Source organism: Strix aluco, chromosome 13, assembly GCF_031877795.1.
Source record: "Strix aluco isolate bStrAlu1 chromosome 13, bStrAlu1.hap1, whole genome shotgun sequence".
Lineage (NCBI taxonomy): Eukaryota > Metazoa > Chordata > Aves > Strigiformes > Strigidae > Strix > Strix aluco.
In genome coordinates, this window is record NC_133943.1 from 4126293 (window position 1) to 4196772 (window position 70480).

The 70480-nt window shown below is 43.8% G+C and overlaps 3 protein-coding genes across 12 annotated transcripts in view; 2 read left to right on the forward strand and 1 right to left on the reverse strand.

The window, feature by feature from the left end:
- Nucleotides 1-10869: 10869 nt before the first annotated feature.
- SLC25A48 (solute carrier family 25 member 48) lies at nucleotides 10870-33231 on the forward strand. Of its 7 annotated transcripts, none has more exons than XM_074839001.1 (8): nucleotides 10875-11242; nucleotides 13102-13145; nucleotides 16627-16649; nucleotides 17291-17543; nucleotides 18927-19175; nucleotides 20424-20557; nucleotides 23625-23754; nucleotides 24334-24470. In XM_074839001.1, the coding sequence occupies exons 1-7, from the start codon at nucleotides 10893-10895 to the stop codon at nucleotides 23745-23747; spliced, it is 1176 nt and encodes a 391-aa protein (XP_074695102.1). In that variant the 5' UTR covers nucleotides 10875-10892; the 3' UTR covers nucleotides 23748-23754; nucleotides 24334-24470. The 7 variants fall into 7 exon arrangements, with proteins under 7 accessions (XP_074695101.1, XP_074695103.1, XP_074695105.1 ...); XM_074839005.1 differs by having other exon boundaries at nucleotides 11057-11242; nucleotides 16627-16698; XM_074839002.1 differs by lacking the exons at nucleotides 23625-23754; nucleotides 24334-24470 and adding an exon at nucleotides 33094-33231 and having other exon boundaries at nucleotides 10872-11242.
- Nucleotides 33232-52019: 18788 nt separating this feature from the next.
- Nucleotides 52020-66580, forward strand: LOC141929498 (F-box/LRR-repeat protein 21-like). 4 transcript variants are annotated; one of them, XM_074839027.1, is made up of 8 exons: nucleotides 52576-54403; nucleotides 55083-55230; nucleotides 55743-55838; nucleotides 57315-57455; nucleotides 59951-60402; nucleotides 61891-62013; nucleotides 62712-62883; nucleotides 64259-66580. In XM_074839027.1, exons 5-8 carry the CDS (start codon nucleotides 60031-60033, stop codon nucleotides 64900-64902), a joined length of 1311 nt encoding a protein of 436 aa, XP_074695128.1. In that variant the 5' UTR covers nucleotides 52576-54403; nucleotides 55083-55230; nucleotides 55743-55838; nucleotides 57315-57455; nucleotides 59951-60030; the 3' UTR covers nucleotides 64903-66580. The 4 variants fall into 4 exon arrangements, with proteins under 4 accessions (XP_074695125.1, XP_074695126.1, XP_074695128.1 ...); XM_074839024.1 differs by lacking the exons at nucleotides 52576-54403; nucleotides 55083-55230 and adding an exon at nucleotides 52020-52154; XM_074839025.1 differs by lacking the exons at nucleotides 52576-54403; nucleotides 55083-55230 and adding an exon at nucleotides 52248-52538.
- A 1592-nt stretch (nucleotides 66581-68172) lies between these two features.
- The window catches only part of LOC141929500 (myeloid protein 1-like), a 4610-nt gene continuing 2302 nt past the window's right edge, over nucleotides 68173-70480 (reverse strand). Inside the window, exons 4-7 of the mRNA XM_074839028.1 lie at nucleotides 70381-70480; nucleotides 69509-69623; nucleotides 68799-68950; nucleotides 68173-68410 (exon numbers count right to left, since the gene is read on the reverse strand). The exon at nucleotides 70381-70480 is cut by the window's right edge and continues 71 nt beyond it. Coding sequence (XP_074695129.1) covers nucleotides 68220-68410; nucleotides 68799-68950; nucleotides 69509-69623; nucleotides 70381-70480 — 558 coding nt within the window. The 3' untranslated portion in view covers nucleotides 68173-68219. The remainder of the gene's footprint in view (nucleotides 68411-68798; nucleotides 68951-69508; nucleotides 69624-70380) is intronic.

Consider the following 70480-nt stretch of genomic DNA (forward strand, 5'->3'; position numbering starts at 1 on the left):
ATTGCACTAACTCTGCGACTTTGGAGCTCGCAGCCGCAGCACTACCTGCTGCAGCTATTTCCCTCCAGGCTCCCCAGGACCTTCACTGCTAGAGCAGCTCTGCTGATGGAGCTGGGACACCTGAGGAGCGATGGGGACAAAGTCAAAGCACATCCAGACATGGTGCCTACGGGTGCAGCTTTGAGGTTTAGGTCACACAGACTAAAGAAAACACCGTGCAGCAGCAAGCAGGTATGGGGTAGTAAAACAAACTGAGAGTTTCTGTTTGCCTTCATGCACAGCAGTTCTGGACTAGTGTTTTATATGATTTCTCATTGTTTTTCCACTGAGTGGATGGAGTGGGATGATCTTGGGATAATTTGGGAGCTAGTTTTCTGATGTTTCCTGTAAGTCCCTCACTGGGATCATTTTTCTCCCTCTTGTCTTTCTTCTCTGCCTTTTTACAACCAAAATGCCTGTGGTTGGAGAGGCAGGGCTGAGCAGGCTGGGTACCACATGCCCTGTCTGAGGGGTGCTGAGGCTGGAAACAGGAGTTTTCTGCCTCCTCCCCACACAGCCCCAGCCTCTCTTTGGGAGGATCTTCACTCTCCAGTGTCTATTCCTCCCCTCATCCTCACGCAGCAGCAGTAACAAAAATTCAATCAGCTTTGGACTGACTCCTCTGACATTACTCTTCCTGACAGGGATAGGCAGGAAGCCAGAGAAATGATGCTGAAACTATTATTTTAAAAAACAGAAAGAAAACCAACCACAAAATAAAACAGAAAACCTGAGAAGGTAACAATATTCCATATGTAAAAATGTCACAGTCCCAACTTGAAAGGGCACTCACCACCCTTGGCCCGTTCAGACCAGTCTGTTGGCTGCATCTGCTAGCTGGCACCTGTGTGTACTCACTGAACGGAAAATAATTATGTAGGTGGCAAGCCAAATGCTGAAAATCATGGTCCTCAAGGTGGTCTGTGGCAGAGCAGAGGCATGGGAGAGCTGCAGCCACCTTTGCTAGAGCAGCAGGATTAGAGGAAACCCAAGAGCAACCAGGAGCAAAACTATGGCAGGATTTTTAAGGGAAAAAAACCAGCTTTTTAAACCATTGCGTAGTTGATGATGAGCAAGGCATATGCATTTAATGCTGAAATGAAATGGATTTAAAAGCCATCATGAAAAAATGATCTCAGCTGCTGAGTCCTGTGAAAGCTCCTCCAGGACGTTTGGAGGCTGGAGAGGGCTCAGGGCCCCCACCATCACCTGCCACCCGCATCTCCGTCCTCACCCCTGCCCTGTCCTGGTGCCCCCCCCCAGGCACCACAGCAAAACCTTGCTCTCAGCCTGGTCTCCTCCAAAGCAGGGAAAAATCAAAGGAAAGGGCAGAAGGCAGTGTTTGGTAGTGGGAGCGCAGCCTGGTTTAATCATTACTTAGGGTAAGAAGATGCCTTTGAAAACAGAAAATGAAGTTTTGAATCATACCAAAGGGTGAAATACTTTTTACTGCCTCCTGAGATGTGATGCTGCAGGAAAGCTCCATCTCTCAGCCCTGAGGATACAACTGACACAGCCCAACTGTGCCTGGACCGTTCCGCAGGAACAAGTGGGGCATTTTCCGATTGGTAAAATAAGTAAAAACTGGGCATTGGTAATGAATTTCAGATGTTGGGAAGGGACAAGGATCCTTAGGATGGCGATAAAGGACTATTTTTATACTTCAGCAGCGCAGGGAGGCCAAGCCGTGGTTTCCTCATCATCAGATTAAAAAGAAATATGGATATACATCCTCCCCCACCAGCAAAGAAAATACAACTTGTGCGAAGCTCATTGATCCTTTCTGCTCTGCTCCAAGCAATTACCCTGGTCCCACCGAAGCCCCTTTGCCAGCTTTATTCCCCTCAAACACACCAGTCTGGGGACACCCAGGGTGTGCCAAGACCCAGCAGGGAGCTGCAAGATCCAGCTACACTCAACAGCGAAACAGAGAACAATGATTTTCCACAGTACATACTCAGGGCAGCTGGATGGGATGTGCCAACAGGACCGGGCCTTTCGCTGTCATATTCAATTAAAGTCTTCAGGTGGGGTTGTAGCAGACAGGTCTGGGCAGAGCCTGAATTGACATCCTAACAGTAAAATTCTTTAATATCCCCCCCTGGAAGCACACACCGCCTGCAGCAGCCTGCAGGGTCCGTCCTGCTCAGTGGAGTCCCCATTTCAGTGCTGGTGTATGCAGGTTAACAGCACCCTCTGCAGCCACCCCGGCAGTGAAAGCCGGGAAAAACCAGCCTCAGAGAAGCATTTTAATCCATCTTCCCATATAAATGACTTTGGTTGCTCATTAATTTGAGAGAAACTTGCAGCTGTGATATCAGCTTGATGTAAAGCACATCGGATGTGAAGTCCCTCGTCCCTGTCCAGCAGCTCCAGATCCAGGCAAATTCTAATATGTTTAATTTCTTGTTGGTAGCGCCAGTTTTGAAACAAAATGAGAAAAGTATTCCACAAAGTTAATCACAAGCAAATAAAGTGTTATTTTGCAGGATATAGGGGAATATGTTACCTAAAAACTCAAAAGAACAAGAGTTCTCCACGTGTTGCGATTTAGTAGCCAAGCAATTTTATAAGGTTGTGCTGCTGATAAAAAAATCTTTAGCTGCTAGGCTAAAACGAGACTCTCCCTTAGCTGAACGCCTAAAACATTGATTTCTCAACCCCGGTGCCTTAGGAGGGCTGCGTGTGTTTCTGATAGAGACGGATGCACCGAAGCACCGTTGGAGGAGCTGATGGGGGACCAAAGCAAGGGGGCTGTGGAGGGAGTGTAGTCATGGCAACTTCTCGAAAAGCACCCGCAAAAGGCATTTTTAGGCTGGGCAGTTTATCGCGTTTCCTTTTGGTGGCACTGTCTGCCCAAATATCATCAAATCATCAGCTGCTGTTTCGAGGTGGAAATCCCTCCTTGGCGGTTTGGCTTCCTCCAGGTACCAAAATGTGGTTCTTGCTGCTGGGGGAAATATATTGTAGCAAATTGTTTCTGTTGCTTCCACGGGTTTTGGAGGAAAGGTGTTGATCCATGCAATTAGGTAATTAGTCAGCATTGCAACAGCAATAAATATCTACTAGGCAAACGCTGGTCCAGGCTGGACCTGAAGTTTTTGTGCATGACTTCCTTTTGGTAGTGGTCACACCAATGGGGACTCTGGAATGACAGCAAGGACGCACAGTAATGAGTCATTTGCAAAAATAATACATTTTGAAGGATAAGCACTTCCTTGAGCTTTGGATAGATGCTGCAAAAGCACCATTGGACCACATCTGGGCTCTGAACCATGTACTTCTAAAGGGAAAAGCATCCACACAAAGAGCCAGCCCCTGCTGTAAGGCCCATCAGCCTTACAAAAGTGGAGCCCAGCGTGGGGAGACGAGTGCTGAGACAGCCCCGAGTCCCATGGCAGCACCGAGAAGCAGCATGAGATGCTGTCCCGCAGGGACGTGACCCTTCTGCTGAGACCCGACTGTTGGGATGCGAATGCGACCATGTGTGACAAGCAATTGGATTCGCCAGCATTACCTTGACTTTATTTTTGTCTTTGAAATACTTGTTACGGCTTCACTCTGTTAAAGCTCAGCAGAAGTTCTGGCTCTTTGCTCCAGCATATTTGCTTTCCCTGTTTATCCAGGAGTCAGAGATGGGCAGCTCTTAATCGCCTCTCCCTGAGTGCCAGGGCAGGTCCCACACGTGTCCAAGGAAAAGGGGTCACATGCAGGCATCAGTGTTTGGAGCATTTCTTGTCTTTAATAGCTCGTGGAGCCAAAATGCACAAGGACACATCCAGCCCCAGCTAAAGGTGCAGCATTCTTCCTGGCCTTCGAGGAGCCTCCAGAGGGACCTTCTAGGAGTCCTCATTTATAAGGTCAGATAATTGCCATGAAGAAGTTTGCAAAGGGTGAATTCCTGGCTCAGGCACAACCATCACGACTTCTTCAGCAGACCCAAGGCTCCACTCCTCATTTTCCAATTTTCACTCTGCTGATTTTTCATATTCTCAGCTGCTGTCTCGATTTTCCCTTTCACTAGCAGTGATGCTGCGAGCCCTTCCAGCCAGGATGAGCACAAATTCTTCCTATAGGCTCCACAGTGAATTAATGGAGCTTAAATAGGACATTGTGAGTGGGGAATCAGTGGGACTGAACACGAACAAAGGAAGCTTCTCCATTAACACAAATGAGAAACTGTCTCACTGTGCTTGTTTAATCAAATCCTTGCCCACAAAGAAGTGGTGTTTGCTTCTCTCATGTAAATTTTCCTGCAGCTTTCAAGCACTCTGATTAGTATTTGCGACTTCGAAGATCTCAGTTTAACTCTCTTTTTTGCCATTCTTCTTCTGGTTGTTATTGATTGCAGAGATGTTTCCATGCAAATAGGAGTGTTTACCTTGTAAAATTAGCCTGCTCCTCTTTCCCTGATGATGAGCTTCTACCCCAGCCCAGCTGGGCTTGGCAACCTAACAAAAACCCCTTTTCTACAAGAGAATAATAGAAAAAAGGGTGGAAAGATGTTTGGAGGGGTAAACATGAAGGAAACTATTTAGCTGAAGACAATCATACACGCACTCACAAAAACCCATTTAAACTAAATTTTAGGACTAAATAATTTCTCACAATTACTGAAATTTTCAAGGCAATTTACAAAAGCCAAGCTCCAAATTGCCATTTATTTTTCTACAGAGTTAGATATCCAGCTTCTACAACCTGAAAAGAATGGTTTATTCTAATTTTCAATTGCCAGCGGGGTTTGTGTGAGCAACTGTACATTCACGTGCTATTATTACAGATGTATTTAGGTTATGCACACAAGCAGGAGGGTTTTGATCATATGATGCTGGAGCTCAAACAGAACTCATCTCACCTGGTGAGTCTCTGTCTCGTGTCTGAGTTGATACAAGATCTGAAAGCCAAGAGCAGGAATTATTTTACCTAAATGTCGATTTTTGTAGTGGAAACGTGTACATCTGAGCTTAGGTTCCCACTGGATCACAAGCCACAGCTCATCTTAGATGCCTAAGGCTGCTGAGATGACCAGTTGAGGCAGACAACTGAAGAGGGAAATGCAAAATTCAAAGGGACAAATCCTGTCCCAAATGTTGAGAAGATTCCTTTCCACCACCACCCCTTTCTCCAGGACCTTCTCCCCTCTCAGCCCTGCAGACCTGTGCCTGCCTCCTGCCCCCACCTCCTCTCTGCTCCCCTTTGCTTCTGCTCCTGCCCACCTGCACAGGCCCTGCTTTAGCTCCAGTCCTCTCAGCTCTCCTCCACTGTCAGAGAGGACAGGACAACCAGCACAGCTGACAAACACCTCTTAGGGCTAGACACTTCTTTCAAAGCTTTTTCCGTGTTTCTACTGTTGTTTTCCAGTAAAAACTGGCTGAGGCTCAACTTTTCTCATTCATGTGTTTGACTAAAATGACTTGGTTTTCTGCTTGAAACATTAACCATTGTCCAAGAAATGAAAACACAGAGAGCCCAGTGAGTTTCCAAGGGCATTTTACAAGGACTCTTGTCCATCAGGAGGCCACTGTCAAGGGAATAACATATGATGGTCATATTTGAATTGTTTTTGGGTTGAGAGAGAGAGTTTGGGCAGCGTGGGCAGGGCTTTGCCTCTCAACCACGGGCAGCAAATGCATGATCTGTCCTGTAGCTATTGGAAAAGTGCTTTGAGGTGGCTCTTGCAGATGCTTGGCTGATGGAGCGTGAAGCTCCCTGAGCTTGCAACTTGATTGTAGACTCCAGAGACATTCATGTCTCTAACCTTGGAGAAAACCTCTTCCTTCTCAACCACTCTTTCTACATGCTCCAATTCCCTTTGTGAGAGTGTGGAGGGTCTGACGTGTAGGAGAGCAGGTCATGGGAGTCAACATTTCCTAGAGAGATCTGGGAAAGTATTTTTCCCATGACCGTCACATTGCTATTACATGCAGCACAGCCTGCGCTGTTAAATTCTGCTCTGGTTGAATATCAACCCGTCCCTTGATCTCCTCTTTGGCAGCTCTCTCTCTTCTCTGCCTCTAACAACACTTATATAATGGTGGGGCTGGTGAAAGTGTCCCTTTGACCATGAAGTGTGGTGGGGCTGAGTTGAGCACCGCGAACAGGCGGCTGTTGATACACTCCAAGCTTGGAAACTTGTTCATGCCTTTGAGCAAAGTGCTCCACTTAGGCTCATTAGCAGTATAACCACACGTTGCCCGCCCAGTCGCCTCTGCCAGGGAAACTTCCTGCTCTTTCAAGGTCTTATCAATAGCTGCTGTGTCGAAAATGAACCCGGGGGATGGGAGCAGGGAGCATGAGTCACAGCTGGCTGTCTCCTCCTGACAGGATGGGGAAAAATGCCTTTTCTTCCATACTGTAGCCGCCTGTTGCAGCATTGCTCTGCTCTCAGCTTCAAGCTTGTCCCTTCCAAGCCGGTTCATCTCAGCCAAAACCTCCTTGGCTTGTGGGAGGGTCAGCCTTGCCTGAGTGGCAGTGTGGCTGCAGCTCGCCAGGCTCCAGATGCTGCTGCTTCTCCTGCTCTCCAGAAATTGTGGCAGAGGAAGACCTTGGTATGCCGGAGAGGGCTGCTCATGGCCCTCAAGTGAAGATGTAGGATGGTGATAGGGGGCTGCTCGTGGAACACTGGCCCTGACTGCTGGCTGGTGCTCAGCCAGGCTGTGATCTGGAGGGATATGTTGGATGTAACTGGGAAATGTCCCGGTCCCTCTAGGCTGAGGGCAGCCTGTCCCAGGAGATCTGCTCCAGCATTATGCAATTGCATCAGTTGAGTCTTGTCTGTAGGTCTGGAGACATATCTTCTTGTAGGGCATCAGCTACTTCAGGCATTTGTCAGAGGTGTTCTCTGTATAAAAGCATAAGCAAATGGGTGATGGAAAGGATTCCCCTCACTGTCTAATTCTTCCTGGGACACTGTTCCTCCAGTAAAACCTACCCATGTCCTGGGCAAGGAAGGAAAAAGAAGACTTTGCATCTGTTCATAGCGGGGCCCCCCATGCCTGTTTCTGGTGTCTTCGTAGTCCCTAATCCATCTTCCACCCACATTCCTGCAGAGAAAGCACTCATGTTTTGCTGCCCACAGAAACAAGCTGATTTGGTAGCTCCTGGAGGGGATAACTATTTCTGCTATGTGGCCCCTGACATGTCTTCCCGCTGCCTGGATCTGTCTGATTGCTGTAGCCCATGAAGTTGTCCTCTTATCGCTGCTTGCACATTGCTTCAGGGTGTTTGTGTACATTGCTTTTTAATTTACTGGCCTCTGCTCATGGGACCCAGCCCCTCAAAGAGACACCAAGCATGAGACTCTGATGCCCAGTGGCTCTGGATGCACAGCGAGGTTTAATGTTGTTTTACTTGTACCTTGCCCAGCAGCTTAAGCCATTATATGTTATTAATAGGTTAATATTTAAAGGGAATTTATCCCTGGATCAGCTGTATTTTTAGTGAAATGCATTCTAGCCCAGAAATCTTTTACAGCTGGACAAGAAATTTAAAATCCTTTTTCATCTCTAGCATACTCTGTCCCTGCTGAGTCATTTCTTTAATTCCCAGAGTGGTTAATTGTGAATCTACCATGAGTTACTGAGTCTGTCCCAGTCCCTGCACTGCAGTGCTCACCCAGAGAAAATATCCTGGTAAGGTGGTGGGAAATTTCTTCCCTTTTATCAGTAGCATTATAAGCTGGTCAAAAGAGCGTGGTATGGTGAAAAACAAAGGGTTTGTGGTTGAGGAGGAGGCAGAATCAAGAGTGTTCAGGATGACACAATCTCCCTGTTCCTTGTCTTGGCAGGAGGAAGAGGATTCCTCATCCCTAATCGAAACCACCCTCCTCTCCCTCTGACCAGCACTTGTGAGCGGCTACAAGCCCAGGCTGGGATTCAGAGCAGCAGAAAGGATGGATCCCCTCCCAGTTCTCTGCACAGCACTGCTGCCTGATATCAGGAAAAGGAGATCCTCGCCAGCTGGAGATGGTGTATGCGCAGGTCTCAACAGCCAGCAGCGTATCTGACACTGCCGGCTGAAGATAAGAGCCACGAGCTTCCCAGCCCATGGGCAGGACTTGGCAGCACGCTGGAAAGTATTTTTGAGTGCAAAGATGCCCCTGCTAGTGCCACTGCTCAAAGCAGAGCAGCTCTGCTTTGTTTTAATGGGTCCCAGTTCACTCCAGTATAACAGCAGCTTGGCAAATTCTCCCAGACAGACCAGCAGTGGCACAGGTTGACTTGTGCATAACTGCTGAGAGGTGCTGCAGTCTGCGTGGAAACGGCTCATCTGCTCACAATCCGGAGCTGACAGTTATGATAAAGTCTCTTTTTAAGTTGCAGCTGCTTCACTTCAGAGGCAAACACACCCCCACAAACCACAGAGGAGCAGGGCACCGAGCAGCCAAACGAATATGAACCCCTCTGAGGTTGTATACAGGTCTCTGCCCGCTCCGGGGGTTATTTGTGGGTTTGTGGGCATTGCTAACAGCCGAGGGCAAGAGACGTAAGTGTCCTGCAGCCCTGCATGCTGCTGGGGTGAGTGTGCCCACAGGTACAGCTGCAAGGGCATCTCTGCTCACCTCCTGTGTCCACCCTACCATCTCCGCCTTCCTCTTCCAGGCTAGGAGTTGAGTTCTTTACAATAAAGTCTCCATAACTTTTGGTTTCAACTCTTATTTCAACGTTGCACAAAGACTATTTCCAGTATTCTCCCTGAGTTAGCAGATGTTCTGAATTTGGCGTGGAAATGTGTTACTCACAGTTAAAGAGAATTCATATGATTAATGATTAATGCTGCTATCTGAAAAATTACCTCATTCAGCCAGCTTTTTGTTTGGCTTTGCAAGAAAATATGCATGAAAAATGAGGACAATATCCTCTTTCTGTATTACTGTATGTATGGAATCACATGTCTTCTAAAAACAAGAAAGCAAATTTATTTGAGAAAACAAATAACTGACAAATTTCCACAGTGCTTGTACACCCATGTTGTCTGCAACATTTACCCAGGACCACAGCCCCCCTGAAACTCAATCTGCACCATTAGAGACCTGATGCTTGAGGAAAACCCTTCTCATGGAGAACATGCATTGTTATATACATTGAAAAATCTAGAGTTTCAGGTGTAGATTATCTGAGCTGATAACCATGCACCTCATATCAAATTTCTATAAGCAATTTCTAGACAAAAGCTCCCTTCAGCCAACTCGGTGATAAGGTTTCTTGTGTGTATGTGCATGCACATAAGGGGACATTGTTTTAAGGTCTTTTTGTGGAAAATATGTATTTATCAATGGAAATTAAAATACTAATTATTTAAGCAACATTTTTGAGTATCTATATTTTCAGGCAGTATTTTGGCGTTCAGGATTTCTTGTTTATGAACTATCAACATTTTCTGTAGTTACCACAATATGTAGATAAAATACACTTCAACAAAACTCAATCTAGTATTCCAGGAAGGCAACGTAGCAAACCTGATGCCAATCTTTTTAGAAAGCCTCCAAAACTGATCCAAGGAACTGCTATCTGCAGAAATCTGACCTCTATAGAACAAAATTCCCTTTGGGCTGTAGTAAACCAGAGCCAGATGAGACAGATGTATATGTACGGTGGTGAAGGGCCAACGCATCTTTAGCAGAGCAAAGTTATACCCCTGAAGTCCAAGAGGAGTTTTCTGGTGGAGTCGGTGAGCACAAGGATATCAGTGATCTGGTTAAGGACCAGAAGGATGTCCTCCTGTTGAGTGGCTGGGTGCTGTTCAGGCATAAAACATTAGATTTGCTAATTGAAGGTGCCACACAGGAGGCACAACAGGTTGAGCTCAAAATCAGGTATTTACCATTTGAGAAAGAGAGCCCAGTCTCCAGCATCAATCAGAAAGGCATGTTAGGAATTGACAGAAAAGAGTTTCAGATCAAAACAGAACATTGTGGTTCTGGCTGCCCTGTTCAAAGACTTAAAAAACCAAAATGACTGAGGAGGGTGGAAAGGAGCATCTTGCATGAAAGGGGAACTAAAGAGAGCTGGGTTCTTGACTCTGGGCAAGACAGGACTGAGGGAGAAGCAGGTAATAGAGGTATAAGAAAATTGTGAATGCTATGGAGAAGGAAGGGCGCAGGGAGCAATTGTTCATTGCTTGCCGAAGTATCAAAATTGAGGGTATCTCCTGAAGAGATAATACATAAATTGAGGGTATCTCCTGAAAAGAGAATACAGAAATTGGGGATATCTCCTGAAAAGATAACAAAGAAATTGGGGGTGTCTCCAGAAAAGTTAATCTGGAAATTGGGGGTATCTCCAGAAAAGAGAATACAGAAATTGAGGATATCTCCTCATAAGAGATAATATAGAAATTAAGGGTATCTCCTGAAAAGAGAATACAGAAATTGGGGGTATCTCCTGAAAAGATAATGCAGAAATTGGGGGTATCTCTGGAAAAGAGAATACAGAAATTGGGGATATCTCCTCCTAAGAGAATACAGAAATTAAGGGTATCTCCTGAAAAGATGAGGCAGTGTAATTTCAATGAGTTATACACTTCCATCTTTAATTTAAGAGTTCATAGCATACTTCCCCCCAGATCCCTGCTTTCCCCCCTTCGCACAGAACCCCCCATCCCCTGCTGCTGCCCGAGGGGGCGATGCCGCTGCTCCCGCTCCTCCCTGCGCCCACCCCCGGCGTAAAGCGGACCCTGCCCCGACCCCGGCTACCTGACAGCCGGCACCATCAGTCCCACCAGAAACACCCGCGCTGTCCGCACTGTCACCCCCCACGCCTGACCGAGACACCCCCCCCACACCCCCCCTTCCCCGGGCCCGGGTGTCTCCCCGCCGCCGGCCCCTGCGCGGCGCCTTTAAGCCCCGGTGCGTGATGTCACCGCGGCCGGGAGAGGCTGCGGCGGGCGGCGGGGCTGCGCGGGGAGCGTGGCCCGGCGGGGACCCCCTGCTCAGTGGGGACCCCCTTCCCGTTGGGGACCCGCCCCCCGTGGGGACCCCCCTTTCCCGTGGGGACCCCCTTCCCGTTGAGGATCGCTGCCCCGTGGGGACCCCCTGCCCCGTGGGGACGCCCCTCCCGGTAGGGACCGCTGCCCCGTGGGGACCTCCCTTCCCGTGGGGACCCCTTTTCTCGGTGGGGACCCCCTGCCCCGCCGGCGGGACAGGGTCGACGGCTCATCATGGGCAGCCTCCAGCTGCAGGACTTCGCGGCGGGCTGGGTGGGCGGTAAGTGGTGGTGCCGTGGGTTAAGGGGGGGGTGGGAGGGTGGGAAAGGCAGCGAAGGGGGGACAGGAGCGTGCGTGGGAATAAAATCCTCCGTGTCACCTACGGTCTGTGCCTCCCACCGGCGTGCTCGTACCGGCGGACGCACCGTTTGCTTCGCTTTGGCTCAGAAGTGCAGTTTAATCCGATTTCCACGGGCAGAATACTTAAAATTGAAGTATCGGTAGGTGTGATGCCGCACACCCCCGGCTCTCCCTCCCCTGTCTCACGGCTGGAAGCTGGGCTCGGAGGGGAGTAGCTGGGGCTCGCAGTAGCCAACCCGGGATCCCCCCGGCCGCACACACCCCCGGGTGAGGCACCGCTTGGCCTTGACCCTGCGATCCCGACATGGCAAACAGGCTGACGGCCAGGGCGGCGATGCTGGGCAGAGGGGGGTATTGATCCAGTCTGCTGAAAACACGGATCACAAACTCCAGGAAAAGAGATACCATGACAGAAAAGGCAAGGTGAGCATTTGTAGAGGTGCCAGTAATACAGTATGTCTTACAAAACTGAAAGTTCCCCCTGGGTTTAACAGCTGACGGGGTGCCCGGTGAAGCTGCCCCACTGCTGGGGGGGCTGCAGGGCCACAGGGGCAACTGCGGCGCTGGCCACCGCAGACCAGAGCTCTGCTCAGGCTGCTGCTCAGGCCAGGCTCAGGAAGGGGGTGTGAGATGGGTCACGGACCCTGACCAGCCAGACGAGGTTGATAGGTTAGGTGACTAAAAAACCCAGAACCTCTGCCAAAAGGTTACGCGAGCAGCTGGTTTCTGGATCGTTGCAGCCTGCGGAGGCTGTGCAGGACACAGTCGCTCCCCGCTGACCCTGTGCTACCGCCGCACACCCCCGGGAATGGGGCGGGACGTCTGGGGGTGAACAGCCACCAGCACTCAGGGTCAGTGGCAGCGGCCAGTTCTCATGCATAGCACTGGACCACCGGTCTCAGGTTAAGGTCCAGGAGGAGAAGGGGTATTTTATAACACATTTCTGAGTAAAGTCTTAATGTGTTCATCAAGGACACGATGGTTTCATCATCCCATATCTACTACAAGTGAGAAATTTCATGTAGTCTCTAAAGCACTTGGGGACACTGGTTTACACGGAGACTTGCAGATGGGGAAGCAGCACAAATTATCTCCACAAACACCCTAAAAACTGCTAGTGTTGTTTGCAACAAGCATGTAAAACCATATCCTGGCCACGGCACGTGGGTCGCTCCGTTCTCCCAGAGAAGGGGGAAACTGAGCCGTGCTCTGCCCTGCCACGGGGGCTTCTGGCAGTGAGCGTTGTGGGCAGGATGGTAATGGGGAATGGGCTGGTTTCTTCCAGAAAGCCACAGGGAATGAGGCTGGATGGGACTGTAGAGATTGATACAGAGCAGGATCCTCTTTATCAGAATCATCCCTGGCAGGTATCTCTACAAACTGCTCTTAAAATGGCAAAGGATGGAGGTTCACAGTTCCCATCAGCAGTCAGCTCTAGGGCATCTCTGTCTGAGCCAGGAGAAAGCATTTCCTTGTGTCTAACCTGAATCTCATAATTTTGAAGCTAAAAGATTTTATGAGCTTACAAGAGAGCAAGAGGGGTTGTTCATGGACAGGACATGCAAATACAACACCTTCTCCTCTTGCTCAGAGGTGACGTTGATGGAGAGTATTCAAGGAAAGATGTGCAAGCATTTCCGCCCAGCTTCTACCTGGCTCTGGCTGGGGCCAGTATAACTGCTTCTATGGAAATGTCTCCCCCCCTATAAACCCATTTCTTCCTGTCCCATCACAAAAGCTTCTTCAATGTTTTGTGTAATACTTTGCTTTCATCCCCAGGAGCTGCCAGCGTGGTTGTGGGCCACCCCCTGGACACGATCAAGGTAAAACACTTTGAACCATGCTCTCACATCACCACCCAAAACCCCACCGATGGGGAGGTGGCCTCTCCGTAGATGATGTTGCAAAGGACCTTCAGTTCTCCTGTCACCCCAAGGGGGAATTTAGCCTGGGTAGAAATGTTTTCATAGACCTTCTTCCTGCCCGATGCTCATTTTGAATGAGAAACTAAAAGAACTGGCTGATACATGCAAGTTCCTCCAGTGAGGATTAATGTTGACAATTAAACCTGTCTTTACTTAACGTATAGTTTACCAAACAGTTCTGCCGATGTTTTATTGAACTTTGCCACAGACAAGTATTCAAAGGGCAGCAGAGGAACTATATTTATTTTGTTGCAGGCACATTTTTATGTGTCTTCCTAGTGTTGGCAATGCTGGAAGGGCAGTGTGCTGAAATTGTTATCCCAGGGCTATGTGATGCAATATTTACTCCTCCTTCAAGACAATTATTCCTCAGAATGAAGGTTTTAGAGATGTAAGAAGATATTTGCTAGCATGATGCAGACAAGCCCATGCACACACCAGTACAGCCCAACCCACCAAGTTGCCCATCCTTACAGATGCAGAGATATAAAGGAAGATCCTGTTCCCTTCTCTTTTTGTAGTGTGAAAGGCCTCTCTGGCCAGCTTTCATTGCTTCAACCGCTCTGCCCACGTGCTCTGGTCCGGTCCAAGCCTTGTTGCTGGCACCAGGCAGGGCTGTTAGATGTGGCAAACCCAAGAGCCAGTGGGCCTGTTTGCATCTTGGAGGGTGATGGAGAGGAGGCAGGGTCCAGTGTGACCCACACCACATCCCTTCCCCAGCCATCCCCTTGCACACAGCCGGCTCTCTGGGGATCAGGAGATGGCCTGCCAGCCCTATCCTTTCTGAGCTGCTACAGGGATGGCAGCCCCGGGAGCATCTCCATCAAGGATGGGTGCAGACCCCACGCAGGAGGAGCTGCAAGGCTGCCCACAGCATCCCGGCGATGGGCAGGGCCAGGGCACAGGCAGCACAGGCAGGCTCTGCCCAGGGTTGCCAAGGCAATCCCCATCTCAGGCCGGCCATTGGGGTGTCATTGCCAGGTTGGGGGGAGTTTGGCAACAACTGAGAGAGGATCCTGCTGGGAAGCATCGAGTTTCTGGGTGCCAAGAAAGAGTGAGCCCATCCTTCAGTGCTTACAAAGACAACTGTCAGGCTGACCCCTCTGTTGCCCTTGGCTTTGGACATTGCCTGGGAATACCAAGTAGGCAGACTTGTTAACTTTGCAAATTTAGGGGAAGGGAAGTGGAAAGGAGAGTTTTTACGCAGCACTAAGCCAGCAAAGGGGCAGCTCAGCAGCATTTGCAGTGTTCAGGGGATGGGGGATCCTTTCCCACCTGGAGGAGGAGGCAGGATGGAATGTGAGGTTGGATGGGGTATGTGGTAGCCACACCACAGCTCCCATCGAGCAGACCCTCTACTTCAGCTGGCGCCTTCCCAGCGTCGCAGCTTCCATCAAACCCAAGCATCTGTTTTTTCCATGGCCTTGCAAAACTCTAGTTTTACATTTACTCACTTTTCATCATTCACATTGCATTCATTTCCCCAGAACTTTCTTCAGTTTCTGGGTGTCACCCGAGAGCAGTATTGTACTAATTAAAATGTAACAGAACGGAGAATTTTCCTGAGGAATATCCATACTGGTATCAGTTGACAGAGATGCCAGCAGGGATTTCAGTGCTGGGGGTTAACAGCTTAGCTAAGGGGCATGTGTGCGAGGAGCAGTTTGTGAGGACACTCGGTTGCCCTCAGTTACTCAAAAAATGTATTAACTTGAACCTCTGAATACCTGGTTACTGTGTAAAAGAAAAAAAAACAAGCCCATGGAGGCAAAATGGAAATGTCTGAGCTAAGCATTCAGGTGAAGCCAGGAGGGAAGGCAGGGCTGTGCACTGCAGTGTCCCTGTCCTGGGCTGCTCGGGGTGCAGCCAGCCTCCTCGCCGGTCCCCCCAGTCCCTGTACCCCCAGTGTGAGTCATGCGGAGCACCGGTCTGCACCCACGGCCCAGGCCTGCCTGCGTTGCACAACGCGTGCTGCATGAGCCGTAGCCAGCATCTTCACGTACCAGCTTGTTTATAGTAAATATTCTGCTTTTGCTGCCGCCTTCCATGGCCTTCAGCCAGGTGTGGAGCAATGCTTGGTGCGGGCAGACGGCTGCACAGAGCAGCCCCGGGGTGAGGGGTGAGCCCAGGCTTCGGTCCTTCTCGCTCCCCAGCCAGCATCCTGCAGGGGCACCCCACTGGAGAGGCTCTTGCAGGGCCCTGGGCCACGTGATTGTGCCACTCAACCTGCTGTTTGCTGCCCAAAAGCCCTCCCCAAGCACGAACTCTGGAGAACATTCACTCCTTTGGGGTTTAAATTCCCAAATAGATTTCCTGCTTCACCCTGGTGTAAGTCGGGACTGGGCACTGTCCCTCCAGCACAGGTTGGCATTGTCCCTCCAAGCTTCATTTTGTCATTCCTGCTAGTGGCAGTGCTGATGGATATGACCAAAAATACTGTCCCTGTTCCCTATAAACATCCCCGATAGAGCACGTGCGAGTGTCTTCCTACAAAAAATCAGCTCTGGCTTCAGCCAAGATCAGTTGCTGAAGCCCCAGGTCCTGTGAAGTGAACAGGGGGTCCATTTCCTCACACACCTCTAAGCCCCAAAAATGCATCACTTGTTAGGATTTTTTTATTACAAACCTGTGAGCAGCTTGAGTGAAAGATGATCTAAACATATGTGTGCATATATATATTTATCTATAGATATGTGAGAGGGGGAAAGCATGTTGAATCATACGGACTTTGTCATGACTTACACGCCATCTCTTCCAGCTGTTGTTGGCATTTTTTGGAAGGCGTATAATCATTGCTTTCCAGAAACAAAATGTCTTTGTTGGAAATGATGTAAAAATGTATTTTTGAGTGAAGCATGCAGAATTTCTGAGATGGAGCTGAATTATTTTGGCTCCATTTAGTATTTCTGTCTTAAAATCCACCTTGGATCAGAAGGGCCTTGGAAGCCTCCTAGGGGAGCTCTCCTCTCCATCCTTCAGCAACGCGTCCCAACCTCCACTGAGATCCCCAGATGGAGGAGACCACACCACTCTCCAATTTCCACATAAATCATGAACTTGCCAATGACAACACCGCACACCAGCAGTCTGCTGTGACGCTGTGCTGGGCCAGGGTAGCTGGTTGGGACTCGAGAGCAATTTGACAGCCATCGATTCCAGATGTTGCAGAAAGCTTCAGACCTCTGAGGTCCCGTTTAGGCCTGCTTCTGGCAAAGTTCAAGGGGGGTGGATCATATATATCTTACTTTATTGCTCTGTTTTCTTTAGAACTAAGGAAGGATTCTCTCTCAAAGCAAAGTACACATTGTTTACGTAGCCTGAGCTTTCACTGGGCTGGAAGCATGGGATTTTAATTGCATTTCACGAATGTATTTTGCAGACCCGTTTGCAAGCTGGACAAGGGTATGGAAATACACTCAACTGTGTTCTTACTGTGTACAGAAATGAGTCTGTAAGTACTTTATCTTACTTAAAATGCGCTGGTAGAAAATGCCAATAGATAAATAGATAAATACATAAAGCAATTCTACAAGATCACTGTTGGCACTAGCAGTTATATGAAGACCAATAAAGCTGGTGCAATTGAGCCTGCAAATACCTACAGCCTTCTCTTGCTTAACTCTAGGTAACTCTCGTGGTTATTTCTATAGGGAAAAGACAGATCCCTGGCATGGAGTGATAAATGACACTGCCCATGTCTCCACATGGGACAGGGTGTTACATCCGCAGTGGCTCTTTTGCCCGTGCCTGCTGGCAAAGCTCTCCTGGAGGTATTTTGCTGACTTTGGTGATGCCAGGACAGAAGCTGGCCGTAAGAGGGACTCTTACGTGGGTTCCTGTGCTTTCAGCATATCCTGCATTCTGCACAATCTTTAAAAGTCTTTAGTGGCATGAATTAATTTTCATTTGCTCAGCATATGTGAACGGTTGGGTCCAGGGAACATCTGGTACTTGGATTTGCATTTCTGGCCTGATAGACAAGTTGGGGTTTATGCTGCTCAGTCCCACTCGCTCTCTTAACTCCAGCTCCCTTCCCCGGGTAGGTGGCTGGCTTCTTCAAAGGCATGTCCTTCCCGCTGGCCAGCATCGCCGTCTACAGCTCCGTGGTGTTTGGTGTCTTCAGCAACACGCAGCGGCTCCTCAGCCAGCTCCGCCATGGCGACCCAGCCCGTGCGCCGGCCCTGGCCGACGTGGCTCTGGCCAGCATGGTGGCAGGGTTCGTCTCTGTGGGCATCGGCTCTCCTGTGGACCTGGTAAAGATAAGGCTACAGATGCAAACGCAGCCGTACATCAAAGGTAGGAAGCAAGAGTTTCTTTTTGCTTTGTCTGCCAGTCCTCGGTGTTTACTGAGAGCTTCAGGACAACTTTGCTTCAAGGGCCAGCTCTCTGGTGCCTTGGGCTGCTGCAATTCCCCAACATTGGACACTTTTAAGATTCAGCTGGACAGGGTGCTGGGCCATTTTGTCTAGACCATGCTTTCGCCAAAAAAGGTTGGACCAAATGATCCCTGAGGTCCCTTCCCACCTGGTATGCTATGATTCTATGGCATGAATTGAGCTAAAAATGCTTCCTTCTGCCTCAGGATGGACCCCATCCTGCTCAGCTCAAGGGGGGGACGGTTATCAGTGACATTGATCAAATCTCTGCTGGCATTTCCAGCTGATTGGGATCTGTAATGAGCACAGGGGCAGGTCTGCTCAGGACCAGGAGCCGCAGGAGTCACTTTCCCCACACGGCTGTGGGGCAGGAGCAGTGAGTCCCCGGGCTGTTGGGTCCCCTGGAGATCCCACCAGCAGCACCACGGCTGCCAGCAATAATGCCTGCTCCCCATCTACTGCTGCACACTCTCAGTCCCACATGTATTTGCCCATAAGTCCCTCTCTGTTATTCCACCCACTGTTCAAAAGCAAAAATTTCACATGTGCCTTTGAAAACCACTGGCTTATTCAGGGCAGGGCTACAGGGACTCAGGCGCAGGCAAGACAGGTCAGGAGGGGATGCTGGCAGGATGGCAGTGGGCAGCTGTAACCTCTCCAGAAGCCACAGGCAGAAGGAGCTGCTTCTGCTCGAGTCGGCGGCTGAACTTCCTCGCAGGCTGCCAACACAGAGCAAACCCCACCAGAGCACGGGCAGAGCCAACGGAAGAGACGGCGCAGCTTCAGAGCTGAACAGCTTGGATTTCAGCAGTTCAACACCTTCCTCATGATTACAGTTGTGCTGTTTAACTGTGAAATATTGACATTTTTATATTGCTTTGATAAAATAGTATTATGTCCATTTTTAAAAAGCCTCCATGCAGCTTAGCAACCTAATGCCCTTTCCAAAAGCAACTTGGTCTACGTGGGAAGGGCCAGACTCTGAAGATGTCAAGGCTTGGCACCAGATGTGGTTAAAATCCGTGAAAATTGGGCACGGAGCCTTAAACTTGGTTGGACATCTCACTGAGCACATACCTATTGGGAGGCATGCAATGTATCTAAGAAAAAACTCTCCTGAAGTGTCTAAACGTCTTTTAAAAATGGACCTAAGTCCTCTTTCTTAGAACTTTATTTCCCACGCTACATACTGATCTCAGCGAAAGAAAATGTATGGCAGTGATTTCTGTTCAATGGCAGCGGGCTTTTGAGAGGAGTTCTGTAGCAACGTAGCTATTATAACGACTGTATCTTTTTTTTGCAGCCAACATTAAACTACAGCCCACAGTTCCTGGATTTCCTCTGTACCGAGGCCCAATTCACTGCTTTAGGACAGTGCTAAAGAAAGAGGGTATAGCAGGAATGTACCGAGGTGCGGGAGCAATGCTTCTGAGAGATGTTCCTGGGTACTGCCTCTATTTCATCCCTTACACATTTTTCTGTGGCTGGATTACCCCAGATGGATGCATTTCCCCTAATCCCTCCTCCATCTGGCTGGCAGGGGGTGTAGCAGGTAAGCACCCTTTTTTCCCCACAACACTGGTAAAACAAGGACAGGACGGTTCCCAGGGCAGATTATGGGGGTGGCTCAGGGGCCACCACATCCTCCTGGTCACCAGGAGAGGATGTGGGGCTGAATGACCTTCCTCCCCCAGGGCCAGGTCCCCTGGCACCATGGCTGCGCTTTATGACTTGACAAACTTCATGGAAGTCGTGTTATCAGATCTTCATCGGGCTCAATGTCAGCGAGAAGGAAAACAGCCAGCGCCTTCATCTCCTGGGATGTCTCACGGCAGTCTGTGTACCAGACAGCCAGTGATACACGGCGCCAAGAATGCCTCCAGAAGAGGACTTCAACCTGTTGGCTGCCCACCAGGAGGGTGTGCACCTTACTCGCACGCAGCAGACGCAGAGTTGACTGTTATTCTTCTTTTTTTCCTGTGTACACCTGCCTGTAAGACTGGCACATGCGTCCCCCACCATACCTACATGTGTCACCCCTACACCCGCTCCCCATTTCTTGGCCATTTCTAAATTGCAGACCCCTAAATGCAGATCAATCCTTAGCTCAGGTAATGATTACAAAACGCTCTCTCCATTTCTTCTGCAAATAAAGAGAGCCCTGGCCCACCTGGACAGCTTCTCTAGCACGCCCCAACACTCACACAGGTCCAAACAAACTCTTGTCTGTCCAACTGGGCCATGTATCGAAGTCGCATGCTGACCTTTTCAGAGAAGCAAACCACCCCACTCAGCTTCAGGCTAATCAATGTAAATAGACAGCTTTTTTATAGGAATTATGATGTATTCAGCTGCGTGGAACCTAATCCTGGTTTCAGGAGATGAACTTGCCTCTTATTTGCATTCTCAGCTCAAACTTTGCTTTTCAACAGAATTATCTGAGGACTCCAGTTTTTCTGATATCGCCCAAGGCAGCAGCTCCCTGCAGCTCGGGCTCTTCCCACAGCATGTCCAGGCTGCACCAGAAGCACGGCAGAAGATGTATTTGCACCTGGGGGAGCACCTTCTGGGCTGCCTGCATTTGATTACCAGCGTAACCCCCAAAATCTCAATGCTTCTTCCAGAAACAGGGAACTTTGGTCCCAGAAATACCGTTGCTGTGCCTCAGCAGGGTGAATGCCCTGAAATGACAATCCCATGAATATGATGTGGTAGATGAGAAGTGAATTTCTGAGTTCACTGACCTGCGGCCAAGGAAATATAGAGAAGAAATTGTTCAAATACTTCTACATTTTTCTAGGAGCCATTTCCTGGGGGACTGCTACTCCAATGGATGTTGTGAAAAGTCGACTTCAGGCAGATGGAGTTTATTTAAACAAATACAAAGGGACCCTTGACTGTATCTTGCAGAGCTACCAGAACGAGGGCTTAAAAGTAAGTGTTATTTGAAGTAAAATCTGTGTATTAGGCATTTAATTTTCCACTGGGAAATACAATGGCTGTTACAAACCTATCTGCAGGACTGAGAGACAGCTAAAGCCAGTTACGGCTAAATTATAATAATGACAGTAGGTAATTATAGTGCAGATTCTTTCTAAATCATAATAGTGAGAGTAATAATGTGCCATACAGCAATGAAAAAATGAATGACTGGGGGTCACAGTCTGGTGGTGTAATTAACTTAAAATAACACTTCATGTCAGTGCATTTAATTGTGAATATGATTTGACTTCTCATAAATCAGAGGCAGAAAATCTTGCCTCTGTGATTGCTTCTACAAAATGCAGAGGTCAAATGTTTCTCATTGACACTGAAGTCAATGGGAACTGATTCCAGGGGCTGTGCTGGCACCCTGGGTGCTTTTAGTTGCCTTGAGCAATGCCTTGGTGGAACCGATGCTGCATTTCACACTGCCCACCCTCATTCTGCACCAAGATAGAGTTGATTGAAAACCTTCTTAAATCAGAATTGCACTGGTATCAAACGTGAATAAGGGCTGTGTGCCAAAAAAAACCCCCTTATCTCCTTTTTCTGACTTTGTCTATTAGCGTAATAAAAAATGTTTGTTCTACCTGCAAACTTTGCCTCAGCTAAATGTGGATGGCAGAGAACCAGGGTTTGCAGCTTTATTGCATTGCCAACTCATGGTTATGAGAAGTGACGTCTTCCAATATCTCAATAAATCTGTATTTAAGTTGTCATCAAAACATCATGGGGGCTCTTAGCTCCAAAGTGTTAATTTTCACATTCTGAGGGAAAAGTAACAAGTTACAAAAAGAAGAATAACCTGCAAAATCACAAGTCAGTGTGATTTAAATGTTTGCCAACGTGCCACTATGTTATGCCAGCCGTCTGGTTCGGTTTTTGCCATTGAGTGAAGAGAGCCACATTCACAGGAAGCACAGGCACCTGGAGAGATGCTAAAGACCACGCTCAGACGGTCAGAAGACAGTCAGGGTGCCCCAGACTCTATGTGGGCTACCTGCCCCGTGTGTTTGGCATGCAGTTTCACAGTAAAACATGGGGCAGCTGAAAAGGGAATTTCCATGTGATATCCCTCTCTCCTCATCCTCATCCTCACCCCCTACCCTCCTTGTCCTGCCTGAATATTAACAACTAATTCAGGCACTTAGTTTTTTTTCATTTGAGGTCCGAGCTGCTTGCAGTTTTTCTGCTATCGTGCCTGGCACCCGGACCAAAGCAGGCAACAGGATTGAGTAATAGTTGATGATAAGACTGGATCCTTCTCTCGTAAAGAAAATCTTTTTATATCTTGGGAGACACACAACTGATAAATGCCAAACCCAGGCCTGGATGTTTGAATTCTGGGACAAAGGAACAGCATTTGCAGTGCTGAAAATAATTGCCCGATGGACACAAAAAAAAGTAAATATAGCCTTCTTCTTTCTGCATAGTCAGGTGTGTTCATTCTGATGCGAAAAATTTATACCTCCAGGCTTTTCTTCATAAATCATTATTATTTAACTTGGCTCTCTTGTGTTACTTTATGGGTACTGCAAAAATCTGAATTTCCTCCCAGAAAATTCCATCTTTCCTAACAAAATAAAACACCCCAATAAATCAAGTAATATCCTAAATAGCCCAATATTGCAATTTCACGTTGCAAACTCCATCCTAAATTATGTTAACATATTTTGATACTGTCTTGTACAAGACAGCACCATGGACTGGATTTATTGGATACAAGATACAGTGATGTTTAGCAGAGCTCAGTATTTCAGGGGAAACACTGGTTAGACACTTAAATCTACGGGCTTCTGGTCTTGGAGCTGAGATCTTCTGTGCTTTCTTACAGTAGCTGTGGGAGCTTTGCCTTTGTCAAGCCTGGAAGGGGGCTTGCTTCGCTGATGTTACTTTTCATGTCTATTCTGAACTTCTGGTGTTTAGATTAGTGACCACAGTGATTAGCCTGGGTGGTTAACAGAGTGATTTTATGAAAAACAGGCCAGCCGAGATACTCCCTCCAACCATCATTTTGTAAATAAGCTCAGCCCAGAGCGAGTGGTTTGTGCACACCCTTGCACATACCAGGCAACGGCGTTTGTAGCACAGGGGGGTTCAAAGGGAGACAAGCCAAGGCCAGAAGCGAGAAGGGCCCCTCTCCACTTTCCAGAAAGCACTCTACTGTTCAAGCACTTAAAAGCCACAGGGTCTTTCACTCTTCTAAGTGCCAGCATCTTTTCAAAAAATATATATTGAGCAAAATGAGGAAGCCTGGCTGTGGATATTTATTATCTTAATGAAAGAAAATGCTGGGATACATAAGGGCACCAAAGCTTGAACTTAGGAACCCACATGTGAATATATTCTATGAAATATTTTTCCCAAAACTGGTGGTGAGACCTAGTTCTCAGCAAGGTACAGAGTAACTCTAGTTTTCTGTTGATTGAGAAATTCTTTCTGTGCTCAAAGGTGAAACCTGCAAAATAGTCCACATGGCACAGTGCCCACATCGGCTGGGGTGGCTCGCAGCCACACTGCTCCCTCTCTGCTTCCCTAATGTCTCCTGCACCCGTAGACCCACCCCGAGGAGTCAGAGAATTTGCTGTATGAAAGCAACAGCCTTCCTGTTGTACCCTGGGGTTTGCACAATCCCCATATGCTTATGTCTGCAAAGGGAAGGAGGGACCATAGCTAGGTAGGACAACACTGGAAGACATTTTAGGTTTCTTGATTTCTGCTCTACACCAGTGCCATGAGACCATTTTTTTACCCATTACCTCTTGTAGCTCTTGCTGGCAGACACAGATGGGGGTTCACAGGAAGCATGGAGCACAGTGATACCAAACCAGTGATTTTTGCCATTGCGTTTCCGTTCTCCAGCACAGACTTCAGCAAAGACCGGCAGTGAGAGCGTATCTTCTGAGCAAACCAAGATTTGGTTCTTCAGAATCCCACCATGACTTCATTCAATGTTTTCTTCTTCTTCTTATAATAGCCAGTATATTCCTATGCTCTAACCTTTCTCCATCCCCAACAGGTCTTTTTTAGGGGCATCACGGTCAATGCAGTGCGAGGATTCCCAATGAGTTCAGCCATGTTTCTTGGCTATGAACTTTCCCTCAAAGCAATGAAAAGAGACCAAACTGAGACCAATCCTTAACTTCCAGGTCAGCTCATAAAGACCCTCTAGCTTTATTAAAATTAGAGAATTAATCTTTGAATCAAATGGAGTTGCAATTGTATAGATCTTCTGAAAGTCAGATAACTTACATGGTACCTACATCTGAATAGTCAAACACTTCCCAAATTTGGGTCTGTGGGATTTGGAGCAGAAAATAGATGTGCTGATGGATTTTGGTTTCATTCCAGATCTCCTGGAATTTCACTGCAATCTGTTTCGATTGTTGTGATTGTTTTGATTAGTATGAATCAGAAAAGAAAAATTGAGAGTATTCTCTAACATTTTATAAGTTTTGAAACACCATTCTCACTAAAATCCCTGCACAGTATCCTTTCCTCCCTTGATCCATCCACAAAGACCCGAAATTAAACCCTTTCAAAGTGTCTTGACTATCAACTCACAGTTTTACTCTTTCACTCATAAACCTAGGGTTGTATAAAGGAGCAGCATTAAAAATACCTGATTAAAGAAACTTTTTTAGCAGTTAAATACTCAAGAATATTCTTGGCAGTCTTTGCTGTTTTCTGCAGTACTTCATAAACCTCCTTCTTTCTTATTTCAAAAGTGTCGCCAAGAAGACCTGAAAGTCTCCTACTTTCCTGAGCCAAATCAGCAGTGTGGTGTTGGTCAGGGCTCAGCTGCTCTGACCGAAGACTCCAGTCCTGCACCCACAGCATCTGCTTTCTCTTCTGCCACGGACTTAGTCCCTGGAGGACTCCAAAAACTGCACCAGCTCAATCAAATCCAAAGACCATTTTCTTATCAAATCTCTGTTGTCTAAGAGCACCTTAATAATTCCCATGGCGGTGTTGGGCTTTTTCACCAATGACATTTTTCCCACTGAGCCGAGAGAACAACTTACTTCCCTCACCCACACGGGTGAGATCGTACCCAAACGCAGCCCACCCGACATCAGCCAAGGGAGCGTCTTTTGTACAACGCTGTGTATAATGCTCCTCTTCTTTGTGAACTAGGAAAGGAGGAGGTGTGGTGGGTGTGCAGGTGCTTTTTGTGTAGAAAGGTCTGGATTCCCACAAAATCCTACCTTGCTTTCAGGATCAAAGACATAAGATGACTCCACCCGTACAAACGGATACTGGTGTTTTACATCACAGAACTCTCCAGTTTGCCACAATTTATCACATTAGCATGAAAAAAATGCAAAGGGCTTCAACAACTTCAGTTTGTTATCCGAGGTATAAATTAAATTGGGAAACAAGAGGATGGTAGATTCAGAGATTAAGCTGCTCTTTTTCTTCAGAAAACAATAAAGCAAGTCTGCACTGCATATAGATGGCTGCCTACTCACCTTCTGTAGATCTCCAGGGACCTGCTAGCGGTATCTCGTTAGACCTTCTGATCTCCCTGACATGACAGTCCAGCTTGCCAACTGCCAAATCCTGCAGACATCACTTTGCAGCCTTGAGAGACCACCACCAAAGGATGTCTCTTTAAGGGATGTAGAGTTCTCTAAACTACACGGGCCAGCTTCAGACCCCCAGCTCTTTGCTGCAATCCCACTGAGACAAGTGGGGCAGACCCAGGTCTCTCTTTGGTCTACCTCAGCCTTTCAATTATTCCAAGATCTTTTACATCATGATTATTTGTTTATGCTGTTAAATATCTCCATGCTTTATTTTCTAAGCATGGAGCTTCTGATGCCAAAAACCAGGAAGAACCAGCTCTGCTGGGACAAGAGGACTCTGGTGGCACTGGCAGGAGAGGCTGAGGGATAACAGCCCATGTGACATGTGGCATAGGGGGACAGTCTGGGACAACACTGTCCTCTGGGAAATGTGTGGTTCCCCTCATCTTCATCTGGAGAAGAAAAAGCCCAGCAACAGCAGTTTTAGCAGATGCCCTCAACAGAAGTTTCTGAAGGCAACCAGGAGCAGCTGTGCAGCCTTCCTCCATAAAGGAGAAGGAAAGAGAAACTCCTGCGTCCTCTTCCCTGAATGAATGGAGGAATTGGTGACAAGACTTGAAGACCTCAGCAGAAAGTGCCTAAAAACTCGGGTCTGGAGCAGCACTCAGAAATGGGGTCCCCAACCTTGGGCTGCTCTTCACTAGGACCCGAATTAGTGTGGCTTCCCCCAGAACTGGCCTTAAAAAGTGTGAGAAACAGCTGGTGTTACTTCATCTCAGGACTTGCAGGCGAGGAGGCTCACAGTGCCTTTGAGCTTGGAAAGAACACAGGGAACTGTTTTTGATAAAACAGTATGGATAAAATTGATGAGCCTTCACACAAGTATTTGTTGGTGGCTGCATTTAAGGATTCATGCTTTCCATGTTACCTGTTTAAATACATATACATCAAACATGTTCTTTAGATGCATAATGTCTCCAGGGTTGATACTCGGGGAGACTGGTTTTTCAGTGCAAATAAATGATGTTGCTTATCTGCCTGCATTATGTAAAATGCACCATGAATTAATTAAACTGATGAGGTTTGCAACAAGCTGTGTATCTGAATGATCCTGCCCTCACAGTGCCCAGGTTTGGTCTGTTTAGTGCTCCCCTGAGCGTAAAGCTGAGACCCATGTTGGAGTTTTGTGGTGATTTTTCCTGACGTTCTTCATCCAGTCAAACCAGTTTTGAGACGGATGCCCAGGATTTACTTGGACAAAACTCTTGTGTAACACACACCTGCCAGAAGGAGCTGTCAGGGAGAGCTGTGGGCTACCTGGTGTAGAAAGGGAGCAGAGGGCAGGAAGTTTTTAATATAAGAACATGAAAAGTGGCAAGTGAATAAAAAGCTTTGGCCACATGATGGCATCCTTGTCCGTGGCAGGGCATAGCCATGTACCACTCGCTGGAGCTGCCAGGCAACTTCTTTCTGTCTTGTTCCATTCAACACTGAGTCCAGGTTTGCTGCCAGACCAGCACACGGTCCCTTCCCAAGAGCAGCCCCACGCTGGGCAGCGTGCAGGGGATTTTGGGGTCCCCTTGCCTGGCAGTGTGGGAGGCAAGCCCTGGACACACTGGTTTATCAGTGTATCACCCCGGTAGCATTCATAGACAGACCACGAGTGAGGCAAAGCAAGGCCGGGCTGGAGCACGAGGGTTTTGAGGGTGACAGCAGGTCGGGCTGATGCTGGGTCGGGCACAGCAGGGTTGGGTCAAGCAGGTTTTGGGGCACAGCACTTTGTGGTATGGTTGTACCCATTGCTGTGATCGATCACAGTGGATCCCTGCACACAGAGCCCAATAAATAATTTAGTCTTGCTTTTGAAGTAGTGAGTGAGTGGCTGTGTCACCGAGGAATGAGGCCCAGTGGTGGGGTCAACCCCATGTCTTGGAGATGAGGGATGGCAATTATGATTTATGCACATAGAGACTTGACAGGTTTATGTCTTCTGAATGATTTTCTTTGTGATACATCAAATGCATTAATTTTTAGAGATACTATCAGTATCATTATCCACTGATCGAAATTAAGATCTCTAAGGGATCCTCTTCGGGGACCTGGTGATGGGAGTTTAAAACAGTGCCTTGCCTGGCAGGCAAACAGCCTGACTCAAAAATACAGCTGATTAAAATCCCTTGTATAGGGCACTGATTGCATATGTTGGTGATTTTGTCCTTGAATTACAAAAAAGAAAAATCCCCTGTGTCAACAGAACTCAGGATACGGACCAGCTCCTCTGTCAGTGCTGTGGCTGTAGTGACCTGCCATCGGTGGCACATTCCCCAGCACCATGAACGCTGGAGTGGAAGAAGACATCTGCTTGATAGCTTGTTCACAGATGCTCACAGAGCCCCACATTTCTAAGATAAATGCAGGAAATCCTGAAATTGGTAAAAAATGCAAAGGGAGACCAGAAGGACCGGGGATACCTATTTCTATGTTTTTCTTGCCTGGAATATGAAAGCATACTCAGACCTGTCATGCCTCAAGTAAGTCTGTAATTGCTTGACTTTCATGTTGCCGATGGTGTTCCAGCTCTTACAACACCCCATATTACTTAATGAGGTGCTGGCTGTGTAGCTGTTTTTCCCAGTTTATACACAGTGTAGTGCTATTGAAGGAAAAAAAGATAACAGCAGCTTATTTCCCCTTTTGGAAAAAAAAGAACAAACAGGAACCAATTTCCCAGTGAAAAGTTATTTTTCTGGAAAACAGCCCTGACCTGGATGAAGGTCTTTGGTGCTGGGAGAAGCTTTGTGATGCCCATGGGGAGTGATGTGGGAGCAGGCTGGGACTGCCCTCTGGCCAGGAGGCAAGGAGGGGGCTACCTCACCGCCCTGTTTCTGCATCCCCACTGCTGCTGGGCACCCATAATGTCCCTGAGTCCTTCTCCCAGGCAGGGTGCAGTTGACATCCTGTGCAGGAGCTCACTCCCAGCAGTTTGAGTGCCTGCTGAAGCCCTGCCTGTGATGGCTCCGGGCCAGGCTGACACTTTCTCACGCCTTGGGAATCCCTGCCTGGTGTGTCCATATCTTGGGGAAGGTGAGATCACCCATCTCGGTTTCTCTTTTTCTGTTGTACTCTAAGACAGAGGAGTAGGTGACGTCTTTGCAGACATTAAGATTTGTATCTCATTGGTTTATCTGAAGCTCATTGTTTTATTATAGTAGAGATTTCTCTCCTAGACATTGCATTCATGTAAGCCAAGAAGGCCAATACCTGTCGTGTACCTGTGAAGAAAAAGGTAGAGTCAGAAGAAATGGTGAGATCCAAGGAGACAAGTGGGAAGAAGTTTGAGTTGCTAAATTGAATATAAACTGCACAAGAACAGCTTCCTTTAAAGCCATCTTCTTCCTATATATGCTCCTATAATGATGCATAGACCGATCACTGCCAACTTAGTTAAGTAGTGTGTAAAGTTTCCTTCCAGACTAAGGAATTAAGCCATGCAGTGAGGGGAAATTTAAGTAGTTACAGTGCTTTTCAAAGCAGTTTTCCTAAACTGTAGATCCTGTGACAGCTCCAGAATCAGACACTAGTGGAACAACCGACCTGTTAAGAGCCATACATGCAGCAGAAGGAAAGGGTCTTTTTAAGGGGGTCTCAGAGGTCACATATGAGGTTTCACTGTAAGATATAAAATGCTGGATACATCAAGAAATCCTTTCTTAGTATAGGTGAAATACTACGGCTACTGGACTGTAGAACACCAAATCTCTGCAAAGAATATGAAGACTTTCTTGAGTGATGGAGGAAGCAATGGATAACCTTGGGTCACAAGGAGAAACATCTGGAGAAACAAGAACCTCGCAACTGGGGAAGCACAGGCTGAGACTGCCCTGCTGCCAACACCCGCTGCTTCAAGACTGGCACCTACATGGCTTCATCAGTTGTAAAAGCACCAGGACTTACGTTGTTTATCTTCACGGATTGGACCGGCTCACGGTCTATTCCCCATGTCTAATAACATTTTAGCACGAACGTAGCCTACTTTACACATAGTATAGAAAATCCTGCCAACTCTTATGGAAGAGGGCCAACCGTTCTTACTCATGCAACTAGGTGTGAACCAATATCCGTGCTTATTTTGTTATTAAATTGTGATTACCATCTTTCAATCAAGCAGTCTGCAGGTGGTTTTTCAATGCTTACAGCATGAAAAACAAGCTGCAGTGCGGGTCTGGCTGGTGGAGGGCACTAACGCAGCCACGGAGTGAATGCCTTGCGCTGTCTGTCTGTCCTGCACGTTCAACCTTCCTCTGCGTGCTGTGCTGAGAGGGAAATCTCACAGTGGGATAAGCAAGGAAGGGTGAGTGGACTTATAATCTGAGAGCTCTGCAGTGTGTCTCTTTCCTGGTGTGAAAGCAGTCAGGCTCACAAAAGAGGACATTGAAGTGAGAGCAATGGCATCAGGAAAACCTTAAAATACAGGTGAACTGGTGACCTTTGTGGGCAATTCCCACTTTCTTCTGCTTACTTCTGGAGACTCTTGGTACTGAGATGCACTTGCAATATGTGCAACACCCAGCATGGCTGGCATGTTGCTGTCAGGGCTTTTTGCTTTTAGATGCCTCAGCTCTTGCTAAATATCATTGCAACACAGAAAGCTTGGCTCCCCTGCTAGAAAACCCAGGAAAGCTCTGGTGACTGTACTGTTGCATGAAACAAGGATGACTTGCAGCTCTGAAGGTCTCTCTCAGGCGTGCTCCTCCATCTCACAGCTCCTGAGCACCACTAGTTTTGGTTGGCTAGTTTAAATGGTTTCCAATTAATTAAAACTCTTCAGAAAGTAGTAGGAGCTTCATTACCTACAGAAGCTAATGTGAGTCCTGAGGACATCCTGTGGTCCATCTGCTAGGACAGAGCACAGTGTGCAGCTATCAGGAGGTGCCACTGCCCTCTTCAAGCTGTCACGTGAAACGTTCCCTCTGTTCATCTGGATTTTACACCTTTCTGTCATAGGCAATCTCACTATTACTATGCAGTGGTCTACCCTTTCGTGAAGGAATTAGAATGACCCTATTTTCCTTTTTTTACACTAGCATATGTCATCTTTATCTAAAAGAAAGGGAAAAAAAATACTCCAAGCCACCTTATCTCTGGAAAATTAAACTATCAATAGCATCTCTTCATTTGTGGTTTTGCAAGCCCTTACATCTTGATCTACACAGCAAATGTAAAACAAGTTGATATGTTATCTTGGTGTTTCTCTTCTACAGGGAGTCTTTCTTCCTACATTAGAAAAACCCAAACTGTACAAAGTTTCTTGGAAACATTACAGTGGGATGCAAATTCTCTCAATGAGAATGCAAATTCTCTCATGAGAACTCAGAAGATCTGGAGGTTTATGCTAACCGGGTTAAAATACTGATCTGGAAATTGGATGTTTGTGAAACATTTTCAATCGAGCTATCATCAGAATAGGTGCATTAAAAGAGAATATATCCCAAAGTATTTACACATAAACCAAAAATGTACAGGATATTAGATGAGGATTTCCAGAGGAGCCAGAGGGAACTGCCTGTAGGAGACTACAGAAATATACTGGGAGAGTTTTTTGTGTTCACCTTTTCGAAATACCTGTTCTGGGCTGGAATCTTAACAATTCTGTCACTTGAAAGTTGTGATCATGAACCAGGCACACCCAACGGATGTGCTGCCCTGGTGTTGGCAGTACCCCCGGCTGATGGAGCTCTCTGCCTCCTTCCTTCCTCTGCTCATCCACTGCATCCTTTAGCGTGTAGGAAGTGATAGGAAGTGTGGGGATATACAAGCTGCTGAAGGATGGTCCAGGCCCAGGCCGACCACAGCCAGTTTCCCCACTCAGGTTTCCCAGTGGCAAAGTAGGGGATGTTTCTATGGGCTCATGCAGCCGCTACCTTTCAGCCTGGTGACCTGTATTAAAAATCCTGGGTTTCAGTTCTTTGTTTTGTTTCTGATTTTTCCACCCAGAAATCTTAAAAGGGGACAAAAACCCTCAGAAAGACCAGACTTAGCATTGGTGGCTCCCCACCTTGACAGCCAGCCTTTTGATGCTTGGGGGTTTGCGACCTCAGAGGGAAGTGGACTCACACAGTTGCCTTCCTACCTACTGCAATTTGGCTACTGAATTTATTATGAATTTGTTTCAGTTTTTTTGAGTGATCGTTGAAGAACCTCTATGTCCTTTCTACATTTTGGCCTGTGTTGCTGAAAGAGAGATTAAGGGAGAGGAACAAAGGGAGATCAGATACCTAGACATGAGGACAAAAAATAAACTGCTGATTGCATTTAACACACAAATGACAACATATCTGTGAAAATATGTTGCTGCAGCTGGTCATCAAAATGAAGACTTTTAAAATATCAAAACTAAATATTTAAAGATTATATAAAAAAGCTGGTCTTTTTGCTGGGATGGCAGCAAATATTAATTTCTGTGGTCTCTGAATCAGCCTCTAAATGCCAGAATAGAGCCTAAACTCTCCAAAGAGAAGCCATAACCGGTGCCACTCACTTCTGTGCCTGATCCACTGCTGCTCTAAGCAATACATGGAAAGTTCTTTCTCTGACAGTTTGATTTCTGGTGATATCTGATTCACTGTAAACTGAATAGAGCTTCTGCGGTGACCTACTTGCCCTGGAGCAACAACAACATTAGACAGATCTCACGAAGCAATCAAATAGAAATGAAAAGTGTAGAGATAGTGCTGGCACCCCTGGCAGATAGAGGCTGAGAGGAGGAACCGCAGGCTCAGGGAGCAGCTCTGGAAGCTCTGCTGTTCTGATTTTCAACCAGTAACAAAAATACAGATCTTGTGCTTTCAGGCTATAGGCCTGGGAAGAAGTTACCTGCTCTGCTCACTGTCCAGTGAACTTAATTACATCTCATGCATGGAAAGGTCCTAATTATGTATCTTGCATACAATTTACACCACCAATCGCTTTCGCTTACAGAGCATGGCAGCTGCATTGAGACATCATTCCTGAGGTGAAGAGGCCCTAGAGACCCTGCTAAGTATATCAGATTCTGTAAAATCCTTGCAAAGTCAGAGCATAGCAGCTATTGGGCAAAATGGGATTCCTAATGAACCTATTTTTCTTAAAAACAAGAAGCAGTAGAAACTCCTGGCTGTCACGAAAATGTCCCCATGGCACATTACCATATTTCTTGCACAACCTTGGCTAAATCAAACACACTTGTGTATTCTTTCCTTTTAAAGCCATGCAAAATATTTTTTTCAAGCATTGGAGAAACCAAGCATCCCACAAATGTTACACATCATTTATTTCCTTCAGGAATTTATGCTTTGACCTAATTGTTCTAGTTCTTGCTGTGGGGCTTTGCTGGCTGAAGAAACAGAGAGCAGCATACCCATTGCTTTGCTTGAGCACAAAGCTGTTTCCTCAAGGGAGACCTACCTGTCACGGAAGTCTCTTTATTGCTTTTCAGGAAATCCCAGGCTCTTGATCACAGATCAATGATTTTAGCCCTTCTCTAACCGCCCAGTGCCTTGAAAGATGCCACTGCCTGGCTCATGAACGCCATCCCTCCCCGCAACATACTTTTGTGCATCTGTTGATCATAATGTAGCCTGCTGCCAGCTTTCACTTGCCAAGGGAGGATCTCTGGCTTTTTCTAGGTATTCCCTGGGGCCTGCGTCAAAGCTGTATCTGTCTAATGGGATGTACACTCCTCACACTAAATCACCCAGGGACAAACCTCAAAGAAAAGGCAGGGAGCATCCGCCCCAGCCCCGAGCTGGTGCTCGGTGTGCAGGCAGCGAGGCAGGGGCAGGAGCAGCAGGCAGGTCCTCCTCCGCTCCCCTTGGCGTGCGGGCAGGCCGGGGAGCTGTGCTCGGCCAGATAAATCCCTTGGTGGTAGGCAAATGCCAGAGAAAAACCAGCAAATTGAAACCTGATGTTTTCTCTTTTCAGGACGGTTTCCAGCGGGATTGCGCTCATCCTTCAGCCAGGCTGACCAGCAGAAGGCTCAAGCTTTTGGAGGAGATCTTCGAGGCATAACAGGATTTAAGGTGTAACAGGAGGGAAGCTTAAAAGTCAACACTGGGCATCTAAAAGAAATCTGAAGGGCTGACACTTGCTCTGCCAAGGCATGCAACTTGGAAAGAAGGAAACCTCTGTGGCCAGAGAAAGCTCTAGCAGACATTCAACCCAATCTGGAGCCTCCATCTGAGACAATTTCCAAGTTAATAGCATTTTGGTCACCTAGGACTATTTTTGCATCCTCTCTTTTCTGCTTAGAAGGGGACGGGGTGCGACATTGCAGTCAGTGTTTGCACCCGGAGGGCCCGATCTGAACCTGCACCTGCACTTGGTGGAGGTGGGATCACAGTCAAGGACTATGGGATCCCTCTCCGGATGCAGCAGCTGTAATTCAGCATGACAACTTCTCCAGGCACCGCTCCACAACTTCGTCTGTTTGTCTGTCTGCTCACCAAACCTCTGCAACATTACTGACTTTCTTTGAGAAAAGTCCTGCTTTGAATCCAGGGGAAAGCCACTTTGCAGCCTGTCAGTGTGTTTTCTCAGGAACTTTGGCAATGCTGAACATTATTGTCTCTTTGCTTTCATGGAACTATAATTTACATAAGCACAGGAGACAAACCCCACATCTGAAAAAAAAATGCTTTCGTAGATTTTTAACCATTGTTTCCTGTTGGGGTGTAATATCATAATGTTCAAATTAATCACTTCTGAGGAGCATTTGTGAATTTCCGCAGTACTAAAGAAAAGTCACTGCAGTAGGTGACTCAATTCCACGTTTGATTTCTCTAAAATGCTGTCCAAGCTAGTGGGAAAAAATAGTGGGCACCCGGTATCAGTTTTATAATTGGGTTTTTCCATATTAGAATGGGAATTTTGTGAAGACTCAATTAAAAGGAGTGTCCTCCTATTCTTCTGTCACCCATCAGACTGAGTTGCACATGAATGCCAGCATGCTGTCATACATACTCTTCTCTTGTTTGCTGCTCTCTGTGCAAGCGCAGAATTGCAGCGTCCGTGAAATTATCCGGTATACAGAACGTCTGCTTGTAAGTGGCTGTTTAGCACTTTAATTCTGTAAAAATGCATGCTTGTAAAGTAGCTGATAATAAATACTGATTCCTCACTTGTTATTCTTTCAGAGGGAAAGTTCTGTAAGTTGTCCATGTAGGGAGACAGCTGTCAGTGTGAGTACACGATTTTGAGAATATGATGAAACTAAACAAAAATGTACTTTTGTGTTGAATGCCAACAATGCTGGATTTTAACGCTCACTCTTTTCATTTTCAGTCATGTTCATGTCTTCCCATTGCTGAGGTAAATCTTTTTTTTTTAAGCTATTGTAGGTGTTAAAGAAGTTTGGTATTAACTGAGTTTAAGTTTGTTCATTTTGCTCCTTATCTAACTTTTGCTTTCGGTTATGAAGAAGATTTCAATACACTAGCAGCAGCAAAACTGATCTTGATGAATAGCGAGTGGGGAGGGAAGCAGAAGTCCTCCCATTATCAGTGCAATCAGAACCAAGCCTGGAGTCAGACAAAAGTCCTCTGTGGGCTTGCCTTACAAATCAAAAGATACAGGTTCTTGCTTTGATACAGGTTCTTGCTCTGCAAGACCTTGTTTTATGGTTGGGTACCTAAATACTGAGTGAACCCGGGCCAGAGATGTCAGGCCTCGGATGCTTAGCTCTAGGTGTATCCAACACTATTTCATTTTTGTAAACCTCCTCAGATATGGTGAAATCCAGCATTAGCTGAAAGTATCCTTCAGAGGGGTTACTTTTACAGTTTCTGAGAGATGTGACAGGTGTTTCTTATGGCATATATGATGATTGAGTGTTTTACAACCCCCCCTAAATTCTTCTACCAGTTTTCAATAGAATGCAAAATGTTACATTTAATTGTGACATGCTGCCACGTCTAGGAATACCTATTTCTTCTTTCTGTAGATAAACACAAAATGAACTCTAGCTTTTTCTAATGCCTTCTTCATTTAACAGCCTGGCCACGAATTGGCGTGCTTTGTGGAAGGAACTGAACACATGCTGAAAAACAACGTATCTTCAAACCCAGTAATTGAAAGGCTCAATCTAACCTTTCAGACTCAACTGGATAGAAACCTCTGCAAAGTAAGATTTTTCTTACTTTTCTCTAGATCTTTGTCTATCTTTCACAAAAGAAAGGATTTTTTTATAATTTAAACACTTTTAGCTGTTTGATTAATTTTGAATGTGTTTTAAATACTCGTTTTCTGCAGGAGCATGCAGAATGATAGCTGCAACATGCGTGAGGCAATGGAAAGCTATTAGAACTGGCAGAGGGAGCAGGGACACGGGTTCTGCCCCACTGTGCCCTTTCCCTTCTCCAAACCCCTTTAGCATGAGGACCTTCAAACACAGATCTCTGGGAGAGCAATTTAAATAAATTGCTTTGCTATTCTCCTTTCTCAAAATGTGTTTCTACACTCAATCGTAATGGTATAAAACCAGAGAGTAGATGTGCAGAAGCTTCATGGCTGGGGACAAGCAGGCAGAGGCATCCTTCTCTCCTGGAATATTAATTCTACATAAACTGCAGTTGAGCATGAAATACTGCTGTGACCTGCAGCATCTTCAGCCTTGTGATGACGCTCAGGAAGACTCCTGGATCCCCAGATGCCTTTGCTGAGGCAGTGAAACATCCTTTATTTACCTACTGAGCAAAAATGTTGTGTAATTCATTGAGACACGGAAGATGCTGATGCTGCAGTGTCTTGAGCTCCTTTACTCTCGCTTCAAACTTGCACGGGGGAATATTGTTAGAATGGCACTGCAACACCGGGCAGACCCGTTGCACTAGCCTTACCCAGCTACTCAGACTGCTCTGTCTGCCCTGTTTTCCATGTTGAAACAGCCTAGTTTAAACTACTTCAGCTGTAACTATATGACAGTCCACTTGTCACCTTCTTAGTCACCATGAAAAGCCACTTGTACACTCACTGCTCGAGGAACGGTTCTTTAGGAATTGTTTTTGAAATCTCTGCTTAGCTCCAAAGAATGTGTATTTTAACTGTCTTGTCTAAATCATTTCTTTTTATAAAATCTTCGGTAACCCAATCTTTGTTCTTTCTTCCATCACAGAGCCTGGCACGTGGGGATCAGTGCCAGTACAAGACCAAGGGAAATGTGAAGGAATTTTTGAATAAAATCCTGAGAACCTATCAAGCAATCAATAAACCTAGAGCTTAAAAAAAATAAATTAAAAAGCTTTAAAAAACCCCAAAACTCTTCGATAAGAAGGGGGAACAGAAAAGTTATTTATTGTATTTATTATCCATCTGAAATATAAGAAGTAGAAATAACAACTGCTAAACCAATAAAACTATAATTTACCTGAGCACCAAAAGTATTCAAGAGTCTTCATTTTGTATGTTCTGTACTTGGTGAAAGGTTGAACATCCTGTTTTCATACCAGTGGGTGTGCAAAGCTCCATTCCAACAATTTCATTCACATGAGATGCTACAGCAAAATGGATATTCTGACCACTCTATAGCACCAGAAATATTTGTGGACTTGAGAGTCAAACAGAAATTCTGTGTTTTCTTTCTGTATCACATTTATTTTTTGATAATATCTACACACTATGAGTAAGTCACTTAGGTTCTTTCTTGCAAGGTTGCAGATTTTCCTGCCCAAGAACTCATTAACATCTTAACATACAAAAGCAAGACCATACCTAGGGTTAATTACAAATTCTTAATGGGCTTGTGTATTTGGAACATGTTGTGGACAACTGTTTCTTTCTCAGGAGTATTTAACACCGGCTTTGAAGAACACCTTTCTATAGTGCCATGAGCTCAGATATGCTTCTCTATCACCCCTCCACTCAGCTCAACAGAAACAAAAGAGACAAAAAAGGAGCTTTGCTGGAAAAAATAAAACATATAAGGGGAGATGCTTATCTCAGCCACCTATTCCAGCCTTACTAGTGGTTTCTTAGATCTCTTCACACAAGGGAAATTCCGGAACAGGTGAGAGGTCAGATTTCATCTCCTTTGTGCCTCAGACAGGAACAAAAGAGATGAGGCACTGTAACAGGGCTGGCCTTTGAGATGGAGGATCTTAAACGACCTCCAACGACATAATTTCTCCACCACCTCCACTGGAGCATGGTCGATTTTTCAGACTTCAAGGAACAGACACAGGCATATAATTTCCTTTCTTTTTTAAGCATAAAGTGTGATATTGATGGGATGAACATGTTTCTAGGATCAAAAGCATGATGGAAACTTTCAACAACTGTATTATTATTCTTAAGGTTTCCATTAATATGGGCTTGGGGGAAAAAACAGAACTAGACTGTAGAAAATGCACCTGATACAACTATATAAAAGGAGTTAAACTTCTGTAATAGGTATCACATCAAATGCATTTCTTGATGTGTGTCTGCCATCTGCTTCAAATACAATAAGAAGATAATAAATATTAAAATACAAAAGACTATTTCTGTGGTAACACCTACGCAAATGAAACCAAGAAGTAAAACAACTACTTTGTCTTTCTCACATTTTCATATCTTCCTACATTTTCTACTCCAAGTTCAGCTCAGGCAGCTTTCTCCTAAATAACCATTCTTCCTGGATTCCAGTGCAAAGAAAAATCATCCACATTTCTGACAAATTAGCAGAATGCTTACGCATGCTCCTGGCCTTGAACAGAAGAAAAAGACTCACAGATCTTATTGCACCTACGATGTCAGATCTCAAATTTCCAAATATCACCTCACCAAATACTGATATTCAATCTTGTTAATGTTTTCCAAGTGCAACTCCAAGCTATTTCAGTGTTTCCATGATGCTTTGCTTTCCCTATCTTTGTGTGTGCAGCTCACCAGCATTGTGTCTAGTCATAATCTGTAGTAAGCGTAAAATCTGAAAAATGTTGATTCATTTTTATAGATGAGCAAAAGACTTCCCAGGTCCTAGGACTGCAGACAGCTGTTCTAACCTGTGTTTTCAGCAGCTGCAAGGAGAAAGAAAATTCTTTGTTTAATACTTTTACTGCCCAAACAACTAATTAGATTTATGAAATAGATATAGTAATTGTGTAATCGTGGCACATGCAAAAGACATAATAAATTCAGTTCTACCTAACATAAGCTGGCAAGAGTCGAATGCAGTCAGCCAGCTTCCAGTTAAATAACTTCTGCAAGACAGTAATAGGAAACTTGCACAGAATTTGAAAAAACAACCAAACTTACTAAACTGCAGAAGATACATCTGCAAAATATCTACTCATCTGATGCCTCGGTTTGGAATCCGCGTGAGAGAAATGACTGTTGTGTGCTTAAAGCATTCAGTGCAGAATTATGCAAGCTGAAATCAGTGTCTCCACTGCTGCCTGTCATTGTACACATACCCCTTGCATCTGCGAGCTGATGTGAAGTGTTTGCTTGCACTGGTGACCTCCCCCAAGGTCCCTGCGATCTAGAGTCCAAGAAAGGTGGTAGTCCTCCATCCTCCAGTATTCTAGCCCTCTGCCTCCCCACAGTTGTATTCAGATCTTCTCTGTGGGACTCTAATGCCCTGCAAGGCTTTGCAAGCCCCAGGGCACTCCTGTGGGAATGGCTGGATGTCCCTTGGTGGGAGCAAACATCCCTTCAGCCAGCCCTGGGCCACCCCTGAGCAGATGTGGGACCCAGCCGATGGACGCTCGAAGGACTCTTCATTCTCTCTGGAGTTTGGTTCACAATAGAATTGTGAAACTGCCAGATGGAAACTAATCCATTGAGTTACTTAATTACTGTGACAAGTACCTTCTTCTGTTATCTCAATTATCTTTCTCTAGCAGCTCTCTAGCAGGACATGTCATGCTACACTGTGATGGAGAGGATGTGGCATTGGGCAGGGGGGGCAGAGGAGGTGAAGGTCAGACATTTGGTATACAGGATGACTTGTCTGCACAAGTCGATTATATCGTGGAACACATTTACAATAGGGAATTGATAATCAACCATAATTTTAGGAAAGAGCCCTTCTTCCAACCTGCCCAGGTGTCCATGGCAAGATGTGCTCGTGTTTTCAGGTTTGTACAGTTCCACACTTGCCTTACTTCTATGACTCACATCAGGAAAAGGAGGCTCTGAACACTATTTCCTTTATGATTTCTGAGACAGAAACCCTCGATATCTGGGAATGCAGGGCAGGAGTGGCTACCTTCTGCAAACTGTCTTACTGAAAGTAACACCATTATCTCTGTACGTAGCACCTCTTTCTTCAGCAATGTCTGTCTTGCGAGAGTTAAAGGTTGGGAATGTACAGACCAATTCCACACCACATACCACCACGACTATATGATTTTTCCCATTAGCGTGAAGTAATGCTAAACTGTATGCTATGAGTGACCCAAAGGCACTTCAGAAGCTACTTTACTCTTCAGCAAGGAAGAACTGTCCCAGTCCTGCTACACCTTTCTTTGAGAGGTTTTGATGTTGACAGCAGCCAGCCAGAAACCCATTCACAAGATCTGCAGTCCCACAGGAGTATTTTCTTAGTTCGGACATCCACTTAGTAGCATGGCTATTACAGAACTTCTAGTCTTGTCTTCAGAAACCTGGCTAGGACAGCTTTATATGCTTGAGTCTCTGCTACGATGCTTGTAAAGGCAGAAGTACGGCAGCAGAGCCAAAGCTCTTGTGCTCCAGTCCGCTATCCCGGACTTTACATAACTCCATGACCTGCTGCAGGACAAGTCCAAGCCCTAAGCAGTGTCAACAATGTAATAAGAAGCTGTCTCCAATGACATATAGGTGAACACTGGTTTAGAAGATATTTTTGGAGGGACTAGAGCTGCCCCACTGCATCTGGTATGTTTTTGTTTTTTCCTGAGTCTCTTGCACCCCTGTAAGAACAAGTCTGCTATATGCCATGCTATGGGAAGGAGAGGCACTGGGCTGCCATTCAAATGCTTTCCAGTCATAAATCACACTCTGTATTTAAAAGCAGTTTCACATATTTGTATAAGAAAGCTGATCTTATCTGGCTAATCCTCACAACACCCTCTTGAGGCATGTGGACAAGCCTCACTCTCCTAGTTTTACAGAAAATTAAGGAAACCAGAGTTTGGTGAGAGGGAGAACTCATTTCTCCCCCAACACTCTGCATTTTACAATTGTCTGAAGACTGATAGCACTTGCTTGCAGAGCTCAACACACACCAGGGTTTAACATCACCAAGACACCAATGACAGCACACATGATATCAGGTGGTGCTACTGGGAAGACTAAAGCCAAAGTAACTACCATTTCCAGTCTGTTTTTTCCTCAGATAAGCCTACATGTGCCCACAACTGGTTATAGCTCCCTTCCCATCTTCTTTATTGGTCTCCCACTTTTGATTTGATCAACTGAAAAATCTCCAAAAGTTAGAACTAAAAATTCCCAAGACTTTTACATGCATCTCTCATGGAAGTAGCCACGGTGATCTATGACTTACAGCATCTTCATGAACACACTGTAGTGTAAGTTGCACACCAAGCACCAGCTCAAACAGCAATCTTTTGTCATCTTATATGAACTCCTGTAAATAATCCTGAACGTTCACACTACTGTTATGAGCTACAAGATAAATGTTTTCTTCTTCATGCAGCAGCAGCACAGCTCAGGCAACCAAAGGAGTGAAAGGGCTGGAAAGAGAAGGCAAAATGCTTCACTAACACAACACCTAGATCACCATAATGGTCTTTTTTCCTGATTCCCATCCAGGCTTTAAAAATCAAAGATGCTTACAAATGAGCAATGTGTCTGAATTGTTTCTGCTACCTTAAATCTACTAGTGTAGTAATACATGAAACAATCCTAAATTTATATCAGGTTATAATCTAGAAAAAGTGACAGTAAGTAAGAAACTACATTAAAGATATTTTTTCACATAAAATATTAGTGAGATTTCTTTTTTACTTATGTCAGAAACAACATCATCAAGAGGCTTCACAAGAAAACAGATGCCCTTGATTTGTTTATTGCATTCATATTGCTAGTTTTTAATTTGATAACTTTAAGACTAAATAAATATTTTCCAGGGGTAATAGGTCAACAAAAAGCCCAGGAGTGATGGGAGTTTCCCCTGACTCCCCACAAAATTGGATTTGTAAAAGAGAAAAATAAGAGGGAAATCATGACTTAAGAGATGCAGATAATGATCAGCTTAGTTCTGACTTTGCAAGCAGCCTGTGGGAGAGAAGAGAGATGTTCTGTCCGACATCGACTTCAGGCAGGATATAAATCAGCCATTGAGATATAAGATTGTTCCACGGTGGCAGAAAAAGTTTCTCACTCTCATTTTGCCGTGCTTCCATACGCCTGACATGATATTATTAAGTAAAATGCAACAGAAAGGAAAGCATGAAGACTTAAAGATCCCCATTGACCACAAGGCATTTTCAGTAATAAATAAAGGCTATGGTGTTCACAAAGAAGGAAAAGTGCAAAAATGCATGTAAGCGTTATGACCTATTTAGAGGCAAGCACCCCTGAAGACTAGTTGCTTTAGCACATTCCACAATGATTTAAGAAAACAGGCATTTAGGACCCAACGACCCCCTTCACCGGTGGCTGACTGAGGCAGCAAAAGTTGTGGAACAGTTTTGGGGTACAGGGAAGGGAAATTTAGGTGTTTTAAAGTATGGTCTCCCTGCTCTTTGCAAACTCTGTGATATGGAGGACAAGATGGACAGGCAAAGGGTAATTTAACGCGGTTTTCACCATTCCAATAATCCTCTTACTGATCGATGTACAATTAAGAAAAGCTATGTGTATATAGCACATATTCTGCGTATTTGAATATAATGCCCCCACTTACATGGGTCACGAAGATGAGAAAAAAGTGTCAAGAATCTAACAGACTTCTTGGCTTAGGCAGGAGCTACCACTCAGTGTTGCTGTTGGAGATGTTCTTGCCACCCTGCACCAGCTTAGCTTTGTGTCAAACCTTGGGACAGTCTAGAAGTCCAGAAGATCCTGATGACTGCTGAAAATTTTGTTCCCTGCTAGTTGCTTCCTGGAAGGGTCCAGCAGGTAGAAAATGTTTGGGCATCGGAACAACCTGGCTATGGGGAACCAGAGTTTCCCAAGGCAGTAAACTGAGAAATCCCTTGTGTGAGGGAAAACCACCAGAGAAGTGGAGCAGTGTGGGTGAACGAGGGGCAAGAGTGCATATTGATCCATGACTGCAGACAGCAAGGTAATACCAGCTACAGAAAGGAACAGAAGATTTTATCTAACTCTACTTACTTGATACAAGGAAGAGGAACTATAGAAAAATGAATGAGGAGAACCTCTGTCTAAATGTATACATGAGAGATGCATCAGGAAGTGGTCAGCAGAGTCATACAGAAGCCCAGTCTGATACTTGTTTGATACTAGAGATATTTTATCTAACTTACATGTCCTAGCAGAGGTCATTCTCTTGAATACAAATACCTTCTGAAGACATTTAAAATGTACTGAGTCAAAATATGGACTGAATTTCTGCCATAAACAAAGTAACTGAAGTTATTGGCAAGTAGACTGATTATAATAGTAACAGAAGGTTCAAAAATTCTCCAGGGAAATGGTGGTTAGAAGATCCTGACCAGTGCTGACAGCTTTGCTACCTGCTGTCCCCAGGAGGTGATCCAGCGACTAGAAAATACCTGGGGCTTTGGAACAACCTGGCCATGCTAAAGAGCTTCCTACGCAGGAATCACAGGGCTGTACGGGATGGAGAACTGTCCAACCTAAAAATAATCCTTCCTTTTCCATCCGACTCTTCATACAGCTGGGAGAGGGCGAAGAAGAATGGGACTGTACCTGCACTGGGTGCTCTCAGTTAAGTAAGTTTAGGCATAGCATGAAATTGTACTTGGACAAGTTGTCAGTTTTTCTGTTCACAAAGGCAAATTCTAAGTGTGTTCATTAACAGTACCTTTTCAATCAACACCCAGGTAAGTATTTGTGGCAACATGCTTCATCCTGTTCAGATTTATCAATAATGAAAGGAAACCTGGCATAACTATGACTCCTTACAAGTCTTGTCTGACATGGAAAAGATAATAGATGGATCTATAATTAATTCTTAAAGATCTAACTGAATCTTTTTCATACTACATGTATGATCTAAATATCTGCATCCTCAAAACAAATATTTTCAAGCAATATCTATCTATTCATGTTCTCACCGGAAAACTTACAGAAATGTTTCCCGTTTTCATCAACGGAAAACTAAGGAAAAACTCCTGGTTTTGAATGAGGTGTTCTGAGAAAACCTTAGGAGAATTAATAATGAAGACTAAATGCTTTTTGGTCCCATTCAATTCTTCCTCAAAGTTTCTTGGAATGAACAAACACTGCCACATGGTTCTACAGCTGGCATTCTTCTGGCTCCATTATGAAATTGAGTTCAGTTATGGTCATGCTTTTACTTTACACTTTGCTAACTATGTATTTGCAGTCACCTCTACCAAAATTGCTGATCAAGCTGGAAGACCAGGTATTGCAGGTTAATCCACAAGGATTAGATTGGCTAGAGCCCAGACTCACAGAATAACAACAGTATCCTATCACATACTCTCTTCCAAGGACAACCAGTCCTGTAATTTGGCTAGATTTATTACAAAGACACAAATACACTAGTAAAGTGCATCTAAAAGTATATCAAGACACAAAGTCCAGAATCACTAACAGCACACAAAAATATAGCAGTTAAAGGATACAGCCTTGAGAGGGTCTTCACTTTTCTGACTGTGTTCGTGCTTACACCCAGGTTGTGGTACCACCTGATAAGTCCTAACAGCATGAGACATGTTCATGACTGTACGCCTGCCTTGGGGTCTAACCTTATTATTTGTAATTTTCTTGGACTAATCCCAGACTTTCAAGATCTTCAAAATTAGATTGTGCAAACTTTCTTATCCCACCAATTTAAACAAACAGAACAACGGTATGCAGGTGTGGTGCAACTAAATTAAATAATAGATTGTTTAATTAATCAGATGTGCAGATTATAGATAATGATTAGTTATGCGTATACTTCTCTTAGAAGTTTCAAGGCCAGGAGCCCTACCATCTATCAAAACTGACAGATATCCATGTGATATCACGGTTCAGTAAGCAAGCTCAGGTTAGGAAAGCTGCCTTCTCCAATCTACAGTGTCTTTCATTGCATAAACAAAAATCAGCTTAACAGAATCCACTCTGTGCTTCTTGAAACGTGCACATCTCTCCAAACATCTGCTCCCAGATCCCAAACAAAATACACAGCAGTTCTTCTAGGAATCAGCACTATGGCACTATGACACCTTCTCTTTTCTTCTCAAGGGTCCCAAATTCATTGCAACACATCACCGATACGTGGCCCAACATCCACTGCATCTGTAGCAGTGCCACAGCCACGGTGGGGATGTCCTGCATGTACCGTATCTGAAGGGTAGCGGTTGCACGGGAAGGAAACTTGAAGGGAACTAAGGAAGTCACAAGGTCAGAGGACAAACTGGAAAATGTGCAAAACGGACATGGTACATCTGAAAGAAAAACCAACCAGGACTGCAAGCTGCAACTATGACCCTATTATGTAGCTCACGCTGGCTCAGTGCAGCGGGTTCGCACGCCTTCACAGCCATGGGATAAGCTAAAGGGCCGCTACAATTTGTGCTGGAGACAGAAGTGCTTAAGGAATCTGTGTGAGGGACTGACCAGACACACCCCTGGGGAGAGGCAAGGTAGTTCACTTTCACACAGGAAGGCTGCTACCGATTCCTAGGAAACCAACCACCCTGAGCACCTAAAACTCAAATATCAACAAATCCAGACCCAAATCCAGCTACTGAACTGTCAGGGGTTATCCTGGAAGCTGTGCATGGGCTGTCTTTAGCAGTTGGACAGAAAGAGCAGCAACGATCCCAAGAAAAGTTCCCATACTGTGTTCAGTTTATTGGGGGCATTTGTTATGTGTTTTCTTGAAGGGACTTGCAAATACATTAACAGGATTGGGGGCCAATTGCTTGACCAGTGGGAACATCAGTATAGGAAGATATGCGACACCAAGTTCTGAGAACAATGTTAATTCTCAGGTTAGAAAGCTCTGGGTTTATATGTTTAGTTTAGAAAAATGAGCCTCAAGCAGATTGGATACGATACATGCTGCTGCCACTGGCACCTAGCAGAAATTGAAAATTAATTAGTGTTTGAGTCTTCTCCTTTAAAGAACACAGCTAACAATCAAACAATATGCATGTACATTCAGTACTTTGAATTCTGGGACAGATCCCAAGCACAATCAAGTTCTGGCTGGCAAAAGACCCTCTGCAAAGGTGAAAGATGATCCTGGGCTCAAAAGAGAAAGTTAAAACTAAAGGGCAGCTCAAAACTATTGGTGAGAGTAATCCCTGCTGGTCAGGCTCTGCTGGGAGGGAGCATGTTCTGCTCTGTCTGTGTCCTGATACTGTAAGTTAATATTAGTTTTGAGATTTACAGAGCTGCAGTGTGGGAACACAGATAAGCCACAACCCATGAGCATATACCTGTGAGTATAAGAAAGCTATTCCTGGGTCATTCTAAGGCTCTTTTCTGCTGTCATACCTGCTCGGGTTATTGTTCCTTATTTCTATGGATGGTTTCCCTTTGGTAACTAAAAGCTGTGGGTATATAAATATGTATAGATTTATATATGCACACTTACATGTCTCACACACATGCATATCGTAACATATTCTCTTTATTAGTCTGCAGAGTCCTCAGTTTTAATATTAAAAAAGAAAATCATAGAGACTGATATGCGAGTTCCCTCTTGTGACCAAGCGATGCTATAGCAACACTTGAAAGTAAACACAAAATATGTGTTTAAAAAAACAGACCTTTCGAGAACAAGGAAACAATTCAAATTGCAGAGACCATGTCAGTTCTGTATGTTTTTGTTCACTGGCCATTGATATAACATTTAAAAAAAATGGTTACACCATCTGTGCATAGTATAGAAAAGAATTAACAGAAGCGTGTCTCTGGAAAAAGTTGTCACAAATATGAATCAAAGAGGAAGATAAGGTTGCTAAAGCTAAAGCATTATTTTATCTATGCATGAATCCTAGGCCCCACAGATGAAATCCAAAAAGGGTGGAGGACACTGGTCAAAACCCCTTTTATAAGCTTTATCATTGTTATAGTTTTCCTTCCTAGCAGAGGAACTGCAACAAACCCACTTCCTCCTCCTGCCAACAGGGTGAACAGATTTTCTCAAATCTGTGAAAAAAATGGGCACTTGCCAGCAGCAGAAAAAGGAGATACGGACATAAAAAAAGCATGAATGATTGAAACATAGGATTGAAGGGGAACTTAAATGGTCACTGAATCCCCTCCTCTGCTCTGAACCAGTTTTGTATGTCTAGACGATCCTTGACCAAAATCTTGCTTGTCTGCTTGGAAATCTTCCAAAGAGCATTCTGCAGCCTCCGTAGGTAGCCTGTCTGAGTTATAACTCAGCTAAAAAACTACAGAGCTTCTTCCAGTATTAAAACTCAAAAACTCAGCTACTAACTTATTATCAGTTATTTCTATTATCAGCTATTTTTTTCTGATGAAATCAAACCTTTAGCTGGCTACTTTGGACAGCCTTAGTCCTCTAAGGTTGGTGTTTTCTCCAGTGCGGAGGGCATGTATTTGTTAAAGCAGGTAATCAGACCGGCAGTTATTCCAGATGACATCTTAAAGACAATTTATTGTCTTTATTTATTGTGCTCAACAATTTATTGTGCTCAACTTGAAGATATTTATCAGAACCTAAGTGGACAGAGAAATTCCTGAGGATTTCATTACTCAAGTTACCCACACTGTGGCATTTACCAAATAGCTAATGACAAAAAAAATCTGAATCAGAGAATCTTTTTTTTTTTCTTTTCCCAAAAATGACAATCTATATATCAACACCAGTAAACAGAAGTTGAATTAGATGGCAATTTATTTTTAATGCTGCTCAGATAATATTCAATCAGAGGACCAAATAATCGGTGTTTTATGGATTAGTGGGCAGAGTTACGTATCGAAAGTGTCAGGGTGCTAATACATTAATACCCTAATACGTATTAATGGCCCTGAGCGGCCTCACCTGGGGCCTCACCCACACCCTTGCCCAGGGCCCCAGGTGCCCGTTTAAGCTCAGCCCTGGCCCTTCAATCCCTCCCTGCGCAATGCTGGAGGCGTGCTGGTCCGCAGCCACCGCCGCCTCTGTGTCTGGCCAGGGACCCTGACCTGGCTTGACCTTGGACCTGCCTCACCTCCAGGGACTTGCCCGATGATGCGGACTCTTGGATGAACCCAGCTGCCATCTCGGGACCTGCCTGGCTGAGCTGGTTGGTGAGGCCCCTGCCCAGCTGGCTACTGTACCCCTGTGGCTCCCAGCCAGCCCTCATGATGCCCTGACTGAAAACTTAATCAAAAAGTTAATGATTGAAAAATTGGTACGGTTAGAAATGACATATATATATTTTAATTTATAGATTAAAACACATGGTTTCAATGGGGTTTTAATAACCACAGAAGTACAGCATCTCTACATAATTTATTCTCAAATAACTTAAAAACTATTAACATGTCTTTGTGGTGGCTCTTTCCACAAAAAGTATCTGTATCAATAATTTTCTTATATTTGTTTTGCAGTTTAATGGGCACTGTTAATAGTACCTATTATCAATTTTGTCTGTAAGACATATGTCTAGCGTATATATAAACCAACTAATATACCATCTTATATACTCACACCATCAAACAAAAGGATAGGATTACAACATACTTGGAGTTACTCCCTTTAGTGATTCATACTTATTTCTGGAGAGATAATGTTAGACTGTTATTGCATTTCTAAAAGTTTAATATCATCTCATAAAGATTTGTCTGTATAAACCCACATTTTAACTCTTTCTTATAAAGGAAGGCATTTGCAAACAGGCATGTAAATAAGCTATTTTTTTCACTACTTTTATTTCAGATTCAGTGTGGATTATAGAAACTTTTGTAAAAGAACTTGGGTGATTTCTATTCCTAAAACAGGTTGTTTCTGGTTGCGTGCCCATGCAGCAGCTGGTGTCTAGCAGAGCAGCTCACAAGCCTCCAGCAAACGTAACACACTAACCTACTTTCTGGGCACGATCGTCATTTGCCGCTCTAGTCTGCCCAGTTAAGTTTTAAATCCTTAGAGCTGCAGTGTTTGATCACAAGGTTTGAGTATTTGGGTTTTAAATTAAGAATGACAGTATGTCACTGTGTTTTCAGTACTGTTTGTGAAATACATGGTTCTTTCTAAAATTAAGCTTTTAAAAGAAGCTACAACACAGTACTTATTTGGCTTAGCACACTGACACTAATGCAACTACTTTCAGAGAGAAGCTAGACTGACTTGGAGTATCATTCAGCATGGAAACGATGGTGCCTGAGTGAAACTTTGGGCAAAGCTCAGCACCACTGGCCTCCACTGTGATCTTTCAAGAGTTCAAGACAGCAAGTGAGCATGCCTGAGTATCCTTTGGTTATGGGAATTTGTCAGAATCATGGTCAGGACGAAAATGAAGCAGGCTTACGTTAAAATGTAGAAGTGCTATAATGATACTCAGTTATGCCAGAGTCAGCATATCAAAAAAGTTGTGATTTCTTTTTGTGGGAACTATCTGCATGACCTGCTGTTGTACAGCACAACATACTGCATGGTTCCCTACTTGATCTGACAATAAACACCCTTGACTTTATGTCCTTCATTTTTTATTCCAATTCTTACCTCTCACTTCTGGAGTCCTTCTGTTAAAAACTAGTTAAGAAATGGCCAATAATCTCAAGAGACTTGTCTTTAACTTTTCACACAGTTCCAAGTGCATGGCATACTGATTCTGAATTGACACAAGTTCATTCCTCAGTCTCAGGAAACTTCTGATTTCCTGAAAGTTTTCTTATCCTGATTAACTCATGGGTTTACTCAAATTGTTCTTCTTGATTGCTACTTCAAAGCCCAATGATAAAAAATGTGAATATCACTCAATCAAAGTACAGAAAAAGTATATTATGAAACCTGTGTGAAGACTACAGCAAAATATTCCTGTAACCAACACAAAGATGAGACATGAGTAGAATATCTCTTTCTGTAAATCTGTCTCCAGGAGAGACAACCACAGGAAGAGGGCTAAGCTTGACTTTGAGTGGCTGGATGACGTGGGCAGCCCATAGTATATGGGTTAGATAAGGAGGGCCTATACCCAGCGGTGCAGTTTGCCTTCAGCTCTTTACATGTTGCGTATGAGATGAAAGATCTGGAGATACAAGCAGCAGGTCTGTGCCAGGCACCTATCTGATACCTGGAAGATGAGTAAAAGATAGAAGCTCCTGGTGTGTGCCCATGTTTGTGCTTATTTCCTTCCAGTATTGACAAATCCATAGCTGATTTTTTTTTGTTCATATATAATTGTAAGTATTTTAAAACAGTAATGAGTATAGCTATAAAGTGCATAGAATTCTTCTATTCTAGACTTTTCCATTTTAAGTTAGGCATACAATGTGCCTCTGCTAGACTAGCTCAAAAGGGGAAACTCTTCTATACAGAAAGCCTCAGAGATTAGTCTATATGAATCTTTCTAAAGTACATTTGAACCTGCTCCTGTACAGCAGCCCAAAGGTTATTGGCAATGCACCAAAGAAACTCATGACTGGTGGATTTAGATACTAGCTGCAAATCTGCATTAATCTCTGTTTACAATCTATCGTCTATTACTGTTGACAGTAACTTCTAAGTTAAAGGTGCTTTTTGTGGCAGTATTTACTGAAAAAAAACAGTTTAAAAACATATATCAGGAACAAAAGACTTGAAAAAATTACCTGGAACTTTATCTCTACTTCCTTTAGGGTCTGAATGAAACAGTCAAGAACCATATAGATAAGAGTGTTTTTGGTAGATTTTCTAAACTAAATTATGTGTGCAGTGTATTTTGTCATTCTGTTTGAGAAAGGTGTGTACTTTGAAAATGTCACAGTCACTGTATCATAAATATTCCTTTCAGTTTGTTTCATTAGCCCTCTAACATGCTCATTCTCTAGTTTTTCAAATCTGCATGAAGAAACTCTATTTTGATGTCACGCAAATACTCAGTTGCATTTTGCCAGCTTTGCTTTTATACGGGGCAGATACAATCTACCACTGAAATGCTTCACATGTTTACTATTATCTCTTCATAAAAAGATGCTATAAAGGCTTGTTATTGGTTAATTACTGCTATATGCAAGAGCCAGGAAATCTGTGGTTGTGTTTTGTAGCAGTTGGTAATAAAACCTCAATTGTTCAGATATAAATAAAATCATAAAGAAACACTAATGATGAGCTGTTAAGCAGTACGTCTGCATAGATAAAATCTGCAATTTTTCTTTATTATGCTTTAGGTAGTAGATTAGAGGTATATTTTTGGCATCTCCAGTTTGGACAGAATGGGGCCATTTTTGGCCAACGGGTAGCTAAAAATCAGTAAAAGCTGCTTGTACTCCCTGTCCTTTTGAAGTGTAAGCATTCAGCCGGGGACTGACCAGCCTGGGCTGGCTGAGGCTTCCCTCGAGGGGGGCACAAGTGCAAGGCTGCAGAGAGGATGTCGCTCCCACATCTGCTCTGAGCCTCCGGGCTGGAGCTCCTTCCCTGTAGCACCAAGAAGCTGCTTCCCAGAGGTCTGGCTCCAACGGGAGGGACAGGGCAAGGCTGTGCCTGGAGAAAACCGCCTCCTGAAGAGGCTCAGGGGACAGTTTCCAAAGGCCAAAGCTGGCCCAGCTCAAGGAAGATACAGGGTTACAGGTACTTCCCATCAGGAAATTGAAAGAAAGAAATTGACTCAACAGTAAGTTTTTTTCCTGTTAAGCAGGTATTGTTTATTAGCAGCGCTGGGGTCGCCCTGGGGATTCTCCACCATAAGGGCTCCCAAGAATTAGTAAGGGACATCGGTTTACACACACAAATCATATATATTCATTAGATTTCCTAGAAAGGGGTGTCTTATGATAATGGAGTTTCTGGAATTCATGTACATAGTCCAAGCATGCGTAAATAGGTTGAGGGTCTTCGGTGGTCAAGGGAAGAAGTAAGCAGTCTTCTTCACAGTGTTTGCTAGTTGACCTTCTTTCCAGAGCATGCGCTGTGAAGTAAAGTCCAGGTGCCTCCTTCCTAAATCAGCAGAATCATCCTCCCTATAACAGGGTCTCTGTATCTCTTTGTTCCAGCTCCCCCTTATCTCAGTTTTCCCATTCTAGCAGTTGCCCAAGTGTCCACTGAAGGCCTTGAGTCTGCTCTCAGTGATTTATGTCTGGAGCTTAACGAGCATTTCAATCGAGCATTTCAATCGTACCTAAACAGACAAAGGGACCCAAGGAAACAGTTGAGTCAGGAGTCACTGAGAAACAAGTGAAGCAAAGCACATGCAAAGCTTTCATACATCGCATCACAGTTTAGTCTTAGTAATTGTCAGAAATTCATTCGTTTGAGCCCTTTCATTCCCTTTCAAAAGATGCAGGATGGATGGGGCAGAAATGAGTGGGAGACAGCCTGCGGCAAGGCCGGAGGAGGTCTGGGCAGGCCGAGCGACCGCCCCCGCTGCTCTGGGGAGGGAGAGGAGAGAGCAGGCGGCCCGGGGCGATCCCTCCCCGCCTCGCAGTGGGACACAGCCGGCTCCGGAGCCGCCGGCCTCGCCCGCTTGCCCCCACCCCATTTTAGCCGCGGGGCGAGGCCCGGCCTGGGCGCGAAATGGCGGCGGCCGCCACATGCCGCCGCCTCCCCGAGGCGCGGGGCCGGGGCCTCGCACAGCGCCTGCGCGCTGGGGCGGCGGCGGGACGGGGACGGTTCCTCCCCCCCGCCCCGCGGGCGGCGGCGGCGGTGTGGTGGCGGCCGGGGCGCTCGGCGAGCCGGGAGGCTTCGGGGCTCTGCGCGGTGCCTCCCCCCTGCTGCAGCGCTGCGAGGGAGCCGCGCCCAGGCGGCGGTGAGCGCCGGGGGGGTGTGGGGGGGATCAGCCCGTGCGCGGCGGGCGGGCGGGGAGAAGGCGCGGAGTGGCGGCCCCGGAGGGGACGGGAGGGCGCAGCGGGGCCAGACAGAGACGCACGTCGCGCCTGGAGACCTTAATTCTCCCTGAGCCGTGAGGTAGTCCGAGCTCAGCAGGGCTCCCGCGTACGTGGGGCTTTCGTAAACCCCCGCCCTCGGCCTGAGGGGGGGTCACAGCCCCGGGCTGCCGTCAGCGCCCCGGCCGCGCTGCCTCGCCTCAGGCTGCGGAGAGCCCCCGCGGGAGAGGTAATGCCCGCGCCCGCAGCCGCCTCGTCCTGCGCGTTCGTCAGGTGAAAGAAGCTTCAAACCTCTCGGCGCAGGAAAGGTTTGATGGGTTTTGCTGTCGCTTTGTGCCCTCGCGTAAGTCCCCCGGCGGTCCCCGCGCAGGCGGGATAACTGGAGAGGGACCTGGGGTGCGCGTCCGACCGAGCGGAGGCTGGGGATGCTCGGGGCCGCCGCTTGAAGAGAAGGGCTTTTTCTAATGTAAAGGCTTGAAAGTCGGGTCAGCACGTTTCTAGAAACCCTGTAGAAAGAATGTGTTTTGTTTTTTCTTTTTCTGTCGTGTAATGTTTGTATAAGCTCTCAAGAAAACTCTAAAAAAAAAAAAAAGAGCTGTGGAGCTTCAAATGTGTCATTTAGTGAAACGAGGGGAGTCCTGGGTGGTGGTCATAGTCTAAAGGCTATTCAGGTGGGGGTAGCTCTCTCCTAAAAATAGTGCGTCAGTAGAACATGAATTTTGTCGCCTAAGTAACACTGAAAGTGGCAGTGCGTTTGTGTTTCTTCAGTTAAAACTAATGCAAGCATTAAGCTGTTCAGCTGAATGCTGTTATTTTTAGGTCTCTCAGGTTTTGTCATAAACATACTAAAAATGTGATAAATCCCTTAAGAGGCTCAGTTTTGAGAAAAGTGAGGATGGATTTAAAAAAAAATCCTGTTCAGAAGCAAAAATGCCACCTGTTAAAAGATCACTGTGTCCTAAATGAAGAAAAAGCTTAATCTTGGAGCTCATCATACTGGAGGACTAGATGTTCTGAGACTTAAGCTTAAAATGCTTTTTTGATCGATGTTTTGAAACGTACTAAGCAATTGAATTTGAGGCTGTCTCAGGGGTTGCAGCAGCTTTGCAGCGCTGCTTTTCTTATGTGCAGCATCTGCTGTTCTCCTTCCCCAGATGGACTCTGAATTCCTTCCCGTCGTGAGTGGGTGACCTTGATACTATCACTGAACTGTGATTTCTTAAAGACACTGTGATTAATGTGACATGTATTTCAGCTGTTAAAGGCAGATTCATAAACATTCATTTCCAAGTGTTAGAAAGTTAAATTATCGTGATGCCAGCTTTATCCCAGTGGGTTTCCCAGCTTAGTTATTTGAAAGGTATTTTATTTCTCGGGAACTTCATTTCTGTTGGATTTGTTTTCGTTTGCTTGGTTTTTCACTGTCTCTATTACCAACCTGATTTTATGGTGTTTAATTTTAATAATTCCTGCTGAGTCCTGGTGTTGAGAACTGAAAGGGGAATCTACAAATCGGAGGAAGCAGTTTTTACTTTGTGGCTTGAATCTGTGATATGCTGGGTACTAAAACCTCTTTTTTGCAAGTGGCGTTGCACAGGAGGTAGTGAACAGCTGCTGGCATAACTGAGCAGCCACTGACCACTTCTCAGAATCCCCCGTGGAGAGATTTTAACATCTTAATTTTAGTGGAAGTTTACAGTTCTGTTACTGGGATAAGCTGCAGAAACGGTTATTTAACTTTAATTTTTCTGGATCGCTGTTATTTTTTGTGGGTTTGAGTTTGAGTAGCATAACATGCAGCTGTGCAAAATACTTGATCGCAGGACTTTGAGGTCAAAGGGTGTATAGAGGCAAACAGCTGTATAGGGTAGTGAGCCAATATTTGATACTTTGCTTTACACGAATGAGGATATGAATAGATTTGATAAACCTCATCGGTTATCAAAGTGTTTCATTTCAACGACTGTGTTGCTTCTGTTTACCTTTGATGATAATTTGGGTAACTCTACCTTAGACTAACAATTCACTGTTATTTGCATAACGAGCTTGTATTTGATTGCATCTCTGATAACATTATTTTTATTATAAACATTTCTGTTTACATGAGTTGACGTGATTTAAGCTGCTGTGGATGGCTCTTGTGGCACTGGACACTTAAAGGAAGCATCATTAGGTTGTACACCTGAAATTTTTTTTTTTTTAAGAACTTTCAGTAACTTTTTAAATGTAGTATCTAGAATTTTGTTACTTTTATCTGCAATGTACAAACTTCAGCACTGGGGGGTTCTAGGGTGGGTCTGTGAAAGAGAAGCTCATTTCATCAGGAGGTGGTCTGTGGTTAGGAGGGAGTGCTGAGCTGTTACGCGTAACTGGTCCAAACCTTTGTAAAATTCAGAAGCCTGCTGAACGTTGTAGCTTGTCTTTATCAACTATGTTAATTAACAGAACTATGTTTGATACATTTCTTACTATAAAAGGATATTACTGCCCTTTTCTTAATTTTCAGATGTTACTTTACTATTAACAGTTAGTTTGCTTGCAGCCACACTGAGAAGTGTTGGGAAGAATACTGAAATCCTGAGTGTAGAACAGTTGGAAGGGTATGCTTTTTCCCCCTGCCACCCCATGATAGGCGTATAAAGTTTATCATGAGGAAGAATTTGGTTATTTGGTGTGTTTTTTATAAAAGCAAACTGATATTCTTGAGGGTAAAGCTTTGAATGATTACTTATGGTGGAAGGCACTGAAACACAAACTTATTTAGGTAATATTAAAAGAAAATAGCATGGAGGGAGTTAGGGGATTTTTAACCTAATGCCCCTTGATGTGGTAGCTTGTGATACACCTTCCAGGTTGTACAGACTGTCAGCTGGTTCCTGGGAGCTCACAGACAGGGGGGAGGCTGCCGGCTGGGTGTTTGCTGTTGAAGGGCCACAGCTCCTGTCCTGCTCCTGGCTGTGTGATGGAGTGTCCAGGGCTGGTGACTTAAGGCTGCTGCAGGTTTGGTAGTAGGAAACTGTGCCATGTGGCCTCTGTGTTCTGATTATCCATCAGGCAGTTCCTTAGGCCAATAGACAGCTGCTAGACAGGGAAAGAGACAGGAAAAAGAATGTTGTTTTTTTTCCCCCCCTATGTTTTCCATGACTCTTAGATTATGTTAATAGTTATAGACAGTGTTGTTTACCAAACTTTACTACTAATGATAATGCAAATATTGAATAATTTACTGTTTACATTGTGCTGTTGGCCAGTACAGTGTAAACACCGTTGCAACACCTGTTTTGCATCAAGTTTTACACTTAATCTGACCTCACATTTCTATCAATGACACGGTATTTGCAGTGTGGGATTAGCTACCTTGTGTTAAAATGATGCCCTCAAGCTCCTTTACTACAGCAAGAAAACGTATAAATTGATGTCAACATATTTTCTGATCATTTTTGCGTGGGATGTAATACAAGGTTATTTTTTTCAAAACTAATAAAGGTTTTTGTGACATTTTATCTGGACAGGAGCGGAAAGCAGACAGATGCTTGTGAGCACCCCATGGCTGCAGCTGCCTCAGTTCATTCATTTATTGCCCATTGTAACTTGGAAGCATTCTTTAGGTAAGAAAGCCACTTCAACCTAAATTGTGCGGTTTATAAACTTAATATACTTCTATGTTGAATCTTTAAATTGCATCTCCATGTTTTGCTCTCTCAATTAAAATGTTATTTATGTGTTCCATTTACACATGCCAGTATAAACCCACCTTTTATGAGTTAGAAACTGCCAGAACTTTTGCAAATGAATTTTACGTGCCATGCAAAGTTAGCAAAGGGACAGTGTGCTCGCTTCACAGAACACGTAATACTTGTAGACTGTGTGCAATACAAAGCCTCCATAAATTCCAAACTTCTTCAGATGCCATCTACGACCAGAGTTACTAATGTATATCAACTTTCTAATTATGGACAAGCATGACTGTGCTGCTCTTAAATTTTCAGGTGTGTGAGCTGAGCAGCAACATTACACGCACACATTTCTGTACTCTAGTTTGATTTTGCTTTGGAGATAGGGGCAGCTTCTCTTGTATTCATAATAAACACACGTACTACACCTGTGTTAAACTTTACAACTGTAGAGCTGATCTTAACTGGGTAGTTTTTCAAAATACGATGATATGATCCGGGAGAGTCTAAAGCTTCATGTCTCCCATCTTTTAAATAAAAATACAAATGTTCAGCGTTACAAGGTTTCTAAAGATGTTATTACTAGTTGAATACAATACTTTGTAAGCATCCTAAAGTTGTAATGTAGTTCAGTTTCAAAAACTACTTTTTCATTTCAAAAGTGTCATAATTTAGTAAGATGTGTGTTGCTGTTCCCATAGCTTTTTATTAAACCATCTTCAAATACTGCAAAATCGGTGACTGAATTTGGAAGTTTTGGGTGTGCTTTCTTATAGCAGACCAAGATACTCCTTCCTACTAAGATACAGGGTAGTTTTTTCGTATTAGTGTATGGGAGCATATTCATACATCATTGCTATCTTTTTTTTTTTTCCAGATGGAGTTTAATTAACCAAAGTAGTTTACTGTCAAGATTATCATGAGACAGTAAGCATACTTTTGGAGTAAAAGTGAATAATGTTTAAACCCAAGAGTCCTTAAATTTTAAAATATTAGAGGTCATACTTAAGTATAACTACTTTGATTCATGTGGTTTTGGTATACAGTGAACTGAAAAAAAATTAACGCTTCTTATCCAGGTTCTTAATTTCTCTAAGTAATAGTCAGGAATCCAGAGGCGTATCTGTGTTGCATAAGAGCACTGTTGTGACTAAAATTGTAGATGATGCAAAAACTAGATTTGTGCCAACACTTCCACAGTCCCATTAGTTAAATTATAGTTTTCAGATAATAACATTTGGTAAAACTAATTTGCTTGTCACATTCCGTTGTTCTGCTTCCACTTCCACTGTGACTTGCAGCACAGAATGTACTATGAATCGCAGTCTTTGTTCCAAAACTGAGTCTAGTCCCTCCTGTGGGGGTCTCAGACATTGCAGAACAGTTTTTATTTGGTCGGTGGCTTCACAGGTCAGTTCATCTTCTGGAACCCGTCCCTGCCTTCTGGTTAAGGAATCCATGCACACATACAGGATGACTCAACAGTGGAATGGATGTTCAGATACCAGAAAGGTGCTGGTAACTTGACAGGACCTTCCACATTCTTTGGAGGTATGTGTGCATGTAAACCTGTCATTGAATACTACCTGGATTATATCACATAGAACTATAATTTAGTTAACTTCAGTTGTGTGTTAAAATATATACTGGTCATAGTTTAAGTATTCACATTTTCACAGTAAATATTAGGGCTTCATGTTTGGTAAAAACTTGATGATATGGAACCTTTTTCTGGCTTTGCATGCCACAGTGAGTAATTTAATGTAATTTTGCTAGATTTAAAGTCCTGCAATGTAGAATACAAAAAATAGGAATTCTAGAGTTATCAGTCTTACAGGGATGTAGCAATGAGACCAAGTTATTGCCACGTTCCGTCAGCGAGAGCTGATCCTGTGTACACTGTGCATACCCTGTCCCATCTCTTCGTGCCTCTGGATTGGGTACGCTGCGTCTGGTCTACAGCCTGCCCTGTTGTTGAAGGGAATGCCCTTTTCAGTAGTTCTCAGATGCCAAAGCTTTGTGGGAACCAGGACAGCACCCATGAAGCTTAAATAAGTTTCAAATAAGAAAGTGAAAATTTTAATGAGAGAACTTATATTTTACCAAGACGTTGCAGATTTGCATGAGAATAGCAAAAGCATAGAGAAGCTTCTTGGACAACAGCATTTGTTCAGTATAGTTTTTCGTTCTGGATTTCAGTTTTAGGAAACAGCTAAATTTGTAATTCTTCCCGAGGAGGGAAGTCATTTGATTCAAAAGGTATTTAGCCTTTGCTAAATTTAGCAAGGCCATGAGCAAATGGAAGAGAGAGTTATGTAATGGTTAATTACTACATCCACACATAATCCTTTGGAATGCCCATTCATTGTGTGATTTAAAGCACTCAGAAGTCGTAAAACATGGTTGTGTGGATGATAATTTGATAAAATGGTCTAGTAGCAAAATGCTTATTCATGCTGAGCTTGTATCTTCATTACATTAGTAACACTAATGTGTTGTTTAGAAATACTGCTTTGTTTTGGAGCGTATTGTTCTTCATTCTCTTTGACTTGCTGCCTTTGCTTGTTAATTCAAGGCATGTGTTTACTCAGGGAAGAAAAACTTCTGTTATTAAATATAAAGAGTGTTACTAGCTTATGCTCCTGCATATATCACCTATCACTATCATAAATGGAACTTTAAAAAGACTGAGTGAAGATTTCTGAAGACTACTAGACTAAATTCCTTGGTTGTTGAGACTATTTGTCAGGAGGACAAACAGTAGTGAAGCTGGTCGTACAAACAGCTCCTGATTAATTGGCTAGGTTGTTCTTTCCCACTTCTCAAAGAATCCACATGCTTTCTTTTCATGAAAATGGAGTTACACTTGTGTATCAGACACCTCGTTAGCCATACAGGTCAGGTTTTATAAGTTGGGGAAAATGCCACATAAGTTTTTGATAGGATAGTCTGAATTTTGGCAGCTCTTTCTGAGCTGCAATGAAGATACTATGAAAAATTTTCAGTCCAGAAAAAGCATGCTCTAGGGGCTGCTGCGGAAGATTGTTCAGTAAAAACAGATAACATGTTCTGTTTGTTCTTGAAGAATGAATGCATGGTTGCTTTGAAAATTGTAGCTTCAGACTGGTTAGGAAGAGATAAGATTTGGCTGAACATCTAACGAGTAGGACATTTGAGAAGGGGCCTCAGCCCACTGTAAAATGAAGTGACGTTTGAAACAGTTAAGACAGTTGTTGAGAATTGACTGAATAACAGAATTCAGTCTAGAATGGACTTCAGTAGATTGCACTGTTTCAGCATGTGAAAGCAGAGCTTTTCCTTATGCTGCTCTTTTCTGAACTCTGGCTCATGTGGCAAATGTTCCTCAGTGAAGTAGATTCATGCAGTTTGCTGTATTCCAGGGTCACTGTCCTTTTCTGCTGAAAAACAGCATGTGAACCTTACTTTGCCCTGTTTTGATAAGTGGCCTCTGAAGTTTTTTGTTGTTAGTTGTACCAACATTTTTCCTCTGCCTGGCATGATTTAAAAAACCAAATGAAAACAAAAAACCAACAAAGCAAAGCAGTGGGGGAGGCAGGCAAAGCTTTAGAATCTGATTCATCTGAACAACTCTGTTCCAAGTTCATTAGTGTTTAAAAAGGGAGTTTATGAATTGGGTTCTGTAGTTGATAAAATTCTTCTAGAAATCACGAGTAGATTCCATAGTTTGCTGAGTTTAAATTTAAACATACACAATTTGCTACTGCTGAACTAAATTGCTGTTAAATACTTTTTTTTTCTACGAAGTGCTTTATATACGATGAAGTATTAACACGTGAAACTACACTTGGTAAATTAACAAACCCAAGTTCCCCAGATTCAAGTTGTACAAAATAGAAGTATCAAGAAAGAAGGTCCTTGCTAATGTCTGTGCACTGGATATCGACGTACGGACATACCTTTTTTCATAGTAATGTGCTGTATTTAAATTTTACTAACTTGTTATCTCTTACTGTGTTTCCACTGCCTTGTCTCCCTCCCTACCCCAATCCTCTGTATTTTTCTAGAGACCTACTGTATGTGAGACCTTTCAGGAGACTGCGCAGTCTGAATCCGTCTGATCGTTGCAGTACCTGAAACTTCCACGATGAAGAGAGCTAGGCAGAAAGTTGTGGTTGAAAATGAAGCTCCTCGAACATCACAGAAAAGCAAAAAACAGAAAACTTGTTTATATGGCTCAGTGTTTGGTGAATCTGACTTGCATGCCTCAATGGACTGGGGAAGCCTTCCACACCATGTTATTCTGCGTATTTTTCAGTTTCTATCTTTAGTAGATCGAGCCAGGGCATCTTCTGTTTGTCGAAGGTGGAATGAAGTTTTTCACATCCCAGATCTCTGGAGGAGATTTGAATTTGAACTTAGCCAGCCAGCTACTTCTTACTTAAAGTCTACACATCCCGACCTCATTCAGCAGATTATCAAGAGGCATGCTGATCATCTGCAGTACGTCAGCTTCAAGGTAAGTCTGGGATGAATGGAGCCTTGTTCTGTCGCCTTCCTGTGCGTAATGTCTGCAGCTTCTCTGTCACTTGGCTCAAGTGTTGTACCTGGGAAGCCTTATGTTTAAAAATGCAGCTACTGCAACAATTTATTTCCACACATGCACACGGTTTCCTTCGATCTTCTACACTCTAATCTCTACAATGTAAAGAAAGTGCTAATGTCATGCAATACAGTGCTGAAGATTGAACGATATGTTTTCAGAATATACAGAGTATGTAATTTCTGTGAATCACTGGCAATCTGAGTACTCAGCAGATTATTGTGCAGATAAGTATTTCTTACACGTGGAAGCATTTGAGGAAATAAATTTGTGTGTGTAATTTATTTACAAAATAAGGCTGTACAGTGAAGAATGCCTTGAAATTTTAGAACCATGCTTTGAAAAAGTATGAGTAAGGGAGAAAGATGCTGTGCCCATATATTCAGGTGATTGACAGATAAGGGCATAATTAAGTAGCAGTGAACTTGAGTTAAATAAAGGCTGTGATTGTAGTCAGGATTGCATTAACGTGGCCTTCTTTCACTTGAATACTTGATACAGTTTACTCTGTTTATCCAAGAAGATTGTAGTTGGAGTTACAGGTGCTTTGTTCGCTTTTTTGCAGTCACTTCTCAGAAGATGTCATAGTTGTAAGTTGTGAAGGAAAAGCAGAAAAAAGGATTGATATTAAAGCTAGGATGAACACCAGAAGCTTTTTTTTCTCGACACTGGTAGCAGTTTTACGTTCGGAGACACTATGATTTGGTTGCACAGCAGTTCATGGATAATCAGTTATTAAATACCTGTAACTTCTGCACTTCTTATAACCGATTGTAATGAATTGGCATTATAATGTCTTAATGCAACTTTTATGCTTTTTCAGCTACTCTTTTATCATCTCAGCTACTACAGAGGAGGAAGGTGAGATGAAATAGTGATTTGTCCAAAGTTAGTCATCAGGCTTATAGATGAATTGAGAATCAGTTCATTATTCCAGATGCAATGGTGTTGTCCCTGCAGGTAAATGGATTAGTTTGCTGGAGTATATCTAGGCTTTGTCAAGTCTTTTTGGCTCTAAGAGTCTAGAGTTGGCATTTTAAAAAAGATGTATACATAATGCCAGTCTGTCATACCTAACACCAATCTGGTCTGTCGTAGCACCAATACTGATTACAGTTGTTTGGGAAGACATGAGGTTATTTGAAGAGAAGGCTTAGATTTAAGCTCTCTGTTCATACTAGAAATACCCAGCAGTCATACTTGGGAAAATTTTCTAATAGTAACTTTCCTGAACTCTTTCTTGTCTTGAAATTTCTAATCAATGTTGCACTTTGTCCTTGTGGTAAATGCAGTCTGGTGCAGTACAACTCAGTGGGTGTGGAGCTTGCAGTCTTGGGTTTCCATGATGCTGTTGTCTTAATAGTAATAAAGAATGACTTCATTATTTTTAAATTGCTTTTATAGGTTGATAGCAGCACTGAGTCAGCAGAAGCAGCCTGTGACATACTTTCTCAGTTGGTGAACTGTTCTATCAAGACACTGGGTTTGATTTCTACTGCAAAACCAAGCTTCATGAACGTCTCTAAGGTAATGTTCTACAAACTATAATTAGAGTGACTTAATTCACTCTTAAACCACTTCAGCTTTCTTACTGTGCTGCTGTTCAGTTGATGGTAATTTTTATGAAACAATCTGTATTTATTGGCATATCTTCCTTAATTTGTGGCATCCATTAGTATTAGAGAAATAGTTAAACATTGACTCCATTTATTCAATTTAGTAGTGTTCATACTTCGTGGCATAGAGGTGGAGAATAACTTAGAAGGCTCAAGTTTCCTCATTTCTAGAGTAAAAGATACAATGCAATGTATTGTTAAAATATCTAGGGAATTTTTTTTCTTTGACTCTAAGTCACGGAATTACTTTCTGGAAAGTAAAACAAATGCCACTTTCTTTTTTCTGCAGATAAATTCTAGATACTTCGGGCTCATCTCTATGTCCACTTGCCCCTGTTTTATTACAGTGAAAGGGTAAATCAGAGTGGATGAGTTAACTACTGAGTGTAAAGTTAATTTTTATCACATGCAGAAGCTTATTTTTAAACAAAGGAGATTACCTATGTTCATGTTCAAATAAGCCTTTCTTTGTTACACAAGAAAGGGGATGCCTAAGAAGTTACATTCATACTTTCTGTGCATGTAAAACCTGAGGTTTAGATGCTGAAGTTCTGTCTCTCTCTTCATAAGATTTTTTTCTTTTTCCCCTCCTTCAATTTCTCCAAACAGGCTCACTTTGCTTCAGCACTGACAGTAGTTTTTGTGAACTCCAAGTCATTATCATCAATCAAGATAGATGACACACCACTTGATGATCCTTCCTTGAAGGTTCTTGTTGCTAACAATAGTGATACTCTAAAGCTGTTAAAAATGAGCAGCTGTCCTCATGTATCACCTGCTGGTGAGTAGTGAATATATATGAAAAATGTAGCAGCAAACTATCATAAAACAGTAGTCAAGATTTAGTTTGAAACAAGTTATTCATAAGACTTCCAGTGCTCTTCTGAGTCTCAGCCAGAGGCCTTTTATTGACCTAGTCTTGGCTTTGGACAGTTGGAAGGGGAAGGAGAATAATGTCTTTGTGTTACTGAATGATTGGATTAGTGAAGGTGGAGGTGCTCCTTGCCTGACTGCATCTTCTGGAATCCCAGGGATTTTTTTTCTACCTTCTCAGCTGCTTCAGTACATCTGATAATAGGCCTTGAGGAGGAAAAGCGTGCAAAATTAGTGCAAGATTTTAACACTAGTTCAAAGGACTTGATGTTCATTGTTAGTTCTGTGTGAGGGTAACTGAATGTGTGTTGCTTAATGTCTGCAGCTTTGTAAAACTTAACTACCTGGTGTTCTGGGGGAACACACATGCTAAATCCCCAACCCGTGAATCAGCTACTGGTTGGTGGGTTAAAGAAGATGAAGCAGTTGTCAACAACTGTTTCACAAGGTGCTGTGAGTTTAACTTACTGAGCAAAAGTGTTAACACTTCAAAGTTATATTAACAAAACCCATGGAGTGTGTACAAATTTCAGAAACTAGGCGTGTAAGACGGAGAGTCTTTCAGTTTCTGTAGTGCCCTCGTGTGTCCGGATCTGGTAGTGTGAACTTGCTCATTTTAGCATTGGTTGGTGAAGGGCTCGCTCCCTTCAAAGTACAAGGCTTGCTGGAAAGTTCAGAGGGCTTATGGGTCCCTTCTTACTTACCTTTCTTGTGAAACCTTGGTAACAGGGAAGGGGAATCCTGGTTTGGTTTCTTGGCTATTTTCTTTTCCAGAGTCCACAAAAGGTGATTGAAACTGTGTACTTTGTATTCCAACAGATTAAGAGCAGTTATGCTGTTTATGTCTTAATTCAGGGAAGGGTCTGTTTTAACATAGCTGTTAAACTAGGTTGCTGGTGGTCATTTAAACAGAATGCTTAGGTGAATGCTGAAGGAAGGAGTATTAGGGAACAGTGGGAACTTCACCTGAATGTTGCATGATTTCAGTTGCTTCCTCAAGATGAGGAAATTCTGCACAGGGAAGGGCAAAGAGGAAGAAAGATACACAGATCCAAGATGAATGTGACTAGTTAGACTTGCTTCTTTTACTGATAAGTGTTTATGGCCAAAGCCCTGTAAAAGGAAGTGAGTATCTAGAACTTTATGATATTTCATGGGTTTTGTATATAGACATGAATACTCAAGCCAACAGAATTAGTACTTGCTTGAGCTTTACAGCAAACAACCGTGCTTATATTCACTTTTCATTTTACATGAAATTACAAATTTTTGTTGTTCCTCAGGAATTCTTTGTGTTGCTGACCAGTGTCATGGGCTTAAGGAGCTGGCTTTGAACTACTACATATTAAGTGATGAACTGCTTCTGGCTCTTTCAAGTGAAAAACATGTTGATCTTGAACACCTTCGCATAGACGTTGTGAGTGAAAATCCCGGACAAGTTGAATTTCACAGTATTAAAAAGCAAAGCTGGGATGCTCTTGTTAAACACTCCCCCAAAGTCAACATTGTGATGTATTTCTTCTTATATGAAGAAGAATTTGATACTTTCTTCAGAGAGGAAACCCCTGTTACCCACCTTTACTTCGGTCGTGCAGTAAGCAAAGCAATGTTGGGTCGTATTGGCATGAATTGCCCAAGGTTAATTGAGTTGGTTGTGTGTGCTAATGGGCTTCAACCTTTGGACGATGAACTGATTCGGATTGCTGAGCGCTGTAAGAACTTAACAGCAATGGGACTTGGTGAATGTGAAGTAACTTGCAGAGGTTTTATCGAATTTGTAAAGATGTGTGGGGGCAGGCTTACCCAGCTTTCTATAATGGAGGAGGTGCTGATTCCAGATAATGATTATAGCTTAGATCGACTTCCTTTGGAAGTCTCCAAACACCTTGGAAGAATGTGGTTTCCTGATATGATGCCAACATGGTAAATTCTCTACGTTTGTGGATAAAATGGTAGAATCAGGGTATTGCTTTCTATGCAAATAAAGAATTTAAAAATGGAATGTGAAAACTTATTTCCAGATTTGAGTTTTTCTACCTTAAGAACCTCTGGTAGTGTAACAGCAAAACATTCTAGAATGTCAGTGGTATATTGAAATAGAAAATAGATTAAGTGTACTTAACACTTCCGAAAGTCTGTCTGTGGCTTACAGGTGCTTCAAACTTCAGTGAACTTGGGCTTCGCTGAGCTTCAGCTTAAATGTTCATTCACATCAAAGTTTTTTGGGTTTTTTTCATGTCTTTGTTTAGTCTTCCTGATGTAGTCAGAAGAGGACTAGAGAAACTTTTTTTCCTTTAGCAAATCTGTGGGAAGTTGGATACAACTTGGATTTCAGTATTATTTGTCGTGATGTTTTACGCAGCTACTTTTCAAAACATTCATGTTGTAAATGTAAAAGCTTGTACATTAAAATACTTGCACTAGCCTAGGTTACTCAAATATAATCTGTCTTAAACTCATGCCAGTATATTAAAATGTTGTGGTAAATAAGCTTATGCTTACAAAAAAACTTTCCAGTTTTAATTTGCACTTTAAGTAATTTTGTCACATTAGGTAAACTGTAGAGACTGCGTTGTACAGTATGTTGTTTTTCTGTTTTATGTGTTAAGTGGGTGGGAAAGAGACCCTACTGAAATGAATTAATTTAAAGGTTTATATCTAGATTGATTGCTTGGGTGAATGACAGAGCACTTTGGAAATTGCTAGAAGGAATAGCTTCTGGATTTGGAAGAGTTCAAGTCTTTGATTACAAAGCCTGATGTCTGAATGCTGTTCCATGCTTTTACTATTAAGAGATAAGAAGGATCTCCTCAGTGGTTAGTGAGAAGGAAGGATCAAATGGAATGTAGTTGTCTTTGATCACTTTCTGTCTATAATCAAGGATTTAGAGCACTTAAATTATTTGGCTGTTAGAGGCCAGAATGGCCGTAATAATCTTGCCTGTATCTTACAGAGCTGTGCTGTAAGCCCTGATTGCTGGAGTAAGGGTTGTTGGAGGTGATCCTGAAATTTTTAATTCAGGCCTGTTTAATACTTGTAGCTATTAATTGGGTTTTGAGGAAGAAGATTTGATTTTATTTATTTTCTTTAAAGGGGAAAGGAATGGTGGATTGATGTGAATTAGAGTATGTATTTTTGCGTTGACATTTTGCACACTGTAAACTGAAAAGCATTGTATACAAATCTTGCTGTAATTATTTTCATGCTGTGGTTGTTCCCTCTTCCTATTTATAATGAGTCTACATTTGATTTGCTGGCAGTATTTGTCACATCGGATAAAATGTCAGTTTCTTCCTTCTTTACTGCAGAAAAAACAACTAAGGGGTTAAGCCATTGTTGTCTTGGACAGACTTATTCCCAGTTGCAAGCTGAAGGATTTAAGGTAACATATAAAGCCTGTCTCAATCAGTAATGAATTATTACCTCTTGCACAGTTAAGGAGCATCTGACTGGTTACTAGCACCGTTTACCCAAGCGCTCGCTTCTGTGATCAAGGGGATTATAATTGTCTTTTCAACAAAAGACTGTAATGTTTCTAAACAGTACTTGGTTTAAGATGTGTGGTTTGCTTTAAATGTAATAAAGTGATTTAATATGTGCACTGATACTAGATTCTTACCCATCTGTTGCACCACATCCTGTTAGGCAGAGGTCTGTCTGTTAGAAACCATATCCTTGACAAACCTGGGGAGAGGCAGGGGGAATGTTTAACTCTTGGATTACAGCAAATTAGTCATTGTCATTTCATGTTTGTGCCTCAAACCTGAGGATTTTTGACATGCTGAAACTGTAAAATGGCAAGTGGACACATCTTATAGGTGGTTGGCAAGTCCTGGAGTCCTTCCTGTCTCTCTGGCCGACGAAGCAGCATTAATGAAGTACATTAATGTGTACGGAAATACAGTTCAGGAGGAAACTGTGAAAATGCTTCTTTAAATATTGTCCCTTTTTCTGTCCCTCTTACTAAAGCAGCTTTTCCATGAAGCCATGAGTGTTGGCTTGCTCCAGCTCTAAGCTTCTAGAAGAATGGGCCTGCGTTTATTAATATTGTGATTTCTGATGCGATATTTTTTTTGTGCATTCGTTCTGCTAACTGATCTTACAAGTAGGACCAATTGATACTTGAGTTTATAACTAAACGCCAAGAAAATTGATACATCAGTCTCAATGCGAAATACTGATTCTTCACTGGTATTGTGAGGAGCTCATTTTAATTGAAACGTAACTTCTGACATTAGGTTAATGTTGAATTTTGTAGTTTTAGCGTCAGATTTGTTCAGTGTCATGTGTCAATGCTGTGATACATTGTGCTTTGGGGAGGAGTGTCAAAACACTGCCCTGAGTAAAGCAGCATCAGTTCTTTTCCTTCTTAAGTTGGTTTTCCTGAATCACTGCAGGGGAGGTATTGCACTTGGCAAGAACCGGTAGGCAGCTGCCTGCTGCCTGTACTTCCTCCTATCCCTTGAGTAGCCTCTGTTTCAGAGCTCTGCCCTGTCCTAGCTAAGGCAACTTTTGTCTGTTTTACTGTTTTTCCTAGTTTTGCTGCCCTGCAAAGGTGCTCTAAAACCCCATCTCTAAAGTGTATAAGGCAATAACACAGTTTGTTAGAGTAACTGAAACCCTCAAAATGAAGTACAGAATTTAGACTGGATACACTAAGGAGGTTTGTAGGGTCACTAAAAAGTCCACGTTACAGTGAGAAGGTAACAGTAATGCACCCTTTCTGCCGCGTGAGGGGGTGGGCTAGTGTTCATGCTCACTGATTTTTCAGATTCTTTGAGAAAGCTTGTAATTAGCTGTTGCTAATTTCCCAGTTCTCTTGTATATGCAAATTCCAACAAAAACTTGAATCTTTTTTCCTTGTCTGGAGTCCCTTTTGCCATGCAAGGGAGACACTGGTTGTTCTGGTATGACAACTCCAAACAGCATCTTTTATGCGTCGGGGAGTGTTTCAATAAATTTCCCTCTAGTTTTCCTCAGTTCAGGTGCCTTCAAAATCTAAAGTAATCTTTGCCGTGTAAAGTTCTTCAATTAGCCTAAGATACAATGTTGACAACAACTACAGGTACTTAAAAACCAGTCCCTAATCTGTACCTGGAACGTATATTAATGTTAGCACCTTGCAATATTATTAAGGCTCAAAGTATTGAATCAGTAGTAATATAAACTGTTATTGTTCATGAGAAGAAAAAACAACTTTTGGATGCTGAGATGAATTTATTTGGAATTTACCACATTTCCATTTCACACTCTTTGCCCTTTCCCCCTTTCGAGATTGCTGGTAGGATCTGAGTGATCGCAGTTCTCAACGTGAATATGAGATGTGATCCCAGGAAATACTCTTTGCATTGGCAACATTCTCCCAAGGACTTGTCCCTTAGAAATTGTACCGCTGTATCTGATCGGATGGATGCAGACCAGTTTTACGCAGAATTCTGGTGAAAACAAGAGGAGGGAAAACATGTACTAATTCTATTTCAGAAATACTCACACTTTCTGTCTTGTCTTTTCCACTGAGATAGCAATAGTGGAAATACTAAATAAGCAATAACACTGTGGTCATAAAAAATAGAGACAGTGGTTGGAGTTGGCTTGGTGGAGGAGGGAAGATGGGAGGCAGGGAGAAGGTAGGAATTCCTGCTGTGGTAAAGATAAGACATCCTACAGAACTCAGTTATTTGCATTTTAACATATCAAAAAGTTCTGCATGTAAGTGGATAGAAGATGCAGCGTTTCAAAACATGTACCTTGCTTAACCGTTTGGCAAGTGGCAGGGTAATACATCCTATATGACCTCAAGACAAATGAAAAATAGCTATTTACCTGCTCCACGGATTTGAACTCCATCATCAATGGCGTTTCCGTTGTGGAAGAATTTAATGGGTCCAGAGAGCGTGCCAGAAAAGGGAGCATAAACAGTTGCTCCATCAGCACAGATGACATCCACACCTGTGTGCTTTCCTTTACCGTTGCGTCTGAAAGCAAACGTGTAATTAGAGAAGTCTCTTGTCAGGCCTAACGTACAGAGATAGATGAGTTAGCATGCTTCAAGGTCTGGGAGTGGGTGGTTTGTGTTGGGACAGTGTTGACATAGTTGACTGGCTGAAGAGTCTATAAAAGCTTTTTGGTGCAGATGTAATGCCATGTACAGTTAGGGTTGGGGTTTTGTGAATTGGAGAAAAAAAAAAAAAAAAGCCTTTCTTCCAAGCCTTTAAATAAATCTCTAGAGTCACAGAAATGTTGGTTGGCAGGTACCTGTGGAAGACATCAAGTCTAACCTTCCACTTGAGTCAAGACTCTTCCCAACACCAGGTCAGGTCTGGCACAGCTTAGTCTGAGTCGTAAAAACCTCCAAGCATGAAGGTTTTATTGAACAATGTGGGCAGCCTGGTGCTGCATTACCCCTTGTAGTGAAAGTGTTGCCTCATGTCCAACCTAAACCTTCTAAGCTGTAATTCTGAAATGTCTTAAACAGAGTTCAACTCTATTTCAGTGGAGCAGCAACAAATCGCCACGTATTCCACTTACGCTACCTTGGAGCTCCGTAGTATCCGCAGCCATATCTATCACAGCCTCTTATCTCGTTTGTAGGATTCCCGGAGCACACTGTTGCCCAGCGTCTGTCTTGTTGTGGGAATGGTGGAACAACTTGGAAATACAGAAACACAGCACATCAAAGTTAACCTTAGGTTCTGTTTTAAGTGTTGCATGTTTGTAACTACTGTGTTTTAATTTTAGTTAGGTAGGAACATACTGGAATTACACCCAGCGCATGTAGTTGGATGTCTCCTCCACAAAATTTGTCATCCTTTAGGAAATAAAATGAATGTAAATAGGATGTACACTTAAGACTGGATTGTAATGTTTCTAGATTAGGATTATTTCATATAAGAAATATGCTGTAAAGACAAAAATTCAAAGAGTGTCATGGTTTCTAGAGAGTACTGAGGGATAGGAGAAGACTCAATGTAGTTTCTTATTCCATGCCCAGGCTGATGGGACCGGACTCCTCAAGTCCTCTTCTCCGTTACTACCAGTGTAATATTTGTATTTGCAAAGAATCATCCCAAAGTCCGCTAAAATGCGTTACTGAAAACATTGCTAATAATTGACAGGGTACAAACAGAAGAGATGCCTGACTCATTCTACTGCTGAGACTTGGTGCTGCTGTGTCTTGGGGGGGTGAGAAACACAACTTGATAAGCTGATATATTGTCCTTCCTGTAACACTGTCTGCAGTCCTGTTACGCTGTGTTTATAACGCGTGTTTTCTTCCTTCCAGCTGTTGCTGTCAGGGAGAACCTACGGACTATTGCTATTTGATATTGTTGTCCTTATTTGAAATTAATTAATAACTTAATTTTCATTCATTATACTACTTGGGGGATGTGTGTGTGTGTTTTACCAGGTTTAAGCAGATGAGTGGGATCAGAGCGGTCGCAGTTCTCCACGTGAATGTGAGAGACAATGCCAGGAAATACTCTTTGCATTGGCAGCATTTTCCC

What these genes read in the sequence shown, in the direction of transcription:
- LOC141929498 (XM_074839024.1), top strand. Translation starts at nt 60,031, where the DNA reads ATGAAGAGAGCTAGGCAGAAAGTTGTGGTTGAAAATGAAGCTCCTCGA. An exon ending in TGCAGTACGTCAGCTTCAAG is followed by an intron (nt 60,403 to 61,890) that starts GTAAGTCTGGGA and finishes TTGCTTTTATAG; the next exon opens with GTTGATAGCAGCACTGAGTC. An exon ending in GCTTCATGAACGTCTCTAAG is followed by an intron (nt 62,014 to 62,711) that starts GTAATGTTCTAC and finishes TTCTCCAAACAG; the next exon opens with GCTCACTTTGCTTCAGCACT.
- SLC25A48 (XM_074838999.1), top strand. Translation starts at nt 10,893, where the DNA reads ATGTCACCGCGGCCGGGAGAGGCTGCGGCGGGCGGCGGGGCTGCGCGG. An exon ending in CGTTTGCAAGCTGGACAAGG is followed by an intron (nt 16,650 to 17,290) that starts GTATGGAAATAC and finishes TTCCCCGGGTAG; the next exon opens with GTGGCTGGCTTCTTCAAAGG. An exon ending in GCTGGCAGGGGGTGTAGCAG is followed by an intron (nt 19,176 to 20,423) that starts GTAAGCACCCTT and finishes ACATTTTTCTAG; the next exon opens with GAGCCATTTCCTGGGGGACT.